At 39.9% G+C, this 72,089-nt stretch overlaps 2 protein-coding genes across 6 annotated transcripts in view; one reads left to right on the plus strand and one right to left on the minus strand.

Annotated features, from left to right (window-relative positions):
- CDK4 (cyclin dependent kinase 4) overlaps positions 1 to 12,173 on the plus strand; it is a 21,224-nt gene extending 9,051 nt beyond the window's left edge. For both annotated transcript variants that reach the window (XM_058171040.1, XM_058171039.1), the window contains exons 7-9: positions 7,189 to 7,239; positions 7,989 to 8,124; positions 9,298 to 12,173. In XM_058171040.1, coding sequence (XP_058027023.1) covers positions 7,189 to 7,239; positions 7,989 to 8,124; positions 9,298 to 9,390 — 280 coding nt within the window. In that variant the 3' untranslated portion in view covers positions 9,391 to 12,173. The remainder of the gene's footprint in view (positions 1 to 7,188; positions 7,240 to 7,988; positions 8,125 to 9,297) is intronic.
- A 3,005-nt stretch (positions 12,174 to 15,178) lies between these two features.
- Positions 15,179 to 60,459, minus strand: TSPAN31 (tetraspanin 31). Of its 4 annotated transcripts, XM_058169591.1 has the most exons (6): positions 60,311 to 60,459; positions 48,714 to 48,881; positions 37,680 to 37,760; positions 28,600 to 28,740; positions 20,889 to 21,002; positions 15,179 to 19,228 (listed from the first exon to the last, which is right to left on the minus strand). In XM_058169591.1, exons 1-6 carry the CDS (start codon positions 60,371 to 60,373, stop codon positions 19,154 to 19,156), a joined length of 642 nt encoding a protein of 213 aa, XP_058025574.1. In that variant the 5' UTR covers positions 60,374 to 60,459; the 3' UTR covers positions 15,179 to 19,153. The 4 variants fall into 4 exon arrangements, with proteins under 4 accessions (XP_058025574.1, XP_058025572.1, XP_058025573.1 ...); XM_058169589.1 differs by lacking the exons at positions 37,680 to 37,760; positions 48,714 to 48,881; positions 60,311 to 60,459 and adding an exon at positions 30,270 to 30,416 and having other exon boundaries at positions 15,179 to 18,018; positions 19,131 to 19,228; XM_058169590.1 differs by lacking the exons at positions 37,680 to 37,760; positions 48,714 to 48,881; positions 60,311 to 60,459 and adding an exon at positions 30,270 to 30,416 and having other exon boundaries at positions 15,179 to 18,018; positions 19,119 to 19,228.
- Between the last annotated feature and the right edge of the window lie 11,630 nt (positions 60,460 to 72,089).

Below are 72,089 nucleotides of genomic sequence, written 5' to 3' on the forward strand. Positions count from 1 at the left end.
TAAACAGCATCTCTCTGGACTATAAACAAGCATAAAATATAGGCACGGCATAATACTAATTAATTCATTCCTGATACTTAGAAATAATGCACCCACAAATGTCATATAGCCCAAATTTCATATTCTTAAAATTCAACAAATGTATCTGTTTTGCCAGATGTGAGCAGCCCTTGCCTTATTCTAGGGCAGTGGTGAAATCCAATTTTTTTTACTACCGGTTCTGTGGGCGTGGCTTGGTGGGCATAGTGTGGTTTGGTGGGCATGGCTTGGTGGGCCATGGGGAAGGATACTGCAAAATCCCCATTCCTGAGGGAAGGATATTGCAAAATCTCCATTCCCACCCTACTCTGGGGCCAACCAGAGGTGGTATTTGCCGGTTCTCCGAACTACTCAAAATTTCCGCTACCGGTTCTCCAAACTGCTCAAAATTTCTGCTACTGGTTCTCCAGAACCTGTCAACCTGCTGGATTTCACCCCTGTTCTAGGGTATTTTGGAAACAGAAAGCGGGAAAGTTACTAAAATAGCTGTCTTCGTGAGTTTCCACATGTTAGCAAATAGATAATATACAGTGTGGGTTTCTTCTGAAGAAACTGTACTTCTTCTTACGCTACTCTTAACATGCAAACAGTACAATGAAGTTATTCTACTATTCGGTTTGTGGATTCACAAGATGGCCCTTATGTCATCCTATATCAGCTTTTTTAGGAAGCTGTTAGAATCTTCTGTTCCTGTCAGAATCAAGAGAATATAATCTGACAGAACAGAGATACTAAATCAGGAAGTAAATGGTGCAGGTCTTTTTTTCCCCCTGACCTTCAGTTCAGTATGCATATTCTGTGTCAGTACATTACTTGGTCCTTTTCAAGAGCTAAAAATCTCTGAACATTTGTTCTGTATGTTTTTGTTCCTTTTTAAGCTTTATTTTCTTCTTATATAATATTGCTCTTACTTTTTTTAAAGATCAATATTATATAAGAGGCTGAAAAAAGCTTCAGAAAAGAAGCCCCCGAACAGAGCTTCAGAAAAAAAGACCCCAAATAGAGCTTCAGGAAAAAAGCCCTAAACAGAGCTTCAGAGGCTTTTTTTCTGAAATTCTGTTTTGGAGGTTTTCAGAGGCAGAAAAAAAGTTTTTTCTGAAACAGAGTTTCAGAGGCAGAAAAAAAAGCAAGGCGTAGAGCTCACAACCAAGGAACCTGTTGCTAAAATTCACCTCTGGAACAGCTGATTGGGGGTATTCCAGGAGATCGATCCACCTGCCAATCAGCTTTTTTCTTAATTTCCTCCCCAAAAACTAAGGTGCGTCTTATACTCCGAAAAATACAGTAATTTTGTTGCATGTTAATATAAACCTTAATGTAATACCTCTGGGTGGGGAACTATGGTCCTTTTACCATCTGTAAACTTATGCATGGTTGGCTCAGGAATTCTGGGAATTGAAGTTTACAGATCGTAGTTCCCCATTTTGTAGTTCTATCTCTTACAAAACTTGAGGATAAATTGACCCTTTGAATTTCAGTTTTTAAAAAATATATATAATTTATATAATTATACAATTTATGTAATTGTGATCTCACCATAGAACAGGTATATTATTCTCATCATATTCAACAAAGTATGTTGAATTGAAGTCTTGATGTGAAAGAGACAGATATATAATTTTATGTAAATGATAGTTAACTAAATCATATGTTTACAGAAGGATTTTGATGTTTCTGCCTGATTTAAATCCATTCCAATATAAAGAAAATACATAATACAGATTTGTTTTCTAGATGGGTAATTAGTTTCTCATTGGCTATGATTTGTTTTTGATTGAAACTTCATTATAAAGAAAATGGAAAGCCACTTTTTTCTGACAATCTAAAATTATAATAAACATAATTTTGCAAAGAATAATTAGATCAAGCAAATTCAAAATAATTTTCTCTTTTATAAGATTGATTGTCCGGAGGGGGAGGCACTATCCTTATTCTTAGAAAAGCAGGAAAGCTGTTTTCTTATATCCAGCTGAAAATGAAATCTATTCAGCATTCATATTTTGAACACTTTTCATTATCAGAAAGTTTATAATTAGTAAGCATGTATACTTACAGTTAATCCTCAGACATGGTTATTGGGATCTGAATTTTGGTTATTAAGCTTGATTATGGTCATAAAGCATGACACTGTGTGTCTGCATCACTTAGCAATGTTAATCCTGGTTTACTGTTGTAAAATGAGAATTGTGTGATGTTAAGCGACAATCTCATTGATCATGATTTGTGACTTCCTTCTGGCTTTCAACAAGCAAAGTCAATGGGAAAGCCAGCAGGAATTTTCAAGTCCCAGGCACAATAAGTTTTACCTTAGATGGCTTGCAAGCAGGCCGGTGAGTGGATGAAAATATTGAGTGTGGCTGGGCAGGTGGGTGCTGACATTATAACTTTGAACAGTCACTGAACAAGTAGTACAGCCCTTTAGTGTTGATATGATGAATCTGTCAAGGTCCATGTAATTTCTAGCAGAACTAAAAACATTACATTTACAATGTTGCCTGGTCTCACATTATTTAGCAGTTGTGCTCTTTATAAGGTTAGGTTTAGTCAATTCTGTGCCCGCTGCCATCATTTCTTGTTCCACTAAATCAAGAAAAAGAATCGTACTTTGTATCTGTTCAACTGGGTAGTTTAATTATTACAGAATTTATATTTAATACATTTATTTTCTGATATAGTATTTTCTTGATCGTTACGTTCATACCAAGGGATGTACCCGAGTTTCAAATTTGAACTGTTTGAAGATTGAAACACCCTTACCTGAGTGTAAAAAAAAAGGTTTTTGGTGTGAAATGCACAGTCCTGATCATTTTGGAAGTATCTTGAACTTAGATCCTTCCAGAATGATCCAAGGAACGTTGTTTTGCACTTGAGATGTCCACTCAAGACAGTGATGTGGACACCTCTACTATCTACAGCTTGTCTTTCGGAATCCTGAAGGGCTTCATAAATATATTCTCAAATAGTGTTTAGAGAAGTGGCTTTCCCTCTTCGTCACATCATCTGTATTTTCCACAATTAAAGCTCTTAATATTGAATCATCTCTAATAGCACTTAGCAATAGCACTTAGACTTACATACCGCTCCATAGTGCTCGACAGCGCTCCCTGAGCAGTTTACAAGTGTCAGCAGATTGGTCCTCATTTTACTGACTTCGGAAGGACGGAAGGCTGAGTCAACCTTGAGCCCCATCAGGATCGAACTCCAGGCTGTGGGTACTGTTAGCCTGCAATACAGCATTCTAACCACTTCACCACCATGGCTGTTCATATATACCAGTAAATATATATATCCCAACTTGAGTTTTTATCAGTGAACCTTCAGAAAGAGTGTTTTTCACTAAAAAAAAAAGTAGCTCATTAAAGGTATTTTTTCTTCGCTTCGTTCAAGTTTGCTTTCTGTTTTTCCCCCCTCTGTTTTATAATGATATTTCTGCCCCTTATTATCTTTGCCTTTTGCACTGCTTCCACGCTCTCCCAGTAACCGATCCATTGCATAATAATCTTCCAGTTGTATCTCAGTCTTTCCAAGAATTGCTAAGCAGTGGAACTTGCTTCTGCTTAGTCATCCTTTTTCAGATGATTTTATATGTCCTTTATTTCTGTGATCTATGTTAAAACATCTTGGATTGATGTTTTGATGCTTATTTTTTTCTCCTCATATCCTTTCTATTTTGTTTTTAGGATTCCATCTGCAATTAGTTATCCATCTTACTAAAGCTCTTTTCTCTTATTTCCTTTACAATTTCTTTCTTTTCTTGTTAATTCCCTTTTGACATACTGTAAGCCTAAATTAACCCATCCTTTCTTGCTTTATCTTCTCACCAGTCCTCTTCATCACTTTATCCATTCCTTTGTGATCTCTGCAAAATACTGGCTGTATTGATTATTCAAATAAGTTGGCAGGAAAATGACTGCAGTACATTTCTTCATCATTACTGGTAGAAGTTCGTGTTGAGAATTAATTTTACTTTTCCTCATGCAGTCCAGTCCAAGGTTCTGTTTAGTGATTATCTGCCTCTGTCTGTCTGTCTGTCTGTCTATCTGTCTATCTTTCTATCATCTATCTGATCTAATCTATTTTGCTATCCTATACCCACCTACCTACCTATCTCTCACCTTTATTATTTTTTATAAATTAGCCAGGGTGGCAACATATCTACACTCTTTCTTCTTCCTTTCCCCCCCACAACAATACTCCTGTGAGGTGGGCAGGCCAGAGATCCTGGTGCCTTAACCAATAGACCAAACTGGCTCATCATTCCCTTAAAAAGTATTTATAATGAACAATGGAGTGGCTATAATTCCGCCATTGTCCTTCAAATGTGTTTCTTCAAGTAGCATTGTTATATCATGAATGCTATTGGGGTTCAATATACAACGGGGACCTATCAGGGACAACATAACATAACATAATAACACAGTTGGAAGGGACCTTGGAGGTCTTCTAGTCCAACCCCCTGCCCAGGCAGGAAACCCCACACCATTTCAGACAATTCAAACAATTGTGAACCTCCTGTTCCCATGCTTTGTAGTCTTTTGTAATTTTCATTCTTTCATTACCTCTATTGTCCTTATACCGATAGCCGAAACATTTTTCAAATTTAAATTTTGGATTGCCAGACTAAATTTAGCTCCATTATTGCTGATATTTGATTTTCCTGTTTTGCAACTACGTAATTGTGTTTTGCATCTGCTGATTTTCTCTTTCGATAACTTTTCATGGCTGCAGCAACAGGGATTAATTACTTGCATTTCTCAATCTCTTTCTTATTTTCCTGTAACTTTTCCCTTCTTTTGAATTCCTCCCACTTCCTGCTGCTGTAGATTTACTAAATGTGCAGTAAAACCTTATGTATAATACCGTGGCTGACTCTCATGTTGTCATATAATACTGTAGTAGCAGGGGTGGGATTCAGCCAGTTCGCACCACTTCGGGAGAACCGGTTGTTAACTTTCTGAGCAGTTTGATGAACTGGTTGTTGGAAGAAATCACTAGGGCAGAGAACCGGTTGTTAAATTATTTGAATCCCACCACTGCGTAGTAGCCTATCCTTTAGAGTCTTAATTGCTTCCTTTTAGAAGTATCTCAGCAACATTTTGTTCAGCTGTTCTACCTGCTCAAAACCAGCAGAGGGAGTAGCATAATAGAAGGTGATGGCCCAAAAGAGGCCATCATGGGCTTTTATGGATTTTCTGCAAGAGCTCTTTCTTAGCTAGTCCCTTGGGCGTACAATTGTACGAAAGGAAGGGAACGTGCTGGCATGGGAATGAAATTACCAATGAAAGCCAGTTGCACTCTGTGGCTTTGGCCAACCATGCTGTTGTGACCCAGACCCAAGTAGGTAGTAGGAAACTCAATCCGTGAAAAAACAAACTTTATTTGAACACCTGAGAACTACTTCATTCCCAGTTCAACTCAAATTAAAACTAATTCCTCCCAACACAAATTCCTCAGTCCTATCGCAAACCTTGGTTCAATTAAGCAAAATGCCAAAGGCCTTTCTTGGCAAACGTTCAGAAGTCACAAAAATAAATGCAAGACGTAGACGAAGCAGAAGACGAAGCTACCAACGTTGTTTTCCGGCAAAGCCCAAACGCCGTTGTTGGTCTGTTTTAAACCTTATGGGAGGGGCCAATCATCTCTTGGCCCTACTCCCGAGTTGTCCTTTTTGCTTGAGCTGATCTTGCCTTCTGGCAGCTCTTCTCACGTGTGCATTAGGAACAGGCTCCTCCTGTTCATCTGCCTCACTATTATCAGGCTCTGGAGTCCACACCTCACTCCCCGATGGCCCTGGCCTCACCTCAGCCTCATCGCTGTTGCCAGCTCTGCAGGCTGCTGGCAGACCACAACACACGCTGAGTGATCAAGCTTCCCTGTTCTACATGGAATGTGAGATACTTAACATAAATTCTGGCTGGTCTAGGACAGTGGTTCTCAGTCTGTGGTCCACAGATTCTGCGGGGAGCTGTGATGTTGTCACGGAGTCCACGAAGCCTTGAAGAAATGTTACTATTTAAGTCTTGGGGGTCCATGGCCACAAAAGCTTTTTAAAGGGGATTGATGGTGAAGAAAAAGTTGAGTACCACTGGTCTAGGGCTAATGGACGTCCAACCTTTTGACTTGCCTGGGTCGCATTGAATGAAGAGGAACAGTCTTGGGCTGCACATGAAATATACAATATACAGTAGTTTATATAAATCACATAATATTAAAAGTGGGGCTGCCTTACTAGCTGTTCAGGGCTGCACGTATCCTGCAGGCTGCAGGTCGGATACACCTGGTTTTCATCAGTTTCTTTCAAGCTTTTATTCAGCAGTGAATCTTTTTGCATAGTTCTCTTTATTTTTCTTTCTAAGACATTTGGTTTTTGGACACTGTAGTCAATCCGGTATTACTTGTGAACAATTGCCCATCATCTGTCTTTTTAATTAAAGGAGGCAATTCCATTGAGTAGGTCTATAGCTTTGTAATATTCAACTGAAGGGGCACTGCACCTTATACAAGATCTGTCTAAAGCTATTGTTTTCATTTGGGAGAGGAGGTGCATCTAATGATGCATGAAGTGTTTTCCTAGACCTTTTATACATCTCTTAAACTCACCATTTCATTGGCCAAGAACTAGAAATTTGGCAAAAAGGTGTGTGTGTGTGTTTGTGATTCATGAAGCTTGCAGTGTTTGATGGAACCTTGGGTATTGATGAATCAGAAATACTAGTTTGGGCAATCTGATGAAGAATTGGGCTGTCCTGCAGAATGTACTCTGATCTATAAGCTCCATCAATAGGTATAATCATCTCCTGTCTGTGGCCACACCTTCCCCAAATGCCATAGCTTTCTGATTCCAGTGGTTTGGCTTTACTCCCACATTATCTTCAGATAATTCAAAGCCTGTCTCTTTGAAGCCTTTTTAATTGTTACTCTTCTCAGTTCAGTGGATTGAAATCACAGCTGCCCTAAAACAGTCAAACTTCTGATGGACTCCTCCTCTTGCCCCTGAATAAATACATCCTTAACCAAGCTTGATGTTTGACCTGAGTGCTTTGATATCAGAAAAAAATAAGGAATGAGCAGTCCTGGTTTTTAAGAGAGTCAGAATTTGTGAGCGTCATAAACTGCCGTGACCACAATTTCCTTTTGTCTTCTTTCTAGACCTCTCTTCTGTGGCAAATCAGAAGCTGACCAACTGGGCAAGATCTTTGAGTGAGTCTCAACTTCTTCTTACATGCCAAAGGTTGTGGGTCAGTAAAATCGTCACAAAGAGGAAGTTGTTATCATTATTTAGAGCATTGGTTTTGCTCCACATGACTTAAGGTAGCGTGACTGATTCTGCTCTATATAAAGATTCAGAGCAAAGGTTTGTGAGTTGAGTTTTGTGAGCCAGAGAAAGCAGAAGTGAGTCATTATAGCTGCAGGATCTTATTTTGTTGATCTTTCTAATTGAGCAAATGGCCAGAAGTAACAGGGGTTTGGCCACTGGCTTTTGTTGAGAGTTAAAGCAGGGACGTTGCTGGGTTGTAACATTCAAGGGGCACAACCTCTCATGGAGGATGCTGGGAATTGTAGTTGAACAGTATCTGGAGAACACATGTATTAAAAAGATGGTAAGAAACTATGCTAATAGGACGCAACTATTTTATTGTTGATGTTTAATGGTTAGTTGTGCTTGATTCCAGTTAGACTGCATGATCTTCATACTAGGCAGGCCTGCAGGCGATGTATTATTTAGGGGAGTTAATCTTGTTCTGCACTTACAAGCTCTGGAAATCTGTAAATCCTGAATTAGAATAATGATTACAAGATGAAAAGCCATTCATTCATTCCTGTAATTTGGATATTGGTGCTTTGGCTGGGAAGCTTTTGGAGTTGTAGTGCCTAACAGGGTTGCCCCATTGCCTTGAAACCAATCTGAGTTGGATCTAGCTCATGTTTTTTCCCTTTCTTTCCTTCAGCCTGATTGGTCTCCCGTCAGAGGAAGATTGGCCATTGGATGTGTCTCTACCACGATGTGCCTTTGCTGCTCGTTCCCCACAGCCTGTGGAGAACTTTGTGCCAGAAATTGAGGTCCAGGGGGCTCAGCTGCTTTTGGTAAGTTCTGAGATACCAGAATAATTACGGCACAAACCAGAGCAAAATGGGAATTGAAAATTGGGGATAGAATGAGGGGATAGAATGATCATTGAGAGCCTGAGCTTGGTATTATTCTGAGAATGGAAACACGCAACAAAGGAGAGATTTCCTATCTAGGTAGCTTACATGAGTCACTAAGTCATTGGTCCTTTGCACCCCACCGTCTTGGCATTTGTCTTTGGCAGGGAAGAGGCAGTGAGTGTTAGTGACTCAGTGTTTGCTAACCAGGAGCGACTTAATTTTCCTCCAGTCTTGCTTCTGATGGCAACTACATCTGGCATCTGAATAATGTACTGTGTGAATTCGACATTAATCTTAGAATAGCGTGAGCAGTACTTTCAATTGCAAGTTCAAGTTTTAGAGGCACACCAGGGATCTCTAGGATCTGAGAACTACTGAAGTTGGAGCCATCTCCATGGCTCCAGTCCTTAGTTTGCTTGCCTTCAGACCCTCTCTTTTGTGTTGTGGTCCGTCAGCAGCCTACGGAGCTGGCAACGGAGTCAGACAGCAATGAGGCTGAGGTGAGGTGAGGCCATCGGGAAGTGAGGTGCAGACTCCATAGCCTCCAGAGACTGACAGTAGTGAGGCAGAGGAACAGGAGGATCCTGTTCCTAATGTACGCATGAGAAGAGCTGCCAGAAGGCAAGATCAGCTCAAGCAAAAAGGACAACTCGGGAGTAGGGCCAAGAGATGATTGGCCCCTCCCATAAGGCTTAAAACAGACCAGCATTAGCGTTTGAGCTTTACCGGAAAACAACGTTGGTAGCTGTGTCTTCTGCTTCGTCTACATCTTTATTTTTGTGACTTCTGGACATTTGCCAGGAAAGGCCTTTGGCAGTTTGCCTAATTGGACCGAGGTTTGCGAGAGAACTGAGGAATTTGTGTTGGGAGGCATTTGTTTTAATTTGAGTTGAACGACGCTGGGAATGAAGTAATTCTCAGCTGTTTGAATAAAGTTTGTTTTTTCACAGACTGAGTTTATTACTACCTACTTGGGCTTGGGTCACAACGTTGTGGCTCTTGCTCAGGAGAGATTTGGAACAAAACCACAGTGGGGGATGAATGTGTGCATATACGTTTTTATGAGATGTATGTAATGGGTTTCCTTTTTTTGTGTCTCTGCCTCTCTAGGAAATGCTGACATTCAATCCACTGAAGCGTATATCTGCCTTCCAAGCCTTGCATCATCAGTACTTTCAGGACAAGAACGCAGGTGAAGGGTAGCACCCCGGCGAATCCCTAAGCCTGGGGGAAGAGACTATACAAAAGACTTCGTGAATATGCGTATAACATGAACCCCACCAAGTGGATACACTCAGACTAGTCCCCAAGCTGTCCTGGCTGTGCTAGGATTGAAGGGGTGGGAAGGACAAAGCTTTTGACAACATGCATGAAAACAGAGAGGGTCATGTTGCAGGAAATGCACCATTGAAATCCTTTCCCACCCTGAAAATGTTAGGACTTTATAGTGGCATCTCTCCGTCACCGTGCATGCGCATTCTGTATTCCTGGGTTGACCTCCAGTGGCGTTCTTGGAGGTCTGTTTGTTTTTGGGACAGCCTGGTTTGAGGCATCTCGGCCATCTATGGGTTCTTTGCCAAAGGTCTCTTTTGGATAGCCCCTTTTTCCTCTTAATAAAAATTTTATAACAGTTTACACATAATAATACTGCTGCCTTATCACATTCCTGTGGCTAACAGTTTGACACTAAAGCCTTGCCTTAGCACGTTGCAGAGCTCCACCAAAATGGGAGCAGAAGATTATTTTTGTATAAGTCTTCACAATTCTTTTCTTTTTTTTAATTGCCAAGACACTGGTCAGGACAGACCTACGCGGTTGGCTATCTCGGCATGGGGAACGTGTTCAGATGAGAGAGGTTCTCCATCTGTTCGATTCCAAATATTAATGTGAAACATTTTTTTAAAGGCTTTTAAAAATGATAACATTTCAATAAAGGATATGGGTGAGGTCCAGGCAAGTATAGTTTGGTCTTTCCCTTTTCTTGCCACCTGAAGTTGTCTCGTGTTGTGATTAGCCTGGTGAATGGTTATCTGAGTTGGATTGCTCAAGTGTTGATTCATCTACATTTCAAAGAGCTTTCAGGAACATAAATTCATAGTGCTAAACCTTTTGCTTTTCAAATTGGAAAGCTGATGCTTCACATTGTGTGTTCTACGACATGCACTGATTTTTCAGAATCTTCCAAAAGTTTAAGAGAGTTACTGTAAGTCCTGCTTGCTTGCCTGATCTGTTAATGAGGTTCCTGACAATCTGAGACTGTAGTAGCCTCTCTGGAACATTCTTGAGCTTTGCTTAGCGCTCCTCTCTTCTCTGCTCTCCTCTCCCTACCCCTCTCCTCTGCTCTGCTCTCCTTACTCCTCTTCTCTCCCTACCCCTCTCCTTTCCTCTCCTCTCCTCTCCTCTCCCTACCCTCTCCTCTCCCCTCCCTACCCCCTCCTCTCCTTCCTTTCCTTTCCCTTCCCTTGCCATTTTCTTTTCCTTTCTCCTTATCCATTTTACTTTCTGTTACAGTTTTCTTTCCCCCCCCCCTTTTCCCATCTCCCTTTGTTCTTGAGGGTTGCTTTGCCCTTTACTATGGGTCTTAATGAATTTGATGTAGTTCTACAAAACTAACACACTCCTTTACCAAGTAAGATGGAGTAGCAGCTCTTGTCAACCTACAGAGATGCCTGAACTATCTTGCAAGGGTGAAAAGACAACTCCTGCTCCAGTTGGCAAATCTTTGTTCCTAGGATAAAACGGGGAAGATGGCCATGGTGAGGTGCACCTCTTCCTTTTTAAAAAAAAATCCCGATTCAACTCTTACGGCTTTTAATGGACTTCTAGCAAAGGGCCTGAGGAATCGTGATGTAAAACCCAAAAGCACTGTTGCCAATGCTTCACGAATGTGCGATTTAGCCAAGTAAAAAGACACTTTGTTTACATTTTTACTTGCAAAAATATACCTTTGTTCTAATTAATTCGGGTTTTTTTTTCTTTCCTGATGGAAGTGGGTAGTTGAAATTGTTTATATGGGAGCTCGTACGTCAACATTCAGGTAACTTCAACAAACTGCTTTTTGTGTGTTCTGGTTTTGCCAAGATAAGCTGGAGTCTGGCTGCGTGGGATGGATAGCCAAGTTAAACAATGTTTAGTGTGTTTTGCTATTTCTTGAGAAGGGAGTGACTGTTTTAAGAAAGAAAGAAAAAAAACCCTTGACAGAAGTGCCATATCACAACCGAACTGGAATCTAAGCCATTCAAGTTTAATTTAAAACTCAACTGGGAGCTCCGTTTATCTTCATGCTGTGAGAATATCATGCTCAGCATTTACTACAAGTAACAACCATCTTTTTAAAAAAATTTTTGCTAATATGTTCCTCCTATTTTCCTTGTTTTAGCTAAATTTTGGCATAAACTGTTACAACTCTTCACTTGAATAAGGTTCTGTCTCTTCCCCTTCGATATATTAATCAACCATTACTCTAACCTGAAATATTTTGTTTAAAGAGGTTCCTCATAAAAATATATATTTTGTACGCACCTGATATTTTGGTATGCACCTGATATATTTTGGTACGCACCTGATATATTTTGGTACGCACCTGATATATTTTGTACGCAACTGGAGACACAAACTGGGGAAATTTGGCTGCTTTTTAAATTTTTTTTACAAATCAAAGCTATTTCTAAGTTAACAGTACTTGTGATGTATCCAAATCTCTGGGCAGCAAACTGCAAGTATTGTAACTGCATTGTAATACATTCAGTGGCGTGTGTTGTTATGTATTCTTCTGTTGATAATCAACGATCAGCGCTTCATAATCTATTTTGCTGTTTACAGACATGACAGTACATTATACGTATTCTTTAAAACATACATGTCTCTGGTACATATGTATGCTCAGGGTCAGCTATTGTATGTGCCTTGTATTGAAGTTTATTTCCATTTGCGTTGCTCAAGACACCACCTGTATGTTGCTATTTTGATAAAAGAAATATACAATTGATAGCGTGGCTATCACTGAACTTTTCTTCAGTAAGGAAACAGAGTTGATGCCACACGTGCAACCTGCGCTCGTTTTTTGTTGCTAATCTTATTTTGCTTTGCTAAGACGTGACCCTCGTTCAACTATGAGGTGCGATGGGGTTCCATGCTTTCTCTGTTCTCTCTTAACATCTACGTGAAACCCACCGAGTGAGATTACCCATCACCACAGGATGAGGTATCTTAAGCATGTGAATGGATACCCAGTTGTACATCTCTGTCCGGGATGAACTGAGTGATGCCGTGGATGTTCTTTTGCGGTGCTTGGAAGCCGTAGGCATCTTCTGAATGAAGAACAGGCTTCTACTGAACCTTTGGAAGACAGAGCGGCTGCGGGGGTCTTCCATATCTGGGGGTTTATCATCTTTGATCCTGGATGGGGTTGAATTGTCAGCTGGACCTAGTGCATAATCTGGGGATCTTCCAAGACTCATAACTCCCATTTCAAGGAGCAGATAGCAGAAAATGGCTAGGAAGGTTGTGCTTTGTGTTGTACGCTATTGTCCCTTCCCTTAGATTGGGAAGCTCTTCTCATTCATTCCCTGGTCATCCCCCATATGAACTACTGCCAATACTCTTCACAGTACTACCATTGTAAAGTATCTGGAAGATGCAACTTGTGTAGAATGCAGTGGTGCAGGCATTATGGATGCCTCTAGGGCAGGGGTCCTAAACCAGTAATAGGATGCTGCCGGTTTAACAACTGGTTTGGTGATTGTGTGTTGTGCGCACGTGCCTAATGCTGCGCGCACGTGCCCAGTTTTACAAATACTAACCTGTGTTACCACTTGGGAGTAACACAGCTGAGCCGCAGCAATCCGCTCTGCTGCACCAATCAACTGAGAAGATAAAGGTAAGTAAAGCGCAGGGGCGGGCAAACCTGATTGTCGGAGCGAACTGATTCACTCCCATCTGATTGTCGGAGCTATGGGTTCACCCGAACCGGTAGAATCCCACTCCTGTGACCTCAACCCTCGGGCCATAGTTTACTACCGGGTCTTGAGCCATTCAGAACCAGGCCACAGAAATGGGCGAGCAAACAATTTCCACTTGCACAAATAGCGGGCGCGCGCATGACCAGTGGGCGAGCATGCACATGCTCTTATTTGTGCCAGCGGCAGGCACATGTCCACTCATGCAGAATCATTCTCTCTCCCCTCCCCCCTCAGTCTGGGAAGCTAGAAAGGTTTGGGAACTCTGCTCTAGGGCTTTGTGTGTAAAAAACATCTGCTATGCTGTGTGAGCTGCATTGGATGCCAGGTCCAGTTCAGAGTGTTGGGTATGACTGTTAAAACCCAGCATGGCATGAGTCCAGGTTATCTGAGGAACTGTCTTGTCCCAATTACGACCCATCCCCCCGCCTTCCACCCTAGAAAGAAGTCCAGTCACAGATCCTATCACCTAAAGAATTTCGACTGGTGGAATTTAGGAAAAGCCTTTTTTTGCCACAGCTCCATCCCATGGAATATTTTGCCCCAGAGCTGAGGTTGGCCCCGACTCTTCTGGCCTTCTGGAACAGCGTTAAAATCAGGTACTGCTAACATTGGGATCCAATAGTGGTATGTAGCCCAGTGGTTGGTGGTTTGAGAATGCTCCCTCTGTCCTTTTAATTTGTAAGGATTTTAATGGTGTTTTTACTTGTCAGCCACTTACACAGTGAGATAGGCAGTGTGTAATAAATAAATAAAGCAAGGGTAGTCCCTCAGGGCCATAATCGAGCCCAAAATTTCTATTGCTAAGTGAGACATTTGTTATATAGGTTTTGCCCCATTTTACGACCTTGATTGTCCCAGTTAAGTGAATCACCACAGTTGAGTTAGTAACATGGTTTGTTAAGTGACTCTGCCTTCCCTATTGTCACAAAAGGCGAACATGTGACCCCGCGACACTGCAGCTGTCATGAGTCAGTTGCCAAGCATCCGAATTTTGATCACATGACCATGGGGATGCCACAATGGGCCTAAGTGAAAAATGGTCATATGTCACTCTTCTCAGTGCCATTGTAACTTTGAACAGTCACTAAATGAACTGTTGTACATTGAGGACTACATATAAAGTAAAAAAAGACTCCTTGCCCTGGTTAGAAACCACAATCTCCTTTTAGGATCAATCATAGAGTTGTAAAACATCCCAGTGTTTGATAAGTAGGATGAAAAATAAGCTTAAAGCCATTGTGTCAGGCCTGGAAGCCATCTTTTGCATTGGGCCTTCAAACCTGCCACATTTAGTGCTGTGGGAAATTGGGAGGGGGGATTGTATGGAGCAGGGGTGATATACAGTCATAATAACATTCCTTTCTCTGAGAGTCAAGGACATCTTGCTCTGCACCTGAAGGGGTGTGACTGGGAGGCATCTCCAGTTGGAATGGTGCAACAATTGTACCATGTGATGGATATGTGGGTGCAGGGGAGAGAGACTTGGACTTTCTTTTGGGTGGGGAAAACCTGGAAGCTTTCAGATTCGGGTTTTCCCAGATGTGCCAAAATGACATCTCTAATAAAATGGAAATTTTGAGGAACTTCAAGCTTCGGAGTCTTCTTTTGTTGGGGGTGTTACTTGAAACCCTAACACGTTGTCTTCTTAACTTGGCTTCTAAGTTCCTGGAGGCCCCCACATGATTGCCGGGTGAAATAAGAATGCTGGGTTGTAGGAAACGCAAGGTTTGAACTAGTAAGGTCAACCTCTTAAGTCAAAGGGGCATGCTACTACTTGCTGGGGGGAACAATGAAGCAGGGTTGAATTTTCAAAAGCTCTAACATTAAAGGTTTTGGGTTTCAGTAGAACAAGATGACTGAAGGCTGATTTTTTATTATTATTTGTAAGCACCAGCACTGAGGACAGTATGCCTTGGAGCAAATTTTCCTTTACAGAATGTATTGCTACCTAACCTTTCTAACACTGCTGCTATTCCTTCCCCCAAGGTAGTAAAGTAGCAAGTACTAAAGAAAAACACTCAAGACCTGCATTGGACAGAAATGAATTTATTTAAATTGCCTGTCGCAACAGGAGCAGTTCCATGTGTACATGATGGAAAAAGTATGTAGATCTTAAAGCCCTAGGCAGCTCTGAATATGTCAGATTGCTATTTTCTGATAGGTTCTTTCCGTCACCCTCCCTATCAACCACCACTGCAGGGCCAAAATAGTCCCTAGCAAAAAAAAGTGGATTGAGAGAAATAGCTGCAAACTCCATTTTGTGTGTTTAATGCATGGTATCTGTCTAACCCTTCCTCTAAGGTAAACAGGATAAGCCAACCATGGGTACAGCAGTCCAGTTTTCACTTGCCACCTTATATAAAGTGCATGTTGAATTGTTTCAATCGCTTCCTGCGAGTAATGTAGCTCAGTAGATTGCCAGCACCCTTCCCCAGTGTGTAAAGGCTGCTAAAATGGTGGCCAATTCCTGCTTAAAAATGTCTTCCCCCTGCCTAATGGAGACCGTCCTAAGATCTTTTATAGCAGAATCATGCTCTTGACCCAGGAGACTTGTAGAATTATAGGCCAGTCTCAATATTCTGCTTCATGATATAGTGATGAAGAATGTAGTGGCCTTGCAAGCTCTAGATGCAGCTAAATAATATTGATTTTTCTGGATGAATATCAAGCCTTCAACCAGATGGTAGAATTAAAATACCCCCCGGTCACCTGGGTTTTTTCACCTGTTCTGGAACAGAACGGGACAAATTGCTGCAGCCAACTCACTGCAGCCAATTCACCAGGGCCATCTTGCTGTGATCAACTCACCATGGCCAGCTCAGCCTGGAACAACTTGACCAAGGCCAACTTGCCTTGGGATAACTCACCATGGGACAATTCAATTCAATTCAATTATTTAAAATAATTTAAAAATTGTAAATTTTGCCATTCACATTTCATTTTGTTCCTCCTTTTGCATTCTTTTAATGATTCTATTCCACAATTTCTTTGATATTCATGTTAACTCTTGTTCATGGTGAGTTGGCTGTGGCGAGTTGTCCCATAACGAGTGGGCTGCAGCATGTTGCCCATGGCAAAGTTGTCCTAGAGACTTACTGTAGACCTTTCTGGAACTTTGATGGGAGGAATATAGCCCTACCAGTTCTATACCCATTGTCACTTTTGCTATCACCACTACAGCATGTAGTGGACTGTAGAGTAGACTTTCTGGACTACAGGGAAAGATCACTCTTATTTTACCATGGTTCCAATTGTTCCACATCCAGAAGGTAATGCTGAGGTATTAATTGGGGTTGCCTCTTGATGTCTGGTAGATTTCCATCTTGCTCCCTATTCTTGTCAGGATGAAAACGGGGGTGGGGGGGAGATTTTGGAAGCGTATTCCCAGTTGATGTTAACCTAGCTCTATTGCTCATCATTCAGTTCCAAGAAAGGAACTAGTTCCTGTCAATTCAATAATGCAAGTCAATGAACAGGAACAATCCAAAATTAAATCCAAACAAGTTTTCTAATGGGAAACTGAAGATGGAGACTGAGATCAGCCTAATTTAGATAACGTTCTCTGAAAGAGCAGGTTCCCAGGCTGGGAGTACTTCTCAAACTTCAAATGTCACTGGATTCTCTTATGAGGTGAATGCACCTTTGAAATTACATCTAAACTAAATGCATCTTTCCCAGGTTGTTCAGGTTTGGTGATAAGTTATCAATGTGTTGTTACTTCACATCTTAACTCCTGCAACTTGTCCATCCAGACACTCTTTTTACAGACTGTACAGAAACTGCCCTTAACCCCAACTAGTACAAAGTACAAGATCATATGATGCCTGCACTAGAAGTTCTCTGGTTTGTCAGGTGCTTCCTGAGCATAATTGAAGGTGTTCATGTTAACCTTGACAGCTTTAAATGGCTTAGAATCATGATTCACTCTTTTATAGTTGTTGGGCTCTCCAGGGCAGGTTCTTTTCATGATGTCTCCCTTGTGCAACTCACGCCAGCTCTTATTTTCGGGGTGTAGGAGAGGGCCTCGCTCTCAGATAATGCTTCTTCAGGAGCTGCAAAGGGCCACTATTTTTTTTTGGTTTATTTTGAATTTAGGAAATCTGTAAAGACACACCTCTTGCCAGGTGCTGGCTTTTTAGATGATTTCAGTTATTTGTCATTCATTCCTATTTGCATTCTATTATTAGCCAACTTTTGTAATCCTCAGAAGGATCAAACACACATCAAATGTTTACAATGATCTTCTCCTACTTTTTCCTATCTCAACATTTGACTGGAGTTGTAACCCTAGCTCAAAAAAAAAAAAAAAGCAGTTGAGAGCGATCAATCTTTCTCAATCTACTTATTTTCAAAAGGGCAGAAAAGTGTTTTGGGAGTTATCTGTACCATTTAAGGCCACATTATCACCCAGGATGATTACCTCAAGAGGGCCGGCTATAGCTTTAGGAGTTGAGAAGAATTTGCCAAGCTATTTCCACCTGCCTTTTATAAGTACTTGCTTGCAAAATATGCCACTGATTATGAGACATTCCCTAATCTATAAATAAATAGTACGGTGCGTGTAACAAGGGCGCAGCCTATGTAACATTTCACTAGAAGACATTCATACTCATCAAAGAGAAAGCAGTCCTGTGTTTTCTTTCCCCATTAAAAGGGAACGTGCTTCTGCTTTTCGTCTTGAAGGCACGGGTCCTTCCAATGTCCATCCTCGAAAGATCTGGCTTTGAAAGGACGCCTCTGTAGGAGCTTCACTAGGACCTTTCTTGACAAAAGACCAACAGCACGGCAACCAGGCTGCCATCTAGCTCACTTAATACTATACAAAGCCCAGTGTTAATGTGTAACATGCTTGTGCTCAGCCGCAGCTTCCCTTGTTAAAGTAGAACAAAAGAAATTGCATATGAGAATGATAGCGGGCTGAAACCGGAAGCAGGGGGAGGGGCTACTACACAGGCGGGCTAGCGTTCAAACAACGGAATCCCCAATGGGGGTTAGCTAAGATCCTGACATACATCTTTACTCACAACCATCGAATGTAGGGGAAACAACTGAACAGGATAGGACATACCTAGATCACCAGCATACAACAGTTTCAAGTCTTCATCCTCCACTACAAAAAGAATATCGCAAAGGAACTTGGGATCCAAAACTCAGGCTGGTATCACTCAAGTTCCTTTTGTTCCAAAGGTGTATAGGTTTTCAGAGAAATCACCTTCAAGTCAGTTTTAAGAATTTTTAAAGATGTAACGGTGATTACATTACGAGCAAGTGAGTTCTCCAGTCAGTTTTAGGCAGGTTATGACCTTTCTCCTTAAAAAGAGGGAGCCTAAGTATATGATTGTAAAGTCTGAATTTAGGTTAATTTCAATTTCCGCTTGTAAAAAAAAATAATCCTAAAATAAGACATGTATCATGCTTGTTTAAACTAAGTCTTTCCCCAGAACTGCTTCATGTAGCACTCGTGTCTACTGTGTTTGACCATAGGAAACACAAATTGGGAAGGCCAACCTGGTGGAAAGTAATTTTAGGGGACAATTGTTGCCTCTGCTGCTTAAAAGGTAAGACAAAGCAATTCACCTTGTCAAGGTGAAGACATTTGCGTGTGGGGAGTTGGGGAAGCAGCTTTAGGGAAAATCTATTTTTTTAAAATAGACGATACGATAATGCAAACAATTAAAAAAAACACCAAAATGATTGTAGTTATGAGCAGCAATTACACGAGTCAACAAAATGATTTTTTCCCCCACTATCTTACGTGATACCAACTAACGTCTGCCTTTTTCTTCCAGTATTGGATCCCTTTGCCACATGCCAAAGGCTTCATGTCATGGACGAGACCTTCGCTTGCTGTTTCATCCTATCAGCGTTTTGGCATAAAGGCAAAATTCACCCTCCTTAGGGGCCTTGCGAGAGTGGTTGGCAACCAAGGGATGGAAATGGGAGGTCTTAAATAAGCAAGAAGTGACTAACTAAAAAGGAAACCTGGAAGGTGGTGGGAGAAAGAACTATAAAAAGGCACTGGGGTTGGCTCTGGGATCCTTCTGGTTTCTGTAACGCATTGCAAGCCATACTCCAAGGATCTGAAAGGCAAAAAAATAAAATAAAAAATCCAATTACAAGATTTCATTCCTTCATCCCAAACGTGCTTGTTTTATGAATGGTTAGGAAATAATTTGCCCTGATCAAAGCTGTTTCAAATATATGGTGAGAACCCTTTTCAGCTTTCAGCGTTAAATTCATAGAACCTCCTTGGCAACATGATCTTTGCTGAGAATTTGGGAGTTGTGGTCCATTGCTCTAAAACAGGAGTCCCCAATTTTTCGGACCTCAGGGACCACTAAATTCATACTTTTAAATTCCGGGGACCACTAATATGATCTGCTTAATGACCAGCTGGATGGGGGTGGCTAGGTAGTCATGTGACTGGGTGGGCAGGACCAACTTGATGTCACTCACGTCGAGGAGCGCCTTGACAGCCTCTATTCACCCCTCCCCTCCTACCCACTCCTCACCTGCTTGGCTGGGCTCCTTAGGGCCCCAACAGGAAGCAGTTGTTGGAGCTAAGCAGCCCCCATGAGAAAGAGTTGGCAAAACAGCTCAGTTCAAATTGGATCTGACCGAGAATGAGGCTCAGCAGAAGCACCTCACTGAGGACTATGAGCATAGGCTTTCCAAGCAGAGGGAAGACCTGCAGGAGTGTAAGGCCAGGTACCGGGCCTGGCGGCTCAGAGAGCTGAGATGGTCAGCCAGTTCCAGGCCATGATGCAGTCCCACTGGAGCAAGGCCCTCCGGCTTTTTGCCACCAGCAGCACTTCCCTCCTGCTTTCGCCCAAAGCCCCACACCAGGAGGCTGAAGCAGACCCCAAGTCGGAATTTCTGACCCCCTCCGACCCACACAAAAAGACCCTGAAGGGGGAGACTCTTTGTAGCAACACAAGCGTTCATTGCACGTATCCAGTCCAGGGGCCATAGTTTGAGGACTCCTGATTTAGCGCAATATAAAAAATGCAAATAACTTTTCTGGGGACCACCAAAATTTTCTCACGGACCACCAGTTGGTGACCGCTGCTCTAAAAGAAGTCTTTTTTGTCTGTCAGCCCTGGAATGCCCTCCCTTAAGATGTCAAATTAATTCAAACGTCGTTTCCATTTCAACGCTAAATTAAAAAGTAGCTATTCACCCAAACTTTAGAGACGTAGGAACTACAGTTTATCCTTGATGTGTAATTATCAAAGGGGTAGATTTTAACGTTACTTGGTTGTATCAAGAGGAGCCGGCTGGATGCAGCGGTTAAGGCACCAGACTAGCAAGCAGGAGACTGTGTGTTCAAGTCCTGTTTTAAGTATGAAAAGTCAGCTGGGTGACTTTGGGACAGTCACACTCTCTCAGCACAACCTACTACCTCACAGGATTGTTGTTATGGGGAAAACAAGAGGAGGAAGATATGTCGGGTATGTTCGCCGCCTTGAGTTATTTATAAAAGAAAGAAATAAAGGCGGGATACAAATATGTAAATAAATAAAATCCCCTCTGAGATCAGGGGACATTTCAAACACTTAAAATCACAGGTGTCAAACTCGATTGCATCACAGGCCGGATGTTTGCCTTTGCGGAGCTGGGGTGGGCGTGGCCTGCATGTGACATATCCAGCCCGCAGGCCGCCAGCCTGACTTAAATGATAGACTGTTAGCTAGGCTAGGTAGCCCCTGCTTTCATTTTTAGTTTCATAGACATAGTTACCTCCGTGAAACTGAAGAAGAGTCCAACTCCACCAAGGATTTTCAAAGCCTCATCGGCATGTTCCATCAGCACAACACCACATTTGAAGCATCCAGACTTTGATTTTGTGCATGGCTGCATGAAGCGACAAAATGCAGAGTGTAACTCCGTGTTCCCCATTTGTAAGAGGCAAGCAGAAACGGTTACCTATGTGCAGACCCCATTCGCAGCAATCAAAAATTGGACTCAATTAGGAATTGGATTGCTCCTCCTCTGAAGCCGGTGAAATAGCAGATGACCCTACCGAGTTATTTCTACCCAGAAGGAAGTTGCATACTTATAAAATACAATACAATGGATAGAGTCCTACCAAACTTGACTCTCCACTGTTAAACTCCACTGGCAGCATTGTCAAAAGATGTAGTTCAGCATATCTGGACAGAACCACAATGGAACGAAGCGGAACAATTCAGCACGCTCATTTACTGCATCAAAAACGCTTGCAGGACATACGCATACTGCTTTGAATTCAATCCTGGGTAGTCTGCTCTAAACAAGACGAGCTGGTTTGAAAAATACTTTTAAAACTACGAAACACACAATATATGGATACATAAATAACACAGTAATGCGGTTTTTGTCTTAAGAATGTTTTTGAACCCACTGACATCATCCAAAAGGGAATGCAGCACAACCACCTGAATTTTCAACCTAGCCTGAACCAGGGACTGGTTTCTCAGCCTCTTGAGGGCTGATAAATTCCAAGTGCTAAAAGTCTGGAGAACCTCAGATTTTGGGTTTCCTTGTTCATCTTTGGTATGCCTGAATTAATGACAGCAGAAGCGAACAGAACCTCCAAAGAAAGTACTGTTGTGGTCTGCCACAAGGTTGGTGATAAGACTTAAGAATTGTGTTGTGTTTTGATTTAGTTTGGACTACACTGAGAATGAGTTAATTCTCAGCTGTTCTAATAAGGTCTGTTTGTTTTTGAACTGATTGCATCTACTACTACCTACTTGGACCTGGGTCACAATAAGTACTGTGATAACTGTAGATACTCCGGGTTGGTGATTGATGGTAGTGATTGTGAGTTGCCAGTTAAGACTTTGGTGTGAGAATTCCCTCTACCATCAGCACTGCTCTGGAGGCTAGTTTGGAAGAGAATGACTATCTAAAAGGATATGGGCCTTTTAACAGAGACTAAAACAAGAACGCAACTTGGAACAATTTAGAAATCAGTTTTCATCAACATGAATCTCCTTTAGGGCTGCTCCTCTGTTGAGATGTCGTTGGGTCTAGAATTTGGGTGAGGTTCATATTAGTCAATGGGTCATCTAGTTTTTGAGTAGCTCCTTGCCTCTAGTGAGAATAGGTTGGGGGAGCAGATGGGGAGGAAGTTAGATATGTAGATGTGCTGTGGACATGGTAGAAGATGAATGGGGTGCTTGAGGGGCTGAATCAGCTCACAATTATTGTGGTTGATTGTGGTTCTGTGCTAGATGGCAGACGGTTTTTTTAAAATCGGGATATAGGCCAGTGTGAATGTAACAGTAACAGTAACAGTATAAGAGGAATTTTGAAGGCCTTCTAATCCAATGTCCTGCTGAGGCCTTATACCAGTGATGTCTAACCTTTTTGTCATTGCGTGCAGAAAGTGCACGTGTGTGTGTGTGACAGTACACCCACATGGCTGCACCCATAATGCAATGTGTTTGTGAACCCTCCCACGCCCCTCCCTCCCGCACATGAGTGTGCGACCCCCCCACCCCGTTTTGGGCCCAGCAGCCTCCCTGCAGCCTCCTGGGACCAAAAATGGGCCACGAGGGGCTTGCCACAGGAGGCTTCAACGAGGGAGACTTCAGGGAGGCCTGCTAGGCCCAAAATGAGCCGTGGGGGGCACACTGCACCCCTCACGCTCCCCACACATGTGCACACATTTCCTGCACATGCATAGCAGAGACCCAAAAATCAGTTGGCTGGCAGGGTGGAGCTGAGCTTGGCGACCGCTCACGTGCCTGCAGAGAGGGCTTCGCATGCCATCTGTGGCACACGTGCCATAGGTTCACCATCACGGCCCTATACCATACTGGACAAATGGCTCTCCCAATCTCTTCTTAAAAGGCTTCAGTGACGGAGCAGCCACAACGTCTGGAGGAAAGCCGGTCCACTAATTAATTGTTCTCACTGTTGGGAAATTCCTACTTAGTTATATGTTTGTCCTCTCCTTGATAAGCTTCCATCTGTTACTTCTTGTTCTGCCCTCAGGTGCTTTGGAGAATAGGTTGACCCCTCTTCTTTGTGACTGCCCCTTGAATATTGGAAGACTGCTGATATGTCACTCCTACTTCTTTTCATTAGACTAGACATATCCAGGTTCCACAACTGTTCACGTTTTAGCCTCCAGTCCCCTAATCATCTTCGCTGTGTATGGAATTACCGTGGAGGAATGAGATTACAGTTGTGACAGGCAATGGAAAGTATGGCAGTAGGGTGAAGATGAACCACATTCAGGAAAGAAATCCTTGATCTCTTCAATTGTCACTCTCCCTTTTCCAGCTTCCAGCTCTCATTCTAAAAGCCAGATTGCTGAAACCCAAGCTCCGGCTGTTGCTATTGACAGGTCTGTCTATTATTATTTAATATCTATTAAAATCAGTGTAGGAGAGTTGGGCAGATAAATTAGTTTAATAAATAAATGAGGACGCCTGACACTTCTTGTTTGCATCACTGAAGCCTAAGCGGAGGAGGTCATGTTCTTCTCTTGGAAAGCTGCCAATCTTGGATTATGAGTTTGCAACCAGCGACAGTCCTGAGATGCAGGAAGCTGGGTAGATTCTGTTGGTATCAAGTGGCATGACTCTGCAAATAGCTAGGTGCCAATCCTTGTTTGTGCCAAATGGGTTTACTCCAGTGGTGAAATGTAAAATTTGTTACTACCGGTTCTGTGGGCATGGCTTGGGGATGGGTAGGTAATGTTATTGGGTGGGCGTGGCCAACTTTTTTTTTTTTACTTTTAAAAGCATTTTTTTCCTACAACCTCTTTGGCCAAAGAGGTTGTAAAAAAATGGCTCTGATGATACCAGCTGAGCTGCGCAATCATCCAAGACTTTTTTTTTTAACTTTTAAAAGCATTTTTTCGGCTGAAGAAAAAATGCTTTTAAAAGTAAAAAAAAAGAAAACCTCCCATGCCCAGCATGGCTCAGCTGGGCATGTGTGGGAGGGGGGGGGGACAAGGATTTTTGCTACCGGTTCTCCGAACCACCTGCCACCATTGCTACCAGATCGGGTGATCCGGTCCGAACCGGGAGCATTTCACCCTTGGTTTACTCCTCCTGTACCATTCCTCCAACATACCTACATCAATGCATTCATGTCAGTCGTACTAACTAGACCTTATTTGGTGAGGTGGAGATGGAGCACCCCAAGCTGGTAGTTTTGGGAGATTTCAACCTGCCTTTCCTTGACAAGGGTCATGGTAGGAGTCAGGAATAAATAGTTGCCATGTCAATTATGGGCCTAATGCATTTTATTTTTTTTTACATTTATATCCCGCCCTTCTCCGAAGACTCAGGGCGGCTTACAGTGTATAAGGCAATAGTCTCATTCTATTTGTATATTTACAAAGTCAACTTATTGCCCCCCCAACAATCTGGGTCCTCATTTTACCTACCTTATAAAGGATGGAAGGCTGAGTCAACCTTGGGCCTGGTGGGACTAGAACCTGCAATAATTGCAGGCAGCTGTGTTTTAATAACAGGCTATCTTACAGCCTGAGTCACCACGACCCATGAAAAAAACGCACATTAGATTTGTACTTTGTCTCAATACGATCTGACCCATGACTTTTGCCTGTTGTGGAGAATTTGCTTTATGATTGCTGGGGAGTTCTATGATGGAACCACCTCCTCAGTAGAAAAAGGCCTATTAACCCAAGTGCCTTATGGATGCTGAAGAGTGTGAAACAAATACAAATAAACAAACCTGTACCTTTAATACTGTGGCCCTTTTTAAAATGACTTGATCCTTTTAGGGAAAGATAGTCACAACCATTACAAGGGCTGCTATAAAGAATTCTTGTGGTATTTTGTAGATAGCCAGCCTAGATTCCAGAGCAGTTATATTTCAGTGGGAAATGGAGGTGACTGAACTTCGTATATCTTGTGATGTGATCTGCGATCATTTTGAATCTTGAGGAAATATCTGGAATGTCATCTTTACCGCTTCTTAGTTGGGTGCCTGTCCCTCAGGGCTGGTTAGGGCCCTCCATAAAGGGGGAAAAAGTTCGATTTGAAGAGTAATCATTTTTTTTCTAAGTGAGGACCTATGCCTGTATGCCCTCTGTTCAAAGAGCATTGACTTGATTGGACTGTTTTGGATAATTTAGAACTATAACTTAGGAAAGATTCTAGAGAAAGTAGTGCCTCTGCAAGTCCAGAGAATCTAGAGAAAATCGTATTTAGACACCTGATAGTCAGGCCAGGGCATAGCATGGAAACTGCATTGGTTGCACTTGTGAATGACATGGAGAGACTAGAATTGGGGGAGCACAACTATTACTGTCTGTTCTGAAGAAAGTTATGCTATAAGGCAGTGATGGCAAAACGTTTTGGCACCGAGTGCCAAAGAGGAGCTGCCCAGGGTACATGCGCACCCCCCAAAAATGAACTTCCGGTTTCAGCTACTGAACTTCGGTTTCAGCCAGCTACTCTTCCGGGTTTCTGGCACTCATGCGCATGCGACGATCAGCTGGCCGCGCGCATGCTCACACAGGAAAACGGAAGACCAGCTCTTCTAGTTTTCAGCACTGCCACATGCAAAAAGGCCAGCTAATCGTCACACACACATGCACACCAGAAACCCGGAAGAGGATCGGGTGATGCCACATGTGCCAGGCGACACGGCTCCATGTGCCACTTCGGGCACGCGTGCCATAGGTTCACCATCACAGCTATAAGGTGAGGATTGCAACTGCATGACTTCTTATTTTCTGGGTCTTTTTTATATTTTTGATTTTGTCATTTTTGTTGATGTATAATTTGGGACTATTTGTTTTCCTTTCTGGATGTTGTTTTCTTTTATAATGAGATTGTTAACCACCCAGAGCTTTTGGGGGATAGATAGTATACAAATAACGTAATTATATAACCAAACCCATCTCTTATGGAATAGAAGGTAATGTCTTGGGCAACAAGCTGCTTTTAATTAACTTTTAAAACAAAGCTCCTTAAATAGGAAGGATAGCACATTGCAAAGGAAAGCAGCAGCCTTCAGCTGCTTCTTTTAGGGTGACAATAGATTTGGGCCCTTAGGAAGGCCTTTCTGATAAATATATACTTTGTACTAGCAGAAATTAGTGAATACGATGCATGCTTTCACAATTAAAAATATGTATGTATGTATGGAAATATGTTCTCCAACGCTTAGATCCGTGATAGTGAACCTATGGCACGCGTGCCAGAAGTGGCACGCAGAGCCATCTCTCTGGGCAAGGCAACTGTTGTGCTATTTTGGGTTCTGGCGCACGCAGGAGCGCCGGAAACCCGAAGAGCAGCTCCCTGGCACGCATGCGCATGCTGGGAAGCTGAGCTTCCGGTTTCTGGTGTGTGCCTGTGCATTGGACAGCTGGTCTTTGTGTGCGCATGCATGCCAGAAACCGGAAGACCAGGTGACCCATGGGCATGCGCATGCTGGAAACCTGGAACTGCGCGTACATGCCGGGGGGCTGTTCTTCCAGTTTCCGGTACCCCCACTCTGCATAAGTGCTCCCGTTTCGGCACTCAGTGCCGAAAAGGTTTGCCAACACTGCCTTTGATTAGTGTGATGCATTAACCATGATGAAAAGAAACGCTACATACTATAAAACAGCTACAGTCTTGCGATCTGAGTGAATTTAACATACAATTGTGGTGAAGAATAAATTAAGTACTTAAATAATTAAATAAGTAAGTAAGTAAGTATTTAATTAAGAGTGCATCAGTTCTAGTTAACACGAAATATGTAAGCGTTGCTGGGCCTAGCTGCCAAATGCATTGCCTAGCCTTCTTTTAAATCTTTCTATTGAATAGCAGAGAATCACCCCTGCTGAAAAATTGCTGGAAAGGAAGATTATTATTTTATGTCATGCCTGATATTTTGTACAGAGCAATAACATATATAGGGACAAATGCTCACACAAGTAGAAAAAACAGCACATTTTTAATGAATGGCTGATACTCTAATCCAGGATGTTTCAATTTATGTTCCGATGAGCCCTGACTAAGAAAACCTAAAAGGCAGGCAGGCTTTCCTAAAAACACAGCTTGCTTGGTTCTCTGTGAATCTTTCCTAAAATGTTTAGCCGGAAAATATTCTTAGTCACGACCACTTGAAGCAAAAGTGGGGAACAAGTAGGCCTGTTGAAATGGCAGTCCTGGGGTCCCTCCTTCACCCTCATGAAATGAGGCAATAATGCTGTAGCTCCCCCTAATCACATTCCGAGATACACAGCTGGAGATGGTAATTTAGATAATTACCTCAAGTGAAGGAGCCTAAGAACAGAAAAGAGATTTCTGTTTTTAAATCTAGACTGCCGAAGGAGGAGGAAATGAGCCACTAGCAAAGGAACTAAAAACAAAATAAAATAAATCCCTGCATCTTGTATGACTGGCTTTGCTGGGCCAGATGGGAATTGCATGGGAATAATCTGGAAGGACTTGAGGTGGAAAGTCTTACCTTTAGGGTGGTGAAAAACTGAAAAGAGTAAAAGCATGAAGGGTGGGGAAAATATTGAAGAACTGTTGAGTTTTTTATAGTTATAGCCCATATTACTGGTAGTCCCCCACTTACAACCACAATTGAGCCCAACATTTCCCTTGCTAGGCAAGACAGTTGTTAAATGAGTTTTGCCCCGTTTTATGACCTTTCTTGCCACCGTTGTTCAGTGAATCACTGCGGTTACTAAGTTAGTAATACGGTTGTTAGGTGAATCTGGCTTCCCCATTGATTTTGCTTGTCCAGAAGGTTGCAGCAGCTGATCTCATGACCCTGGGACACTGCAACCGTCATAAATATGAATCAGTTGCCAAATGTCTGCATTTTGATCACATGACCATAGGGATGCTGCAATGGTTGTAAGTATGAAAAACAGTCATAAATTACCATTGTAATTTCAAACGGTCACTAAACTAGAACTGTTTTTCTTACACATATCTTGCATCTTACATCTAGATCAGGGGTCTCCAACCTTAGTAACTTTAAGGCTTGTGGACTTCAACTCCCAGAGTTGAAGCTGGCTGAGGAACTCTGGGAGTTGAAGTCCACAAACCTTAAAGTTACTAAGGTTGGAGACCCCTGATCTAGATGAATTCAATGTGAAATCTTTTGAGTTCTCCAAGTATCATTTTCTCAAAGGAAAGGTTTTACTATAGCATGTTTCATTTTTCAGTTAAAAGTATAGCTATCATACATTAGAAATTGGGACTGGTTTATTCTTTCAAATTCCCTGTACTGAAGCAATAGATGCGTCCAAATTTCAGTGCATAGAAAACTTATTTTTAAAATCATATTGGCTGCTGTAGTTGATTTGTATCAGCATTGGATGCTTTAGGAAATGAGCCAACAGCCCAAAGCAGCAAATGCACCTTAATCCTTACTCATCCTTTCCAGCATATAAAACCTCTTTAATTACAGGATATATCGTTTACAAGTTAAATATCTCTTCCATGAGGCAAAGTATCCCAAACTGTACACTTACTGCACTGCAATTGTCAACATCGCTCTTAAATAGTTCAGCAGATTCAGTGTTGTTGAATAACCCACAGCAATTTAAGTTGTTTTCCAATGATATCCTGGTGTTGTCATTCAGTAATTTCCAGGTACCACTCAAAAGACTTTCCTGGAAGGAGAGAGAGAGAAAAAAAAGGAGTGTGTTTGAAAGCCGGTGTCATAAAATGGAGTTTTCAGTGACATGACATAAAGGCTTCTTAATTTTTGTCCATATAGTCAAGAAAGCTGAATTTTTAATCTTCTACAGGTAGTCCTTGACTTATAACCAGTCCCTTAGCAACTGAATTTACAGCAGACATCCCCAGGACTATTAATGATCTGAATTCAAAGTCAAAAAAGGATGTAAAATCAAGCACAGTCACATCGTGACCTGTTTAACAATCTACGACCATAATTCTGGGCTCAATTATGGTCGTAAGTTGAGGACCATCTGTATGACATAGTTACCTTGAGGGACATATCTGTGAAACAATAGTTCAGGCATATTATCCAACCTGTCTCCTTCCTGATGCATTGCATAACTCCAGAATTCCCAAGTGGCACAACAGAAGAAATTCTGGGGTCTAATGCAACTGAAGAATAGGAAGTTGCGCAAAATATAAACTTAAATAAATAACAGAAGTGAAATTAAATGAAAATAAAAGTACCCACCGGCTGCATTTGTTCCACATACTAGAATAAACGTGGTTCAGTAGTTTACTGTTCATTATGTTGTGGGACATCAGTCATTATCTTAATATGTTGCACAAACTGACAGATCTCTGCTTAATGTAATTTGTTTGGCCACAGCACATTCCCTGAATAAAACTACTGTGTTTCCCTGAAAATAAGACCCTGAAATAAGCGCTTGGCCTTATTGCCATGTGGTCAAAAGCCCGATTGGCTATATTATCAGGGGATGTCTTATTTGGGGGGAAACAGGGTACTATATTAAGTTAATCACTGTACCACAAGCCAAGTATTGATACAACTCGTATCAAGAAAGAAAGAGACAATATATATATATTTGTTTTTGTAGGTTTTCATGGGTATAGGTATGTAGGTCTTGGCATATTCGGGTCTTTTCCCGTGTAAGGTTGAGAGTATCTTGGCCACGTTTCGACGAGGTCTCACTCATCATCTTCAGGCTGGTGCTTTCGGCTTCGTGCTTGTGCATATATATATATAAACTGGGTAGACAACTAAACAACTATACAATTGGGCTGAAGGACATGCTGAACACACACACATACACAGAGACAAATGCAAGATTAACATGTTGCTTGGGTCAAGAAAAAAGTCTTCCTGTTACTAAGCTTGGAAAACAAAGACGGAATTTACACTGTGCTTATACTTTTGTTGACCCAACAAGGATGGTTCTAACAGTTCCCTTCCTTAAAGCTGCCAAATCACAACTTCCACATTCAGTATTTCTACCTGTATCAAAAGTCTAAGGGATCAGAGCAAATGGGCTGGGAGAGTCACAAGCTGCACCCTGCTCATGGGCTTGGGATATCTTGCCAGTTGCTCCGTTTCTTATTCCTTTGTTTGTTTAAATGATAAACACGAAAGGCCATTTTTTGAAAGAAAATTTGCTGCGGTGCAGGCTAAATATAGCCAGAAAAATGGAATGAAACTCGAGCAGAAAGAGAGACTTACCTGCTTATGTGTCTTCAGTGCCAGGCATGCACAGGAAATTCCAAACTGGAAAATAAAGATTAGCCCTAGAATTATCATATACTGAAGATACAGTTAAGGAACAACTCAGGGAAAATATAGAGTTTGTGAACAGCAAATAAAACTGAGTTATAGATAAAATTATATTTACACAAAGAAAATTAACATAAAATAAAATATTCTCAAAATCAACACAGATTTTTCCAAGAAGGTTACTAAAGTGGGAATACTTTTGAAAGATTGGGCATGCCATTTTTTAAACATTAAGAGTCCAGGTACACAGGATGTTTCAAACAATCAAAGCTGTTGTTCACAAAGATAAAACTACTGTTCATCTAACCAAGAGGGCTAATCCGAGTGGCAATGGTTTCTTAAGGATGGTGGCCACAGAAGGATATTTTTGCCCTACTCATTAGTAAACTCTTAAATCAATCATCACGTATGTAAATAAAAATCCAGAAAATCCAGAAACCAATTCAGATGTTGCAGCTGACATTTTCCTCTCCACCATTATTGCAAAAGAAAAAGGCATTGGCTTTTCTAAAACCTTTCTTGTATAGCCCATTATTGCTGAGTTGAACTCAAAGGTGACTATTTTTGATTTAAAGAACAATTTATATGTGTCAGCGATGTCTTGGCACACACAGCAGCATTGACTGTTATTTCCTGTTGCCTTACATCAGTATTTCTCATTTCAACTTTTCTGGGCAAATAAGGAAGTTGCTTGATACCACTTTACACTGCCTGTCTTTCATTCATTAGCAGCCTAATTCTGTTGAGAAATCCACAAAAAAATCCCAGACATTGCTGTTGGAAGTGGGAGAGGTGTTACGATAAAACAACTTGAGTTCTGCTTCCTAAGCAGATTTTGAATGGTCAACAACTAGCCACAAGGTTTCAAAACGCTTCTTCTCAGATTTTTGTGGTTTTTAGTAATGCTGATAACCAGGCTCTGCACAGAAACACGAAGACCTTGAAATATTCCGAAAGGTTCTTTTGAAGTCATTCTTTTTTCTTAAGAAAAAAAAACACCCAACTTTTCTAAGAAACAAAACTGTACCACTTGGAAAACTAGCTGCAGCTCAAGAATCAGTCTGGATGATTGGATTCCACAAACATAAAGGCTGGAGTGCAAAAAATGCAACCTATGCATCAAATGTGGCCCTTCAGTCCTCTTTTAGGGCCCCAACAGCCCTGATTTGGGTGGGGCCAAAAATTAATACACTGTTTTGAAATTTTTCAAGTTGGGAAAAGTTTTAAGGATCAAAACTAGTACTTTAAAAATCGCAGCGCCATAGGACACTCATTTCACCTCTTAAAAATTCAGCTGCTGGCACCAAACTTCAATCTCATTTTAATTTTGGGTTCTAACTACTTTTGGACCAAAGCCTCAAGTGACATAAGCTGTGTATCCCTGCATTAAGCTATAAACAGTGGTTTATAATCTACAATGACTGGGTATGCACAATTTACTAAACCCAAAACCAAATCAACCACATCATGGTATCGTATGAACTCTGCTTCTGTCTTCCTTTGTCAGACCATTTACTGAAAAAGAGACTTCAACAAAACTTGGCAAGCCAATTTCCATCCACCACACTACTGCTGAGATTGTATCAGCTCTCCTCCTCATATCCTGAAGAGCATGGTCTCTCTTTATGGATGGCAAGGTTTCCTTTCTTTCTTTTTCATAACTCATTAATCAAGTTATATTGATTTGATTACTGTATTTTTCAGAGTACACCTTAGTTTTTGGGGAGGAAAATAAGAAAAAAGTTGATTGGCAGGTGGATCGGCCTCCCGATCAGCTGTTCCCAGGGGTGAATTTTAGCAACAGGTTGGTTGGTTGTGAGCTCTGTGCCTTGCTTTTTTTTTTTTTTTTTTTGCTTTTTTTTCTGCCTCTGAAAGCCTCCGAAGCTCTGTTTCTGAGGCTTTTTTTCTGAAGCTCTGTTTGGAGGCTTTTTTTCTGAAGCTCTGTTTGGGGGCTTTTTTTCTGAAGCTTGTTTCTGATGCTTTTTTCAGCCTCTGAAACCTCAGTTTAGACGCACCCAGATTGTCACTCTTTTTTGGGGGAAAAAGGTGTGTCTTATACTCCAAAAAATATGGTAACAACTCTTTTATAAGTCATTAATCATCAGTCATATCAACAATCTGCTGCTACTTGAACTAATATATCCATCACTGAGAAAGTGTTAAAATCTTGTAGGGAAACAAGAACGCTGCTTCTATGTTTCCCAAACTTTCTCCTGCCCTATCATCAAAGTTCAATGAACAGCTTGCAAAAATGTATTCCTACTAAGTCCTTTACATATCCAGCAAATTCTTAACACAAATGATGTTGGCACAGTAGATGGAAGTTACAAGAAGAATGTTATAAAACCAAAGAATAACAATTATGTGTCCCAAAAGTAAATATTCAGTTACAATATATAATTCTAAAAACAGACTCACCAAGAACACTAACAATTTCTATTCAGTAGGATTGCCGACATAAATATGAAAATAAAGAAGGAGCAATCCAGCTTTATCATTAATATAATCTCTAGTGATAAAGCCGGATTGCTCCTTGTACATCCGGATATATTCTAGTATCTGTTGCATCCAAAGTGGATATGACAATTTAGGACAGTGCAAAAATGGATGGAGAAGGGACAACACAAAAGCATTAAACTCAGGAAACGTTTATGCTTATGTATTTGTTTTAATGATACATGGTTATATTTCAAGTTCTGCTCCCAGGGGATCATGCAAAGGAATGGCTAGTCTGAATCTATCCACTAACCAAAGATAGAGCATCTTCAGAAAGTTTGCTTTCTGCCTCCCTGCCAAAAAGAATAATTACAAGATCCCATATCCCCCCCTCCCAATTCCTTTTCTTTTATTTCAATATTTTAGAGCTTTTATTCTGAAAGTTTATGGGAGGAGACTGACAGTACAGTTATTTATCATAAACATGCAGTTTATTTCTGGCCTCTTTTTTCTAAGTTTACATGCACTATTTTATAATAGACTCATGTGGACTATTGCAATGCTCTCTACATGGGGCTTCCCTTGAAGAGCACCCGAAGACTTCAATTAGTTCAGAATGCGGCCGTGCGGGTGATAGAGGGAGCGACTCGTTGCTCCCATATAACACCTCTCCTGCACAGGCTGCACTGGCTTCCGGTGGTCTTTCGGGTGCAATTCAAGGTGTTACTTACCACCTTCAAAGCGCTCCATGGCATAGGACCGGGTTACTTACGGGACCGCCTGCTGCTACCGGCGACCTCCCATCGACCAGTGCACTCCCATAGGGAGGTTCTCCTCAGGGTGCCGTCGGCCAGTCAATGTCGGCTGGCGGTGCCCAGGGGGAGGACCTTCTCTGTGGGGGCACCAACCCTCTGGAACAAGTTACCACCAGGTATCTGTCAACTCCCTGATCTTCAGACCTTTTGACATGAGCTGAAAACATTTTTGTTTCACCGTGCAGGACTGGCCTAGTGGGGTTTTAATAAGGGGTTTTATTGGTTTTAAGTTCTTCAACCAACTCTAAATTTTCCTTTTAAACTGGTCTTAAAAATTGTACTAACTGTCTTTACTTTGGCTGTAAACCACCCTGAGTCCTTTGGGAGAAGGGCGGTATAGAAATTGAAACAATAAATAAATAAATAAATAATAAATAATAGATTTTCTGCTGTAATGTTCTACAGTTCTACCCAGACACAGATTTATTCATCATTTTATATATGCAGGATTTAATCCTAGCTTAATATCATAATGATCTGAGGGTTGGAAGGGACTATATCATAATCAAAATTTTAATTCCTTGCCAGAGGGCAGGATTCTTTACTAGTTATTTTCATCAACAGATTCACATTTTCCATACCATGACAAATAGAGAAGGAAACTATTGGAGCAGAGTCTCGAAATTAAGGCAAGGCTTAATTTCTGTATTGTTATTCTCAATATAGAAGAAAAAATATTACCTATTTGGTAGTCTCAAGTACCCAAGTGAAAGTGAGAAAAACTTACAAATGTATTTCACCAACATATCTATCTTCCTCCCATATCCCTTAAATAAACTCCCATCAAGCATAGTAGGGGTTCAATGGGAATTGTAGCTCATCAAGATCTAAACAGCCACAAGTTTGCACTTTTAACTTAGGCAGCCCACAATAGCAATAGCAAAGCAATAGCACTTAGACTGCTTTATAGCCCTCCCTAAGACCTTGAAATACTCGGAAAGGTTCTTTTGAAGTCATTCCCCTTTCCTAAAACAAAAAAACCTTTCTAAGAAACAAAACTGTACCACTTGGAACAGTTTACAGAGTCAACATACTGGCTGTCTCTCTAAGAGGTTTACAGAGTCAACATACTGGCTGTCTCTCTAAGAGGTTTACAGAGTCAACATACTGGCTGTCTCTCTAAGAGGTTTACAGAGTCAACATACTGGCTGTCTCTCTAAGAGGTTTACAGAGTCAACATACTGGCTGTCTCTCTAAGAGGTTTACAGAGTCAACATACTGGCTGTCTCTCTAAGAGGTTTACAGAGTCAACATACTGGCTGTCTCTCTAAGAGGTTTACAGAGTCAGCATATTGGCCTCCAACATATGGGTCATTTTAAAGATGGAAGGTCAAGGCTGAGTCCTTTGGGAGAAGGGCGGTATAGAAATTGAAACAATAAATAAATAAATAATAGATTTTATGCTGTAATGTTCTACAGTTCTACCCAGACACAGATTTATTCATCATTTTATATATGCAGGATTTAACACAAATTACGTTTACAATAGCAGATCTGGCAAGTGTTTTTAGAATTGGATATAGAAGGCAAAATGGTTCTAACAGGAATGTGCTTGTCAGGTTCGCAAATCTTGGTGACAAGCTGGAAGTTATGGCCAAGGTGAGAGAGATGGGAGATGCTTTGAAGTTTGAAGGGAAGACTATTCAAGTCTTCCCGGATATATCAAGAGAAGAAAGGGCATGGAGATTTTTTTTAAAACCAATTACAAAAGTTTTGAGAGATAATGGAATTAAATATAATTGGAGGCCACCACAACAATTGAATTTTTTTTATAAAGGAAGGATGCGTACAATTACCCCAGACATAGATGCATTATTATATTTACGGGAGCTTGGACTGATTGAGATGGAGGATTTAATGGAGATAAAAGATCAAATGCTTAAGATGGGTGGAACATACGTGAAACATCAATCCCAGAAGAAGAAAAAGGGGCTATTGGAGGCAAGACTCTAAAGGGTTAAAGAGGAAAGAAATATCACCTGTGTTGGTTGAACAGAAGAAGAGTCGTGAGGATACAGTAGGAGAAGAAGCAGATAAGAGTCTTGGAAAATATGAAGCTGAATGCGGAGAGCCATCACTATCTTTTTCTTGAGTGATGAATTTAAATAGACAGCCGAAAGAAGTGGCCCGGACATTGGCACGTCCCTCTCCCCATTCTCTTTATAGAGGCGAAACCGATGAGGATGTGGGGGAAGAAGATTGTTTGTATTTTATTGTTTGTCTTGTTTTTTGTTTTGTTTTTTTGGTTTTCTTATCGTTCTTTTTATGTTAAATGTTGGTTATATGGGAGTTTAATGTTGGGTTTTGGGCACAGAAAGGAAGATGCGGGGATAGGATTGAAAAATGTATATTTTAAATGGGAGTCATAAAAATAATGTCATGGAATGTGAAGGGTACAGGGAATCAGATTAAAAGAAGATTGGAATTTAAGATTAAAGAGATTTACCAGATATTTTATTTTACAAGAAACCCATCAGAAATCTGAAGATTCAAATAGAATGTATATAAAAGGTATGCAAATATATGAAAAAGCATTTGGAACTTCAAAAGCTAGAGGAGGTGCAACACTGATATCAGATAGGGTGTATTTTGAAAACATCAGGTAATTTTGGATGAAGATGGAAGATATGTAATAATTGTTGGAAATCTTAATGAGGAAAAAGTGACACTTGTTAATTTATATTTACGAATGAAAACAAAGAGAATTTCTTGAAAAATAACAAAAATTTTGGAGAATGAAAGTGTAGGAAAGTAATTGTGGCTGGGGATTTTAATTTAATCAGAGATAAAATAGATAGTACTAACCCCACCGCTGTGGAGGAGCAAATAAAATGGGGATTTTAAATATGTGGATGCTTCAAACGGCGTGGTAGATGTGGAGAGAGGTCAAAGGAATTGAAAGAGTATATACTTTTTTCTCTAAGATATATAATACATATTCTAGAATTGATTATATTTTTCTTTCTAAAGATTTGTTGAATAATGTGGATAAGGTAGATGTGGGAATTTTTAAAGATTCTGATCATGCAGAAGTTATGGTGGATTTAGATTTTAATTTTGAGAAAAAAAGAAGCTATTGGAGATATGAGGAGAAACTGTATAAAATGAAAAGGATAAAAAGTGTATACTTAAAAAATTGGAGGAAAGTTGGAGATTAAATGATAACGGGGAGGTTAAATTTGAAATTGTTTGGGATGCGATGAAAGCGGTGTTTAGAGGGGAGAGTATTAAATTATCAAGTAGGAAATATAAAAATTATAAAATTAAAATGGAAAGAGATAAAAATCAGATTAAAGAATTGGAAAATCAATTTTTGCTTACTAAAGAAAAAAAACTCGAGTATAAGTCAGATATACTCGAGTATAAGCGAGGGCTTAAAAAAACAAAACTGAGTATAAGTCAGAGACCCAGTATAAGTTTAGGATGCTTTTTCAGCACAAAATGTGCTGAAAACTCGGCTTATACGATATATATATATTTGTTTTGTAGGTTTTCATGGGTATAGGTATGTAGGTCTTGGCATATTCGGGTCTTTTCCGTAAGGTTGAGAGTATCTTGGCCACGTTTCGACGAGGTCTCACTCATCATCTTCAGGCTGGTGCTTTCGGCTTCGTGCTTGTGCATATATATATATATAAACTGGGTAGACAACTAAACAACTATACAATTGGGCTGAAGGACATGCTGAACACACACACATACACAGAGACAAATGCAAGATTAACATGTTGCTTGGGTCAAGAAAAAAGTCTTCCTGTTACTAAGCTTGGAAAACAAAGACGGAATTTACACTGTGCTTATACTTTTGTTGACCCAACAAGGATGGTTCTAACAGTTCCCTTCCTTAAAGCTGCCAAATCACAACTTCCACATTCAGTATTTCTACCTGTATCAAAAGTCTAAGGGATCAGAGCAAATGGGCTGGGAGAGTCACAAGCTGCACCCTGCTCATGGGCTTGGGATATCTTGCCAGTTGCTCCGTTTCTTATTCCTTTGTTTGTTTAAATGATAAACACGAAAGGCTATTTTTTGAAAGAAAATTTGCTGCGGTGCAGGCTAAATATAGCCAGAAAAATGGAATGAAACTCGAGCAGAAAGAGAGACTTACCTGCTTATGTGTCTTCAGTGCCAGGCATGCACAGGAAATTCCAAACTGGAAAATAAAGATTAGCCCTAGAATTATCATATACTGAAGATACAGTTAAGGAACAACTCAGGGAAAATATAGAGTTTGTGAACAGCAAATAAAATGGGGATTTTAATTTAATCAGAGATAAAATTATATTTTACACAAAGAAAATTAACATAAAATAAAATATTCTCAAAATCAACACAGATTTTTCCAAGAAGGTTACTAAAGTGGGAATACTTTTGAAAGATTGGGCATGCCATTTTTTAAACATTAAGAGTCCAGGTACACAGGATGTTTCAAACAATCAAAGCTGTTGTTCACAAAGATAAAACTACTGTTCATCTAACCAAGAGGGCTAATCCGAGTGGCAATGGTTTCTTAAGGATGGTGGCCACAGAAGGATATTTTTGCCCTACTCATTAGTAAACTCTTAAATCAATCATCACGTATGTAAATAAAAATCCAGAAAATCCAGAAACCAATTCAGATGTTGCAGCTGACATTTTCCTCTCCACCATTATTGCAAAAGAAAAAGGCATTGGCTTTTCTAAAACCTTTCTTGTATAGCCCATTATTGCTGAGTTGAACTCAAAGGTGACTATTTTTGATTTAAAGAACAATTTATATGTGTCAGCGATGTCTTGGCACACACAGCAGCATTGACTGTTATTTCCTGTTGCCTTACATCAGTATTTCTCATTTCAACTTTTCTGGGCAAATAAGGAAGTTGCTTGATACCACTTTACACTGCCTGTCTTTCATTCATTAGCAGCCTAATTCTGTTGAGAAATCCACAAAAAAATCCCAGACATTGCTGTTGGAAGTGGGAGAGGTGTTACGATAAAACAACTTGAGTTCTGCTTCCTAAGCAGATTTTGAATGGTCAACAACTAGCCACAAGGTTTCAAAACGCTTCTTCTCAGATTTTTGTGGTTTTTAGTAATGCTGATAACCAGGCTCTGCACAGAAACACGAAGACCTTGAAATACTCCGAAAGGTTCTTTTGAAGTCATTCTTTTTTCTTAAGAAAAAAACACACCCAACTTTTCTAAGAAACAAAACTGTACCACTTGGAAAACTAGCTGCAGCTCAAGAATCAGTCTGGATGATTGGATTCCACAAACATAAAGGCTGGAGTGCAAAAAATGCAACCTATGCATCAAATGTGGCCCTTCAGTCCTCTTTTAGGGCCCCAACAGCCCTGATTTGGGTGGGGCCAAAAATTAATACACTGTTTTGAAATTTTTCAAGTTGGGAAAAGTTTTAAGGATCAAAACTAGTACTTTAAAAATCGCAGCGCCATAGGACACTCATTTCACCTCTTAAAAATTCAGCTGCTGGCACCAAACTTCAATCTCATTTTAATTTTGGGTTCTAACTACTTTTGGACCAAAGCCTCAAGTGACATAAGCTGTGTATCCCTGCATTAAGCTATAAACAGTGGTTTATAATCTACAATGACTGGGTATGCACAATTTACTAAACACAAAACCAAATCAACCACATCATGGTATCGTATGAACTCTGCTTCTGTCTTCCTTTGTCAGACCATTTACTGAAAAAGAGACTTCAACAAAACTTGGCAAGCCAATTTCCATCCACCACACTACTGCTGAGATTGTATCAGCTCTCCTCCTCATATCCTGAAGAGCATGGTCTCTCTTTATGGATGGCAAGGTTTCCTTTCTTTCTTTTTCATAACTCATTAATCAAGTTATATTGATTTGATTACTGTATTTTTCAGAGTACACCTTAGTTTTTGGGGAGGAAAATAAGAAAAAAGTTGATTGGCAGGTGGATCGGCCTCCCGATCAGCTGTTCCCAGGGGTGAATTTTAGCAACAGGTTGGTTGGTTGTGAGCTCTGTGCCTTGCTTTTTTTTTTTTTTTTTTTTGCTTTTTTTTCTGCCTCTGAAAGCCTCTGAAGCTCTGTTTCTGAGGCTTTTTTTCTGAAGCTCTGTTTGGAGGCTTTTTTTCTGAAGCTCTGTTTGGGGGCTTTTTTTCTGAAGCTTGTTTCTGATGCTTTTTTCAGCCTCCGAAACCTCAGTTTAGACGCACCCAGATTGTCACCCTCTTTTTTTGGGGAAAAAGGTGTGTCTTATACTCCAAAAAATATGGTAACAACTCTTTTATAAGTCATTAATCATCAGTCATATCAACAATCTGCTGCTACTTGAACTAATATATCCATCACTGAGAAAGTGTTAAAATCTTGTAGGGAAACAAGAACGCTGCTTCTATGTTTCCCATACTTTCTCCTGCCCTATCATCAAAGTTCAATGAACAGCTTGCAAAAATGTATTCCTACTAAGTCCTTTACATATCCAGCAAATTCTTAACACAAATGATGTTGGCACAGTAGATGGAAGTTACAAGAAGAATGTTATAAAACCAAAGAATAACAATTATGTGTCCCAAAAGTAAATATTCAGTTACAATATATAATTCTAAAAACAGACTCACCAACTACTCTACCCTACCCCAAGAACACTAACAATTTCTATTCAGTAGGATTGCCGACATAAATAGGAAAATAAAGAAGGAGCAATCCAGCTTTATCACTAATGTAATCTCTAGTGATAAAGCCGGATTGCTCCTTGTACATCCGGATATATTCTAGTATCTGTTGTATCCAAAGTGGATATGACAATTTAGGACAGTGCAAAAATGGATGGAGAAGGGACAACACGAAAGCATTAAACTCAGGAAACGTTTATGCTTATGTATTTGTTTTAATGATACATGGTTATATTTCAAGTTCTGCTCCCAGGGGATCATGCAAAGGAATGGCTAGTCTGAATCTATCCACTAACCAAAGATAGAGCATCTTCAGAAAGTTTGCTTTCTGCCTCCCTGCCAAAAAGAATAATTACAAGATCCCATATCCCCCCCTCCCAATTCCTTTTCTTTTATTGCAATATTTCAGAGCTTTTATTCTGAAAGTTTACGGGAGGAGACTGACAGTACAGTTATTTATCATAAACATGCAGTTTATTTCTGGCCTCTTTTTTCTAAGTGTACATGCACTATTTTATAATAGACTCGTCTGGACTATTGCAATGCTCTCTACATGGGGCTTCCCTTGAAGAGCACCCGAAGACTCCAATTAGTTCAGATTGCGGCCGCGCGGGTGACAGAGGGAGCGACTCGTTGCTCCCATATAACACCTCTCCTGCACAGGCTGCACTGGCTTCCGGTGGTCTTTCGGGTGCAATTCAAGGTGTTAGTTACCACCTTCAAAGCACTCCATGGCATAGGATCGGGTTACTTATGGGACCTGCTGCTACCAGCGACCTCCCATCGACCAGTGCACTCCCATAGGGAGGTTCTCCTCAGGGTGCCGTCGGCCAGTCAATGTCAGCTGGCAGCGCCCAGGGGGAGGGTCTTCTCTGTGGGGGCACCAACCCTCTGGAACAAGTTACCACCAGGTATCCGTCAACTCCCTGATCTTCAGACCTTTTGACATGAGCTGAAAACATTTTTGTTTCACCGTGCAGGACTGGCCTAGTGGGGTTTTAATAAGGGGTTTTATTGGTTTTAAGTTTTTCAACCAACTCTAAATTTTCCTTTTAAACTGGTCTTAAAAATTGTACTAACTGTCTTTACTTTGGCTGTAAACTGCCCTGCGTCTTTTGGGAGAAGGGCGGTATAGAAATTGAAACAATAAATAAATAAATAAATAATAAATAATAGATTTTATGCTGTAATGTTCTACAGTTCTACCCAGACACAGATTTATTCATCATTTTATATATGCAGGATTTAATCCTAGCTTAATATCATAATGATCTGAGGGTTGGAAGGGACTATATCATAATCAAAATTTTAATTCCTTGCCAGAGGGCAGGATTCTTTACTAGTTATTTTCATCAACAGATTCACATTTTCCATACCATGACAAATAGAGAAGGAAACTATTGGAGCAGAGTCTCGAAATTAAGGCAAGGCTTAATTTCTGTATTGTTATTCTCAATATAGAAGAAAAAATATTACCTATTTGGTAGTCTCAAGTACCCAAGTGAAAGTGAGAAAAACTTACAAATGTATTTCACCAACATATCTATCTTCCTCCCATATCCCTTAAATAAACTCCCATCAAGCATAGTAGGGGTTCAATGGGAATTGTAGCTCATCAAGATCTAAACAGCCACAAGTTTGCACTTTTAACTTAGGCAGCCCACAATAGCAATAGCAAAGCAATAGCACTTAGACTGCTTTATAGCCCTCCCTAAGACCTTGAAATACTCGGAAAGGTTCTTTTGAAGTCATTCCCCCTTTCCTAAAAACAAAAAAACCCAACCTTTCTAAGAAACAAAACTGTACCACTTGGAACAGTTTACAGAGTCAGCATACTGGCTGTCTCTCTAAGACAGTGTTTCTCAACCTTTATAGTGCTGCGACCCCTTTAATACAATTCCCCACGATGTGGTGACCCCAACCGTAAAATTATTTTCATTTTGAATTTATCGCGCCTGAAGCCGTATTGGCTAGCGATCTACGCTATTGGCTGCTTGCGATTGCCTTGAGGACGGAGGGATTAAAGCGGAGACTCCTCCCCTATTAAGTTTATGGCGCCTGAAGCCAGATTAGTCTAGCGATTGGGAGTGATTGCAGCTGGCTTGAGAGGGAGACATCAGAGCAAAGATTTCTCTCTTTTTTAATTCACTGTGCCTGAAGCCGAATTCGACTAGCGATTTGAAGAGCCTGCAGCTGGCTTGCGGAGTCAACCATTGGAGCGCGATTCTTTGACTCCCAAGTATACTTCCCATATTTCCGATGGTCTTAGGCGACCCCTGGCAAATCGTCATTTGACCCCCAACGGGGTCGCGACCCACAGGTTGAGAACCGCTGCTCTAAGAGGTTTACAGAGTCAGCATATTGGCCTCCAACATATGGGTCATTTTAAAGATGGAAGGTCAAGGCTGAGTCAACTTTGAGCCAGTGAGGATTGAACTGCTGGCAGTGAGCAGAGTTACTGTGCAATACTACATTCTAATCAGTGCATCCTCGGGGATCTTATTATAACTGGCAATTCCAACTTCAGTCATGCCAATTAGACATCTGGTGGAATTCGCACATATCTATTTTTGCAAGGTAGATTTCAAGAGACAGGCAATACATTCTGCCAAGAGCATAAAAAGATACAAAGAAAAGCATGACTTGGTGATGATTGATAGCACCAATGAGTCCCACGATGGCGATGAGAAGCAGGAAGAAGCCCACGGCAATGACCCCTCCAATGATGTGGAGGCTGGGAACAATCCCAAATCCTTTACCCCAGGCAGCCACACCAATCAGTAGTAGACCAACCAGCTGGAAAACAAGGAAGATTTGGGGTTAGGAAGATGGAAAAATCAAAAACACTGCAAACAATTCCAATTAATTTAGCTTTTCTTTTCTCTTCAGTAAAGTTGCATTATTTCCATTTCCAAATGCTACATATTGCACTGCGATTATTGCTTTCATCTCAGCTCAAGCATAGCATTGTATCTATGAACTAGCCTCCTTTGGATTATAAATCCATTTAACCCAATTCCACTGAACTGGCCTGAACCTCTGCTCAGTAGCATTACCATTCTAGTTTTTGCAGCTGATGACGAGACTTTCTCATCAACCAGATTGTGGAAAAACTGGCCACATCCTATAAAACAGTTTTAGTATATTACAAAATTGTCACAGTATCCTAAGGGTTCCTAAGAGATCTGAAATGAAAACAGGGGTTTCTTTTTCTCACCTTCCTATTGTTCATTCCAAATATCCAGTGCCAAAACTAGATACCATGTTCTCTCCCCTCTAATGCTGCTATATTTTACATTTATTGTAGAACAGCAAACTAACCTCAGATAGAGGGGGGAAAAATGAGTTTCTTCCAGTGCCATTACAACAGAGTGATTAAGAGAGTGACTATTCACATTAAACAACCTTAAATATATACAACAACTTTATTTGGCTAGCCTTATCAACATCCATATATCCATAAAATTATATTTTCACTGTACTATATTATGTTTAAATTACTCAAAACGTTTCCAAGCCCACAGAATATTGGAAAGTTAGACAAAGACTGGCAAGTTATTTAGAGCTATAGTAAAGTCATTGTCCTGAGAATAACACACTCTGCCGTTTTACACTATTTGAACATTTTTAATTACTTAAATTTTTCCAGTATCTTAGCTCGCTTGGTGTTAACTTCCAAGATGGAAAGATTCTTTCACACCTTTTGTTATGGGTATCGAGGTAAAAGACTTTCCGACTGATACAGGCCCCAACCAATAAGTACCAAACCCAGCTATTCTCCATAAAAGAAAGAAGAGAATTACAGCCTCATTTCCTGACCAGTTGTTCAGCTGTTGTTCAAAGTTACAGAGGTACTGGGGGGGGGAAAAAGACAGCTGGTTCTTGAAGTTCCAGCTGTCACAACATGACATGTGATCGTGATCTGGCCTCTTGGCAACATCAGGTAATTTTGGATGAGGATGGAAGATATGTAATAATTGTTGGAAATCTTAATGAGGAAAAAGTGACACTTGTTAATTTATATTTACCGAATGAAAACAAAGAGAATTTCTTGAAAAATAACAAAAATTTTGGAGAATGAAAGTGTAGGAAAGTAATTGTGGCTGGGGATTTTAATTAATCAGAGATAAAATAGATAGTACTAATCCCACCGCTGTGGAGGAGCAAATAAAATGGGGATTTTAAATATGTGGATGCTTGAAACGGCGTGGTTGATGTGGAGAGAGGTTAAAGGAATTGAAAGAGTATATACTTTTTTCTCTAAGATATATAATACATATTCTAGAATTGATTATATTTTTCTTTCTAAAGATTTGTTGAATAATGTGGATAAGGTAGATGTGGGAATTTTTAAAGATTCTGATCATGCAGAAGTTATGGTGGATTTAGATTTTAATTTTGAGAAAAAAAGAAGCTATTGGAGATATGAGGAGAAACTGTATAAAAATGAAAAGGATAAAAAATGGATACTTAAAAAATTGGAGGAAAGTTGGAGATTAAATGATAACGGGGAGGTTAAATTTGAAATTGTTTGGGATGCGATGAAAGCGGTGTTTAGAGGGGAGAGTATTAAATTATCAAGTAGGAAATATAAAAATTATAAAATTAAAATGGAAAGAGATAAAAACCAGATTAAAGAATTGGAAAATCAATTTTTGCTTACTAAAGAAAAAAAAATTCTTCAGGAGCTTAATATGTTAAGAAATAAAATGATAGAAGAGGATACAGAGTTGGTAAAAAGAAATTTGAGATATTTAAATAGGAATTTTTTTGAATTTAGTAACAGAAATTCTAAGTTATTGGCAAAGATGGCGAAAATAAAAGGGAGAAGAGAAATTGGAGTTTTGATAGATGACAGAGGTATAAGATGTTATAAAAAATTAGAGAAATGTGAAGTGGTTAGAAATTTTTTTCAGAATCTATATTCAAAGAAACCAGTTAATCGGGGAAAATTGCAAAGCTATTTAGAAAAATATGTGGTGAAAATTGATCAAACATATAAGGAATTGATGGAAGAAGATATAACACAAGATGAGATTAATGGAATTATACAAAAAATAAAATTAGGGAAAGCTCCAGGTGAGGATGGATTACCTGCTGAGTTTTATAAAGAATTTAAAGAATTAATAATACCAAGATTGCAAAAATTATTTAATGGAATATTACATGGTGGAGAAGTACCTTCGTCATGGAATAGAACGGTGATATCCCTAATTCCTAAGCCAGATAAAGATTTAGAAAGGATTGAGTCCTATCGGCCCATTTCTTTAATTAATCAGGATGCAAAGATATTTACTGCTATTATAAGTAATAGATTAAATAGATTTATAGATAGATATATAAGTTACAATCAAGTAGGTTTTGTGAAGGGTAGATACATGAGTGATATCGTTAGAAGAGTATTAAATATTATAGATGTAGCTGAACATAACGGTGATAAAATTGGTATAGTATCATTGGATATTTTTAAAGCTTTTGATTCCGTACAATGGGAAACTATTAAAGTAATTGTGGAGGCTTTAGGCTTTGGTAATAAGTTTATACATGTTATTTCAAAATTGTATCAAAAAAGCAGTGCAAGAGTGAAGGTGAATGGAATATTAACTGAAGAGATAAAATTAGAAGCAGGTACGAGACAAGGATGTCCCTTGTCCCCAACATTATTTTTATTGGCTATGGAAATATTGACAAAAATGATAGAAAAAGATGAAGAATTAGAAGGATATAAGGGGTATAAGATAAATTTGTATGCAGATGATACTTTAATTATTTTGAAAAATGTAGAGAAAGACCTGAAAAAGATATATAAGCATTTGAAAGAATTTGAGGAAATGACAGGTCTGAAAGTAAATTGGTCAAAGTCAGAATTATTGATGGATAGTAATGGTAATGAGTGTGAGAATATGCAAGAGCAATTTGGGATAAGGATTAAAAATACATTGAAATATTTGGGTATAGTGCTTTCACTCAAGGTTAAAGAATTGAAAAAACTTAATTATGATGTGGTGATTAATGAAATTGAGAAGAAGATAGATAAATATAAAATGTTAAAGTTGTCTTGGTTTGGTAGAATTGCAATGTGTAAGATGATGTTGCTGCCCAAGTTCAACTTTTTATTCGAGATGCTACCACTAAATTTGACAGAGAAAGATATTGAAGGATATCAGAAAAAATTGGACAAATTTTGTAATGGTGGCAAAAGACCTAGATTAGTGAAGAAAATGTGGTATCAAAATCAAAAGGAAGGTGGATTAGGAATCCCCAAATTATTTAATTATTACTGTGCGTATGGTATCCGGATAGTGGTAAAAATATTTAAAGGTGAAGATAACTATTGAGAGACTTAGAGTTAAGGGATATAGAAATTTGGATCAAGGTGGTTTTAGATAAAGCAAACTCAAAATGTGTAATTAGAAGTTATTGGTTAAAGGGATTAAGTAAAATGTGGAATAAATTTGTTAAAATTTTAATTCGGATATAATCTTTTGGGGAGACAACTGGAAATTTGGCGATTAAAAATAATATAAAACGTAATGAAGTGATTAAAGAGGAAAATATAGAAATTATTAGAGATTGGATAAAAGTTATGGAAAATGAAAGGAGGAATAAAGAAATTATTGAAAAATTAGGGTTAAGTTGGTTTGAAAAATACAGATAGAAAATGGACAAAAAAATTAAGGGAAAATTATTCGATAAATAGATGTGAAACTGAATTTGAATATTTAGTATCTCGGATTATGAAAGATGAAATTGGGCTAAAGGGACTCGTTAGTAGGGTTTATAAGATTATAAATTCTGATGAAAAATTACAAAGAGTGATGAGGACAAATTGGGAAAAAGATCTTAATATTGAAATACCAGAGTCAAATTGGAATGTGAATTGGAATAGTAGAATTATGAGGACTTTATCTATAAGGATTAAAGAGCATAATTATAAAGTTGTTTGGAAATGGTATTTGACTCCAGTAAGATTGTCACAAATGGATAAAAAAATTAGTAAAAAATGTTGGAGATGTGAGATGGAATTGGGGACTTATGAACATATGTGGTATAAATGTGACAAGGTTAAAAAGTTTTGGCAACAATTGGAGAAAATGATATTTGAAATGATGGGGAAAGTAATAATATTGAGAGTGGAAACTATATTATTGTTGGTAATTAAGGAAATAGAATTAACAAAATATGAAAAAGAATTGATTAGAATTATGATTATAATAGGTAGAATTATAATAGCTAGATATTGGAAATTAGATGTGATTTTTAGAATAGAAGAGTGGAATTCTGAAATGTGGAAATTAGCCTTAAATGATAAAATGACATGTGATATTAAAATTAGAAGTGGTGTGTATAAAGAAGATATTTTCTGGAAGACTTGGAAACCATTCGTGGACTATGCGCTTGGAAAATTGGACGCTTCGGTACCTGTACCTCGAGAACGTGGATTTTGGCAATCATGAGGATATATCCGAAGACCCAAATCTTCCTTTTTTTTATGTATAGCACAAGGGTGTAATAATGTATTTTCTTTTTTGTTTGTTGGAAAAAAAGTAATAAAAATTTTTTTTAAAAAATCATCATTTTATATATGCAGGATTTAATCCTAGCTTAATATCGTAATGATCTGAGGGTTGGAAGGGACTATATCATAATCAAAATTTTAATTCCTTGCCAGAGGGCAGGATTCTTTACTAGTTATTTTCATCAACAGATTCACATTTTCCATACCATGACAAATAGAGAAGGAAACTACTGGAGCAGAGCCTCGAAATTAAGGCAAGGCTTAATTTCTGTATTGTTATTCTCAATATAGAAGAAAAAATATTACCTATTTGGTAGTCTCAAGTACCCAAGTGAAAGTGAGAAAAACTTACAAATGTATTTCACCAACATATCTATCTTCCTCCCATATCCCTTAAATAAACTCCCATTAAGCATAGTAGGGGTTCAATGGGAATTGTAGCTCATCAAGATCTAAACAGCCATAAGTTTGCACTTTTAACTTAGGCAGCCCACGATAGCGATAGCAATAGCAAAGCAATAGCACTTAGACTGCTTTATAGCCCTCCCTAAGACCTTGAAATACTCAGAAAGGTTCTTTTGAAGTCATTCCCCCTTTCTTAAAAACAAAAAACCCCAACCTTTCTAAGAAACAAAACTGTATCACTTGGAACAGTTTACAGAGTCAGCATACTGGCTGTCTCTCTAAGAGGTTTAGAGAGTCAGCATATTGGCCTCCAACAATATGGGTCATTTTAAGGATGGAAGGTCAAGGCTGAGTCAACCTTGAGCCAGTGAGGATTGAACTGCTGGCAGTGAGCAGAGTTAGTGTGCAATACTACATTCTAATCAGTGCACCCTCGGGGATCTTATTATAACTGGCAATTTTAACTCCAGTCATGCCAATGAGACATCTGGTGGAATTCTCACATATCTATTTTTGTAAGGTAGATTTCAAGAGACAGGCAATACATTCTGCCAAGAGCATAAAAAGATACAAAGAAAAGCATGACTTGGTGATGATTGATAGCACCAATGAGTCCCACGATGGCGATGAGAAGCAGGAAGAAGCCCACGGCAATGACCCCTCCAATGATGTGGAGGCTGGGAACAATCCCAAATCCTTTACCCCAGGCAGCCACACCAATCAGTAGTAGACCAACCAGCTGGAAAACAAGGAAGATTTGGGGTTAGGAAGATGGAAAAATCAAAAACACTGCAAACAATTCCAATTAATTTAGCTTTTCTTTTCTCTGCAGTAAAGTTGCATTATTTCCATTCCCAAATGCCACATATTGCACTGCGATTATTGCTTTCATCTCAGCTCAAGCATAGCATTGTATCTATGAACTAGCCTCCTTTGGATTATAAATCCATTTAACCCAATTCCACTGAACTGGCCTGAACCTCTGCTCAGTAGCATTACCATTCTAGTTTTTGCAGCTGATGACAAGACTTTCTCATCAACCAGATTGTGGAAAAACTGGCCACATCCTATAAAACAGTTTTAGTATATTACAAAATTGTCACAGTATCCTAAGGGTTCCTAAGAGATCTGAAATGAAAACAGGGGTTTCTTTTTCTCACCTTCCTATTGTTCATTCCAAATATCCAGTGCCAAAACTAGATACCATGTTCTCTCCCCTCTAATGCTGCTATATTTTACATTTATTGTAGAACAGCAAACTAACCTCAGATAGAGGGGAAAAAATGAGTTTCTTCCAGTGCCATTACAACAGAGTGATTAAGAGAGTGACTATTCACATTAAACAACCTTAAATATATACAACAACTTTATTTGGCTAGCCTTATCAACATCCATATATCCATAAAATTATATTTTCACTGTACTATATTATGTTTAAATTACTCAAAACGTTTCCAAGCCCACAGAATATTGGAAAGTTAGACAAAGACTGGCAAGTTATTTAGAGCTATAGTAAAGTCATTGTCCTGAGAATAACACACTCTGCCGTTTTACACTATTTGAACATTTTTAATTACTTAAATTTTTCCAGTATCTTAGCTCGCTTGGTGTTAACTTCCAAGATGGAAAGAAAGAATCTTTCTTTGGGTATAGAGGTAAAAGACTTTCCGACTGATACAGGCCCCAACCAATAAGTGCCAAACCCAGCTATTCTCCATAAAAGAAAGAAGAGAATTACAGCCTCATTTCCTGACCAGTTGTTCAGCTGTTGTTCAAAGTTACAGAGGTACTGGGGAAAAAAAAAAGACAGCTGGTTCTTGAAGTTCCAGCTGTCACAACATGCCATGTGATCGTGATCTGGCCTCTTGGCAACCAGCTCACATTTACCACGTTGCAGCATCCTACAGTCACACAATTTGAGATCTTCCCTGCTTGGCTTCCCAAAATCAATGGGGAAGTCAGCAGGGAAGGTCCCACAGATAGCTCTGATCAGTTGCTCACTCTCTCTCCAGTCTGCCAGCAGCCACCTCTGGTGTTGTGGTCCACCAGCAGTCTGTGGAGCTGGCAATGGAGTCGGGCAGCGAGGAGGCTGGGGAAGGCCTGGGTGAGGGTTCTGCATCGGAGGCTAAGGTGGGGCCAGGGCCATCGGGGAGTGAGGTGCGAACTCCAGAGCCTCCAGAGCCTGATAGTAGTGAGGCAGAGGAACAAGAGGAGCCTGTTCCTAATGCACGCATGAGAAGAGCTGCCAGAAGGCAAGAGCAGCTCAAGCAAAGAGGACGACTCGGGAGTAGGGCCAAGAGATGATTGGCCCTCCCATAAGGGTTAAAACAGACCAACAATGGCGTTTGGGCTTTGCTGGAAAACAACATTGGTAGCTTCGTCTTCTTGCATTTATTTTTGTATCGGCGTCTTCTTTTTTTCTTTTTTTGTATGAAAAAGTTTTATTTTTACATTCATGTCCAGTAACATATTTAATGTACAGTCATATACAATTAGTCCGGTCTGCCTGGTCACTACCCCCTCCCTTTGACTCTCTTCCCTTTTCTACCTTCTACTACTTTATCGGTGTCTTCTGAATGTTTGCCAAGAAGGGCCTTTGGCAGTTTGCCTAATTGGACCAAGGTTTGTGATAGGACTGAGGAATTTGTGTTGGGAGGAATTTGCTTTAATTTAGTTGAACTACGCTGAGAATGAAGTAATTCTCAGCTGTTCGAATAAAGTTTGTTTGTTTTCTCACTGAGTTTCCTACTACCTACTTGGGCCTGGGTCACAACACCTGGCTCCACTGCACTCGTGTCACGCAAACCACTTGCACACCCTTTCCCATTCAGCACCAGGTGCCCGCCTTACTTGCCTGTTTGTAAACCACCCGGGATTTGCTTAACCACTTGTAGCAGCAGTGAAGCAGTGATGTGGTCGAGTGATATTGCTCTTTACAACCACATTGTTTAACAATAGAAATTTCAGCCCCTATTGCTGGGGTCAACTGACAACTACCTACAGTATACTTCATACTCTATTTCAAATGCTTTCCAATATAAGCTATCTCCTGGTGTAGGCCTTCGTGTTCTCTGAGTTTGGTTGCTTTTTATTGTCTTGGTTCTCTTCTACTGATAAGCTAGGTAAATTTGTTTTTAACCACAGGAAGTTGTCCAAATAAGAGGAAAGGACACAGAACAGAAAATGTGACAAATGCGCTTCTCAAACAAGAAGGCCAAGTGCAAGGTCTCTTCGATATATACAAAGAGAAAATATTGCTCAGACATATAGGTCCACATGCGCCATAACAAGGCCAGGGCACTGTCTAGTCATAAAGACAGAGTATAACAGAATAACAGAGTTGGAAGTGACCTTGGAGGTCTTCTAGTCCACCCCCCTGCTCAACCCTATAACATTTCAGAGAAATGGTGGTCAAATCTCTCCTTAAAAATCCTCCAGTGTTGGAGCACCCACAACTTCTAGACGCAAGTCATTCCACTGTTTAATTGTTCTCAATGTTAGGAAATTTCTCCTTAGTTCTAGATTGGTTCTCTCTCTCCTTGATTAGTTTCTATCCATTGCTTCTTGTCCTGCCTTCGGGTACTTTGGAGACCAGGTTGATCCCCCCCCCTTCTTCTTTGTGGCAGCCCCTTAGATATAAGAACACTGCTTAGAGTTATGAGCTATATAATTATTATAATGTACCTATATTAGAACTCAAATTCAGAAATGCCTCGGCAAAGAAATACGTGAAGCTATTAAAAAAGGGGCGAAATTTGATTCACATTGTGCACTGGAAAATTATCCCATTTTTCTCTCAATATTAGCAATTCTCTCAACATTTTTGACATTGGAGGTTTGATAAAAGTCGATATAATTAAGAGTAGGAGCTAAACACAAGATACCAGTGTATTTTAAAATGATAGACTATTTGAAGTCTAAATATTATAGACGAATATTTGAAGTTTATTTTATTTATTCAACCTTTTGAATAATTTATTCAATTAATATTGCTGCCAATCTCACCTGACTGATTCTGGGCAGCTTACATAATTAAAAACAACAAAAATTAGAAATAACAGCCACTGAAAGCAATTAAAACAGTTAATTAGAACACTAAAAGTAATTTGTAGCAGTCTGAGTTTGAAGGAAAAGCTTCACAGTGCAGTAGCAGCTCAAGGGAATCTGACTTTCTAGTTGATCAATACTGGCTATTTTGGCAAGTATCTATTATTAACCATCTATTAATCTAGATTTTTCTGTTTGGGCAGGAAGGTAACAAGGATAGTCAAACAAGGCCTAGGGAGAAAATGAAGAAAGTAGGTTTCATTTAAAGTGGGGAAGCTTAAGAGACACATTAACTTTTTTAAAGCATTCGCAGGACTACAACACCAAAGAGAGCAGGCTGCCTTCCATCCAGTCTCTAACCTTCCTCTTTTAGGAACGTCTATGGAGATTCTCAGTCATCCAGATCATGGTTGTCCCCAAGGTGCTTTTTCAAGAGGCACCTTGTTTTTCTTTGAAGACGTTTTGCTTTTTATCCAAGAAGCTTCTTCAGCTCTAACTGGAGAGAAATGGAAGGATTTACACTCCTTGCAGAAAAGCCCTGTCATCTAGGATGACCAGCTGTCTGCAAGGAGTGTAAACCCTTCCATTCCCCACCATCCAGTCAGAGCTGAAGAAGCTTCTTGGATGAGAAGTGAAACGTCTTCGAAGAAAAACAAGGAAGTCCAGTTGCCTCTTGAAAAAAGCACCTTTGGGTTTTTTAGGAAAGGTTGTTGGGAAAGTGGGTGGCTTGCAGTTCCAGAAGGCACTCAAGGAAGCAGACTATTTGGATTCTTTTTAATCAGGACTCAGATCTGGTTACAGCATTGAAATGGCACCGATTATGCTTGTCAACCACCTCTGTTGTTGTTTGAGATGGGAGCAGCACAGTGCATCCATCCTGGACCTCCTTGATCTCTCATCAGCTTTCAATACTATTGATTATAGTTATCTTTCTGGACCAGTTCAGGGGACTGGAAGTGAGAGGCACAGTATTACAGTGGTTTTTCTCCTTTTTTTCTGGAATCGGTTCCAATCAGTGTTGACGGGATGGGGAAGTGGGAGGATTGAGCCTGATGCCCCCGCTTTGTGGTGTTTGATCAGGGCTCTACCATCTCCTATCCCTGTTTAGAATCTATGTGAAGCTGCTGGAAAAGGCTATCCACTGGCACAGGGTTATACTGTGTCATACAGATTATATCAAATCATAAATCTCTACTCCAGACTGACCAAGGTCAAGGTTCTTTCCCAAGGTCTGGAGACTACGGAGGTTGGGTGAAGAAGAACAACATGCTTCAGTTCAACCCTGGCAAGACCAAGCAGCTACAGTGAGCACCCCTTAACCTTCCAGTTCCTGAGATTTTCCATCTTTGGCTCTGAGTGGGGGTGCACTCCCTCAGACAGAGCTGGTTTGCAATTTGGGGGTTCTCCTGGACTCAGGGCTCCCGCTAAAAGAGCAGAAGGCTTCCCTGACTAGGAGAGCCTTTTGACAGCTCTTTGCCTTGTGTGTCAATTGCACCCATTTCCGGACTGAGAGGCCCCAGCGACTCATGCCTTAGTTGTCCACTGGTTCGATTACTATAATGCACTCTACATATGCCTGCTCTTGAAGATGTTTTACAACTAGTCCAGAATGCAGCATCGTGGACTTTTGGGGACATATCACAATATGCTCATGAAGCATCTCTGTTCCATGAGCCACAATGACTTTCAGTCATTGTGGTTGACTCAGCCTTCCATCCTTTATAAGGTAGGTAAAATGAGGACCCAGATTGTTGGGGGCAATAAGTTGACTTTGTATCTAATATACAAATGGATGAAGACTATTGCTTAACATAGTGTAAGCCGCCCTGAGTCTTCGGAGAAGGGCAGGATATAAATGCAAATTAAAAAAAAAAAAAAGGAAACTTGGGTAGAATTCAAGATGCTGGCTGTCACTTACCGTACTTTACCACCTACATGGCACAGTGCCAAATTATTTCAGAGTCACCTGTCTCTCCCACCTCCGAGAACTAGCAGGATTGGCATGCTCCATGCCTATTCTGTTGGGCAGAGTCACCTTGTGGCATCTAAAGAGTTTTCTCTGTTTCAGTGCCTGTTCTAAAGAACAGCCTCTTTCTAGAACAGTGATGGTGAACCTTTTCGGCACTCATCGCATGGAAACGTGCGTGCGTGCTTGTCAGGACCACGCTCTGGAAAAGCTGAACTTCCAGGTTCTAGTGCACATGGATGCCCGACGATCAGCTGGCTGGCATGGATGTGCAGACCGGTTTTTGGCACTGCTACGTGTATGAAGGACAGCTGATTGTTGCGCGCCAGAAACCTGGAAGACAAACAGGCAAGGCTGCGCGTGCCGGGCCACATAGCTTCACCTGCCACTTTGGGCACACGTGCCATAGGTTCGCCATCACAGCTCTAGAATATAGATGGCCCCACTCTGTTGGACTTTCACAAAGCATTGAAGGTCTAGCCCCAGACTTTTGTACCCTCAGAGAGAACAATGCTGTACCACTGGGGTACCACCCCAATTTTGATTCCTAAAATGAATAATCACTTTTTCAAAAGTTGCTGGAAATATAATAAACTACAGAGAACAAGCATGAGGTAACGGTATGTGAGAATGAGGCGGGGAGTGGGTAGAGATGCTACCTAGGGAACAATCAGATAAGAGAAGACGGAGCCTGCAGATACATAATTGGCAAAGAAATCTGGGACCCACCCAGGGGTGAAATTCAGCAGGTTCTGGAGAACCGGTAACAGAAATTTTAAGTAGTTCAGAGAACCGGCAAATACCACCTCTGGCTGGACCCAGAGTGTGGTGGGAATGGAGATTTTCCTTCCCCTGCTACGCCTACCAAGCCACACCCACCAAGCCACACCATGCTCACCAAGCCACATCCACAGAACTGGTAGTAAAAATATTTGGATTTCACCACTGGACCCATCCAACAATTTCTCAAAACATTTTAACAGTGGGATAGTGGCAGACTTGCAAGACCCTATTCCAGGTGATCCTCAATTTACAACCACCATTGAGCCCATTTATGTTGCTAAGTGAAAAATTCATTAAGTGCGTTTTGCTGCATATTACGACTTTACTTGCTTCATTTGTTAAGTGAATCACTTCAATGGTTAATTTAATAACGCGGTTGTTAAGTGAATCAGGCTTCCCCATTGACTTTGCTTGACAGAAAGTCACAAAAGATGATTGCATGACCCCAGGATACTACATAAATATCAATCAGTTATCAAGCATCTGAATGTAAATCACACGTCCGTGGGGATGGTGCAATGGTCATACATGTGAAAAATGGTCGTAAGTCACTTTTTTCAGTGATGCTGTAATTTCCAATGGTCACTAAATGAACTGCTGTAAGTGGAGGACTACCTGTATTTTAGCCTTGCAATACTGTAGAATTAACTCATATGGTTGCCATTTCCTGTAAGACTTACCTAGCAAGATTAATGACCTTGACATAATTGATGCAATAACTAAGTGTAATTATGCAATAAACAATAAGTAAGTGGGGGAGGAAGTTATGGTTGTACAATATAGCTGCAGGGTTGCCCCAAAAGGAAAATAATGCCATCATTCTCAGTAAAATGTTTGCAACTTGTGAATTGGGAAACAGAAATTTAACTCTCTCCCTTCCTCACAGACTATACAGGTAATCTGCACATTCCCACTGTCATGTGAACAAAATTCAGACACTCGGCATTTGACTCAGAGTTATGACGGTTCGGGTCATGTTATTTACCTTTTGTGACTTTCTTACAAGTAAAGTCAATGGGGCAACCAGATTCACTTAATAACCATGAAACTAACTGTAATGATTCACTTAACAACCCAACCTTAACAACAGAAATGTAGGGCTCAATTGCGGACGTAAGATGAGGACTACCTGTAATATCAAAGATTTCCTATCCATCAAACTGTCTGATAATTATATTTTAGGCCTGGCTATTAAAATGACTCAGTCTTTGTGTGAATCAACTTGCCTGTTTCAAAATTTCAAAAATATGTGGATATTCGGGTAGTGATGATCCAGGAAGGAAGCTCACATATAAATAAAATGTACAAGATATGCTTTACCCACTTAATCAGAATAGTGGGATTATTTTTTAAATCCTGCACATATTATAGTATCATTTTTGAGACAATTATTTATATATTTATTGTATTTCTGTTTGTGGTTTTAACCCTTTGTTAATTACCTAGAATTACTGCTGTGACACTGGGTAGCTATATAAATTATATGAACAAATTTTTAACCTAGAAGTTAACATTAAATCTAATGAACTTATTGTAAACTTAAAAAGCAAATTTTGATTGAACAGCGGAAAAAATTCAGCAGTATATAACTTATTTTTAGCGTAGGAGATATTCAATCTATTACTAAAAAAGCCATCCTTTGAAGAATGTAACCATTCTGAAATTTCTGCACTAAGTAGGAAGCAGAGGGGAAGAAATGTGTTAGATTTTCTTTTTTTAATACAGTAATTTTATTAAAAGTTACAGCTGAAATATAAAAACTAGATAACAATTAAAGAAAAAAAAAAGTGTGCAAATAAAAATTAGAAAAATCAAATTGAAAGAAAAAATAATCAAGAAAAAGAAATACATAAAGACCTAATCCCAAATATAAACAAGTTTAGTGTCTTATTACCTTTGCTTAAAATTCAAATGATCTTTTCTTCCCACATCCCATATTTCTAAACAAATCCTTAAAACCGTGTCATTCAGTCCTGATCAGCAAGGCTACCAGAGATAGTAACTGTCGATTTTAACCTTGACCAAATACACTAATTTTACATTCCTTCCTTTTATTTCTAAGGAGTCTTGGTCTTTAGTCCTTTAAGGTCTTTCCTTAATACACTAATCCCATTCTTCTCTTTATTTTAGCTTTTTATCTGGGCAGCAGAGAGGTGGATTTCAATTTTATCACTGGACACCAGGAAATAAATAATTGGGGAAGGGGGTATAGTTGTACAAATCAGCTGCAGAGATGCCCATAAAGGAAAATAATGCCTTCATTTTGAGTAAGATGTTTGTGGCTTATGAATGACAACTATTTTGGGGAAGAGAAATCTAATTCTCTCCCCGCCCCCCATAATATCAATGATTTCCTACCCACAATACTTTCTGATATCTTTTATTTTAGGCCTGGTCACTACGATGGATCAGTTTTGTGTGGATCAACTTGCATATTTTAAAATTTCAAAAATTATGTGGCCATTTGGGTTAGAGGTGATCCAGGCTGACATATAAATAAAATCTATGAGCTGTGCTTTAGCCCCCACTTACCTGTAATCGGGACATGAAACCTTATGCTGAAAAAGGTCTCTAGCCAATTTTGAAAAGGAAGAACACAATCCCTATTTAAAAAGTTTACCAAGCATTACTTGATTTTTTCCCCCTGCCTTGCAAGTTCAAACATCTGTATCTGTACTCAGCAGCATCTTACAATATTGCATAATATTATATAATATACAATATTATGTAACAGCAGTTTTCCCAATATTTATTGGAATGTCACAAAGAAAAGCATCTGAAGGCAGGACAAGAACTAACAGGTGGATATTTTAGACTGGAGGCTAAAACATATGAGGAGCACTTGTAGGAATTGGGTATGTCCAGTTTCATGAGGAGAAGGACTATAGATGACATGATAGCAGTGTTCCAATATCTAAGGGGCTGCCACAAAGATGAGGAGGGTCGACCTATTCTCCAAAGCACCTGAAGGCGGGTCAAGAACTAACAGATGGACACTTATCAAAGAGAGATTCAACTAGAACTAAAGATAAATTTCCTGACAGTGAGAACAATTAATCAGTAGAACGGCTTGCCTCCAGAAGTTGTGGGTACACCAACACTGGAGATTTTTAAGAAGAGATTTGACAACCATTTCTCTGGAATGGTATCTCCAGCGTCTCCTGCTTGAGCAAGGGGTTGGGTGAGAAGACCCCACCAATATCCCTTCCAACTCAATTATTCTGTCTACTACTTATAGAAAAATGGCCAGGCAGACACCATTCCGTAGTTGTGTAATGAAGCATTAATGATAGCTTGACCCAATGTTCTCTTCTGGCCATGGTTTTCCACTGTCTAGGTCGCAATACCTAAAGCAACAAATACATCTGCTTCGAAAGCAGTAGCTCTGCTTTCAAAAATTTCTAATTGCATGAAAAACGCAGCTGAGTTGTCTGTTCTGTTAAAATGGAATCAGGTTAACCAACACAAAATCTGCCCCCACTTCTTATAGTTTTAAATAGGTTTCCTCAGTTATAAAGATCCCGTCCATTGATGCTGAATGCAACTTACATTATTTAAAATCAGTCTCAGGGCCTTTCAAAGTTCTTTCGTTCACCCAGGATTCCAGCACTGCAAGTCTTCTTACAGCAGCACATATGAATTCTAACAAATTCTTACCAACTATACTTAATCTACCTTAGGCCTCTTGTGTTTCTCAAAGGAAGTTGAAAAGTTCATTTATTGAATTGTTAGGTTTACAGCCCACCTTTTGTGCAGCACACATAGCATTTCTTTCTCCCATTTCCCTACCATCCTCATGTGAAGTAGATTGCATTGCAAGAGAGTGAGTGGCCCAGTTACCCAATAACTTCTGTGGCTGAGGAAGGATGGATTAGAATCTCAGTCTCTCTAATGCCAGCCTTGCGTTTTTAAATAGAACGTATTTCTGTCATTGTACAAGGAAAACTATTAAAGTGCTATTAAACCAGTCATTTTCTGTTCTGCTCTTGTTTGAGCTAAGTATTGCTAATTCTTATTTCTTCAAAGTTTCCCAGATGTTCCTGCAGTGTAGCCAGGGACCCAGTCAAATGACACATAATCTTTGTAACTTATTTACCAGATCTGACAAAACATAGGTCAGCAAACAAGAAGAGAAGGTTCAGTCAGTTGCTAGCAGTCAAGGGAACATTTGAGGCAAGATTTCAAACTCGCAGAGCCAAGTAAATATCTTAGGTAAATATCACAAGCTTCCCATTCTATGCAATCCTGACAAGATATATGTTTAGTCCAACTCTTCTGGGGCCAACCCATTACCCACTCACCACCTTCCCCCAAAATGCTTGCAAATAAAGTATGCAGGATTTATAGCTTCTCTTCTTACTATAATTTTTGGTCCATAAAAACAGTCAGACAAAACAAATCTCTCTTTTTCCTACCATGCATTCTCTCCCAGATTAATCTTAGCCTTCCTCTATCTGCTCTGCTCTAAGGGACCACAACCACCCTCAACAATTCCAGCCATGTTAGTTAGAAATTCTGGAGACTATACAGGCAGTCCTCGATTTACAACAGTTCATTTAGTGACCGTTCAAAGTTGCAACGGCAGCAAAAGTGACTTATGAACATTTTCCACACTTACGACCATTGCAGCATCCCCATGGTCACACGATTTTACATTCAGCTGCTTGGCAACTGGTTCATATTTATGACAGTTGCAGTGTCCCAGGGCTTATGCGATCCTCTTTGATGAGCTTCTGACAAGCAAAGTCAACAGGGATCCAGATTCACTCAGCCACCGTGCAACTAATTTAACCACTGCAGTGATTCACTTTAACAAACCGTGGGGAGGAAGGTCGTAAAATGGGGCAAAGCTCACTGAACAAATTACTTGCTCAGCGACCTAAACTCTGGGCTTCGTTGTGGTCGTAAATCGAAGACTACACAATTGTAGTCTGAATCGAAGAATGCACAGTTGTGTAGAATTGTGCATTCCAACACAATCGAAGGTCACCAGATTGGGGCAACTGCTCTAGGCAGAAGCAGTGAGGTCATCCCTTCACCCAGCTCTTACTTATTTTCCTCTAAAAATTACTGCCAGCTCCCTTCCAACCCACCCACACATCCCCAAGAATACAATCAGAAAAAGACCTGGCCAGATCTCTTGCCCCCCCCCCCCCAAATCCAAGCTCCTCCCGGGGCACCCAGCAATCCCAATGTGGGTGGGATTCCAACCCACCCCCCACCCTCATCATCATACACACACACACACCAGCTTTCCTCCCCCTAAATCTAGCCCCCACCTCCCTTTCCCTCCATAGGAACCCCACGTTCTTCTCCTTTCTAAGCCTACGTCCGGGAAGCAAAGCAGCCGTCCGTCCGGTTGTCATACTCACCACGTAAACGACGTTGAGGGCGCACAGAGCATTGCGTGAGCAGGCGAAGCCCCCGCAAACCATGTTTCCCAAACAGGAGGAACAAAGCCCGCTCGCCTGTGAAAACGCCGAACTGAGGCTTCCCTCCCCCCCACCCCCAAGGGCCAGCACCCGCGGACACTACCCCTTTAAATCCCGGCCTGCCTCCACCGCGCTTGCGCACCGATCTTCAGTGCTGCTTGCCGGCTCGGCGCATTCTCTCGATAGAACGCCTACACTCATCCGCCGCAGGCGCAGGCGCCCTTGGAGGGAGACTCGCTGCCCCGGGGAGTCGGTCGTCTCCATCCGGGTTCTGGAGTTTTAAAAAAAAAACACATTACGGAAGGTGCGTCACTCAACCTAACCACAGAGATGAGCTTTTGAAAAACAATGAAGTGACGTCGTTGTTGCTTCCGGTTGTGGGGCTGCCATTTTCAGGGGCGGCGGGTTGTTGAGCTGTGCTGTCTTAATGGAGAAAGGAGACTTTTATAAGGCACCTTGTTTTATAGTCCGTTGAAAGAGTTTATATTTCTTTCTTAGGGACCATTCAACACATTCAAATGGGAAAGTAGCATCGTTCTGCCGTGTAATGTTTTGAATATTTTCTGCGGTGATGCAACCGTTTCCCAAAATGCTCCCACGGCGTCTTTCGCAGCAGAATCGAAGAGGCTTGTGATGCCTTAAAACCCGAAGACATTTATTGTCCCTTGAGGTCTTCTAGGCCAGGGGTCTGCAAACTTGGCTCTGTTAAGACTTGTGGACTTCAACTCCCAGAGTTCCTCAGCCAGCTAAGCTTTCTCTCTCTGCTTTGCTGGCTGAGAAACTCTGGGAATCGAAGTCCACAAGTCTTAAAAGAGCCAAGTTTTCAGACCCCTGTTCTAGGTCATCAGCTCAGTAAAGGCTGTTTAATAAGTCGGTTGATAGGAAAATCTGTGCCAAAAGTTTTGGAAATACATGTTTGAACTATTAATCTTCTCATCGTTCCCATCACCCATCTGCTTCCACTTATGACTGTAACTTTGTTGCTTGTAATTTATTTTATTTTATTTTATTTTGTCACACAGTATATATAAGCATAAGCATGAAATAACTATACAATATATAAGCATGTATATAAGCATAAGTATGTAATAACTATATTAATTGGATATAATGAAACAATAGGACAGGAACAGTAGGCACGCTTGTGCTCTTATGCACGCCCCTTATGGACCTCTTAGGAATGGGGTGAGGTCAATAGTAGACAGTTTTTGGTTAAAGCTTTGGGGATTTTGGGAAGAGATCACAGAGTCAGTTAGTGTATTTCAAGTATTAACAACTCTGTTATTGATCAAAATTGGAGCGGTTAACATTAAGCTTAAATCTATTGTGTGCTCATGTATTGTTGCAGTTGAAGCTGAAGTAGTCTGAAGTAATCTTCAACAGGAAGGACACTGTAATAGATGATTCTATGAGTTAAACTCAGATCATGTTGAATGCGGCGGAGTTCTAAATTTTCTAAACCCAGGATTTCAAGTCTGGTGGCACAGGTATTTTGTTGTATTCAGAAGAGTGAAGAACTCTTCTTGTAAAATATTTCTGGACACGTTCAATTATATTGATGTCTGAAATGTGGTATGGGTTCCAGGCAGGTGAGCTGTATTCAAGAATTGGTCTAGCAAATGTTTTATGCTCCGGTTAGTAGTGTAGTGTTTCTGGAGAAGAAGCTACGCAAGATTAGGTTTACAACTCTTAAAGCCTTTTTTGCGATGTATTTGCAGTGGGCTTTGGCACTTAGATCATTTGATATGAAAACTCCAAGGTCTTTAACAGGGTGGGGGTCATCTGTAAGGTAATGTCCATCGAGCTTGTACTTAGTGTAAGTTATCCCTACACTAAGTTAATTAAGATAAGTTAGTATAAGTTATCCTTATGATTTATACTGATGTTGATTGTTTCCTGATTGCTTAATTGTAACCTATGACTATCATTAAGTGTTAAATTTGTACCCTATGACTATCATTAAGTGTTATAAATGTTGTACCTTGATGAAGGTATCTTTTCTTTTATGTACACTGAGAGCGTCTGCACCAAGATAAATTCCTTGTGTGTCCAATCATACTTGGACAATAAAAAATTCTATTCTATTCTATATGTTTAATACCAATTATAGAGTTTTAAATATTAAAAAAATATTGGGCTCCAAATGTTCTTATACAAAAAAATGAGGTGTTTCGTACATACAGTTAAGAATGGAGTTGACTAAATTTATTCCTGGAATAAATTCAATGCTGAGGGTAATGAAAGGGGTACACATGTTTAAAAGAAAATCCATTGCACATGGTTTGGGAATAAGCCACTTAAATAAAAGTGGAATAATAATATAATAACAACAACTTGGAACTGCTTCCATCCTGCGACTATATCTGTAACAACATCAAACATCCAGATCTGCCTATCCCAGGTCCTTGGTAAGGATTAGATAGGTAGACAAAAATGCCAAACCCAGTCTGAACATCTGGCTGACTGTGCGATGATTAGTAATAATAATAATTCTCACTTGGAACACAACACGCCAGATATCACAGTTGTCGAAAACCGCAACGTACAATTTACTGACATCGCGGTACCAGGATATGCCAGAGCTGAACAAAAAGAACTGAAAAAAATCATGAAATATTGTGACCTGACCATTGAAACTCCACGGCTATGGATGAAACATGTAACAGTGATACCCATTGTCATTGGGGCACTTGGTACCATGTTCAAGAATTTTATAAGATATATCAACAAATTGCAGCTTCCTGCAATAACACCAGCAGAACTGCAAAAAAATGCACTACTTGGAACATCAAACATCTTAAGAAGGTACTTGGGTGCTGGCAGCAACGTATCAACCATTAGTCTAGTCAATGGTATTGGTGATGCATTTTTGAATGTTCAGTTGACTGAGTTTCATGTTTAATGAATAAAGTAAATAATTCTCAATAATATTGGGATTGATTTTGTCTGAAATTCTAAATAGGTCATAAATGTGCTTGTGTTTATTTCGAAGAAAGCACTTTGTACTGATTGTGAATAGGCAGTTCTATATGTTTACCTTTGGAAATAAATTCATTAATACTGATATATGTAACTCAGGCTTCTTCAACATACTTGGTTTTTTTTCCAAATCAACAAACTACTTAATTGGCAGAATATTTACAGTTAAGTGGTCAGCATGTAGACCCTAAGTCCCTTTTTATTTATTTTTATTTATTTATTTTATTTGTCACAACAGTATATATAAGCATAAGCATGAAAATAACTATATAATATATAAGCATATATATGAGCATAAGTATGTGATAACTATATTAATTGGATATAATGAAAGGAAACAATAGGACAGGAACGGTAGGCACGTTTGTGCTCTTATGCACGCCTCTTATAGATGTCTTAGGAATGGGGTGAGGTCAATAGTAGAGAGTTTTTGGTTAAAGCTTTGGGGATTTTGAGAAGAGACCACAGAGTCAGGTAGTGTGTTCCAAGCACTAATAACTCTGTTACAGAAGTCATATTTTCTGCAATCAAGATTGAAACGGTTAACATTGAGTTTAAATCTATTGTTTGCTCTTGTATTGTTATGATTGAAGCTGAAGTAGTCTTCAAAAGGAAGGACTTTGCAATAGATGATTGTATGAGTTAAACACAAGTCCTGTCAAAGGTGGCGGAGTTCTAAGTTTTCTAAATTCAAGCTTTCAAGTCTGGTGGCATAAGGTACTTTGTTGTATTCAGAGGAGTGGAGAACTCTTCTTGTAAAATATTTCTGGACACGTTCAATTGTATTGATGTCTGAAATGAGGTATGGGTTCCAGACAGGCGAGCTGTATTCAAGAATTGGTCTAGCAAATGTTTTATAAGCTCTGGTTAGCAGTGTAGTGTTTCTGGAGAAGAAGCTACGTAAGATTAGGTTTACAACTCTTAAAGCCTTTTTTGCGATATAGTTGCAGTGGGCTCTGGCACTTAGATCATTTGATATGAAAACTCCAAGGTCTTTAATAGGGTTGGGGTCATCTGTAAGGTAATGCCCATCGAGTTTGTATTTAGTGTTTAGATTCTTTTTTCCAATGTGTAAGACAGAGCATTTGCTGGTAGAGATTTGGAGTTGCCAGGTTTTAGACCATTCTGACACAAAGTCAAGGTCTTTTTGAAGACCTTGACTTTGTTGGTAGTGTTAAATAGTTTGACATCGTCAGCGAAGAGAACACAATTACTTTTAATATGGTCACAGAGATCATTAATGTATAATATGAAGTGTTGGTCCAAGAACACTGCCTTGGGGAACACCACTATTGACAGGAACAGGATTTGATATGGCACTGCCTATTTTGACCACTTGTTGTCTTTTTGACAGGAACACTGTTATCCAATTGTGGAGGGGTCCGGAGATGCCGTAGGATTTTAGTTTTAGGAGAAGTTTGTCGTGTACCACTGAGTCAAAAGCTTTATAGAAGTCTATGTAAATTGCATCTATTGTTTTTGCCTTGGTCAAGATTTGTAATCCATATGTTTTTGCAGTGCAGAAGTTGGTTCTCTGAACTACTCAAAATTTCTGCTACAGGTTCTCCGAACTGCTCAAAATTTCCGCTACCAGTTCTCCAGAACCTGTCAGAATCTGCTGGATTTTACCCCTGGGTTTAGGCAACCCAAATATCGATGTCATTGTATATATTCTTCTCTGCTATTGATTACATCATCCTGGTGTTTTTTTTTTAAAAAAGACAGTCTTTTTGTTAAAGTGAGATAAAAGGTGCTGTTTTGTACGAGGTCTGAAGCATTTTTTTCCAAATTTCTGCCATTCCTTCCAAATTTAAAATGTGCTCAAGTGTAATAGGTATCCTTGACATATACTACAGTACCAGTGAGCTCCCCCTCCGATACCACAATGCTGACATGTGAGTGTATGGATCTGAAAGCTTGCAAGAAAACCGGCTGTTAAGGCTGCCGTCTGGATGCTACCAATTCAGTAGATAAAAGTATATTTTATGTCTGGTTCAGATATGTGCTTCCTTTTGTTGTTATTAGCACATTATGAGATTCACTCCCGGGTTTGAAAACTAATCTTTCTGGCTTGTACTTACTGAAAAGCATCTGAGAAGGATGATGATAGATTTAATAAAGAGAGAAGAAAGGAGGCAGGACTTCCCTTCTTGCTTATGTTTGGCTGTTACTGATGAGAATCTGCAGACAAATCCGATCCCTGTCTGCTAAAAACAAAACAAAAAACACAAGCCTCATCAAATATGATTTATTCCTGGGCAGCTGCAGCACCGTTCAACTATCACCTGAATAACCTGTTTATATTGTTCACTTTAACTGCACCTTGGATTTCATGCACTGTTGGGTGTCATGACTGAGCCACAGAGCAGAGGTCTGTATTTGCAGCTTTCTGCATTCAAATCTGCTGGCTGTCATTTTCTCTCCTCCTGCACTGCAAGTATAATTTCTTACTGCACAGATGTGGTTTGCCTGACAACAGCCGGTTCCTGCTGGCTGCACAGAACCAGCAAGGAAACAGCCTTCTTCTGGGGAGAAGGTGATTGGCTAGTTGCCTCCTCTTGCTGGACAGCTTGTCTGCCTCCCACCTGACATCTAGCGGATAATTAACAGAATTTTAGGGCTGGTGCTTGGAGGATTGCATTGTGGCTAAGAAAATCTCCTTCCTTTTATGTAACAGATTTGAATGTAACAGACAAGTCCAAGGCGGTCTGTTATCTTGGCAGATCAAGCAATTGCCTCCTTGCAGCTCTCAACATCTATCCATCTTCCTTCCTTCCTTCCTTCCTTCCTTCCTTCCTTCCTTCCTTCCTTCCTTCCTTCCTTCCTTCCTTCCTTTTAAAACTAGTTCATGTAAAATGAAATTCTTAAGATAACATCCAGGGCAGTATATAATGTCATATAACCTCAAATGGTTGCCTCCAATCATTTTTCAATTATTGTTCTGAAGATTGGCTGGGAAAGCATGGTCTTAACCATTGGCCTAAATTTTCATAAAGAAAGGACTTTCTAACATGGTGGGGGGGGAGGCTATTCCAGAGCCAAAGAGTCACAACCAAAAAAGGCTCTGGGGTTCTTCTGTTATTTGTGAATGTAATCTGGGAATGGTCTGGAAGGTAAGATATGCAAAATATATTGAAGCATGGTATATCATACTTCGTTTGCTTACTGCTAAGTCTTAATTGCATTCAGTGATCATGTAATGATTTCTAAACTTTTGATCCTGTTTCTGGCTGTTGCATAGGCACCTTTTTGTTACCAGGAATATCAGACTTCAGCATTAGCTTTTTAATAAAAGAGATGTTAGCATCCTTTTGAAATTCAGGAAACCATGTTTTGCTTTTAGCCCAAACCATTTTTTTTTTCACATGAAAGAACTAATCTCTTCAGATATTGAACAACAGGGAGCACATTCTGGAAGTCCTTGAATACACTTGGAAGAATTAAGAAATATACAAACTTAACTAGGAAAGAAGGGATTGTAACCCATAAATTTGCCGCTTGGAGAATGTTATCCAGGATCAATCTATTGCTTAATTCTCATATATAATTTATGTCCCTCGTTTGATTTGTTGCTTTCTGATGCATATTACCAAATGTATGTATCATTTTTTTTCTCTATCTATCCTATATAACAGTGATGGGGAATTTTTTTGGCACCGAGTGCTGAAAATGTCGCATGGAAACATTGCGCACACACTCGTTGGGGCTGCGCTCTGGAAAAGCAGAACTTCTGGGTTCTACCGTGCATGCGTGCCCAACAATCAGCTGGCTGGCGTGCATGCGCAGGCTGGGTTTTGGCACTGTCACGCGCATGCAGGGATCGCACTCAGGAAAAGCCGAACTTCTGGGTTCTGGCGTGCATGCACACCCGATAATCAGCTGGCCGGCACGCATGCACACAAAGGTTTTTGCCTCGTGCGTGAAGGACAGCTGATTGTCGCAAGTGCATGCGCGCCAGAAACCCGGAAGACCAACAGGCAAGGCTGCGCGTGCTGGGCGACATGGCCATAGGTTCACCATCACAGATATATAAAGACTTCACCGCCTCTTAATAAGTGCTTCTTGCTTTGCAATCAACACAATAGCCCTATTAGACAGATCAAGCATTAACCAAATTCTGCACATTAACAACATACTTATAAGATGGTGGCTCCACAAAAGGATTTAGAATTGCATCTACAAATCTTGAAGATCCTCTGAAATGTAATATTCCCCTGTTTAGGAATGTTGTCCTTTTTGGTTAGAAAGTATTCTACCGACCATCCCGGTTCAGTTTTAAAGGGAATAATGAAATGAAGCCAATTTCTCTCCTTTCTTTTTTTTTTCCAGATTGGGCTTGGTTTTTGCTAGAACATCAAAGGTTTCTTCTTGAACAGTGTAATAGAATTCCCAAAATCATTTGCTACTGGAAATAATGCTAGAAATATTTTCTCAAATCGTATCTTCATGTATCCTAGTTTGCAGTTACAAACATCAGCACAGGTCTGGGAAATGGTGTTTACATTGTCATTTTTCTCAAACATTTGTTTTAAAGGAGGAAAGTAGAACTGTAGAGGAGCCAATCAGAGTTTATCACCAAAATACTCTGCTTACTGTAAGATTTTTATAGTAGACTTTTAAGAAGTCCTGGGAAATTTGATAATTAGAAAAATACAATTCTCTTTTCTTAGCACTGTTAGCTATAAGGAAATCTAAGGGTGCTTGCAAATAACAAAATTAAAATTGTTTATCAAGTTGACAAGGCAGAAAAGACCCCTGACTGATATCCATTTGGAAGCTGCTTGATTTGTCATGGGACCAGGCCCATAACAAGATTGGAAGTATTACTTTTCCTTTCTTTCATGGACTTTTGTGGGGGGGAAAAATCTATAAATTGTATTTTTAATAGAACTGACTAAATTTATAAGCGCAATGTATCTTCTTAAAGAGCTGAATCTTGACAAATTTCAGATAAATAATTACAGTAATATTGCTTAGCTCTCTCTTTTTTATTTTATAAAAGGAAAGGACCAAAATCAGGTTTGCAAAAATGAGTTGCCAGTTAAAAGTACATGTTGTTTTTTCTGTGAAGATACATCCTGACCAATTTCAGGCAGAGATTCAGAGGTTTTTCGGCTAGTTGTAGGGTAATAAAAATAATTCCATAAACATACCTTTGATTTGATAAGCAGTTTCTATCAAACTTATAAGCAACCTTGCATGGTAAGATTGATTTCCCCATAGCCATTTTGTGGTTGGGTAAGTTCCTGAACTCAGTAAGGAACACTGGTATCTGCTTTAACACTGGTCAGAAATGTATTTGCATAATTAACTACAGCAGCTTGCTCCCATTTTTGGAAATGGAATATGCTGATCTGGGCGTCTATGTCTTAACTCTATAAAGAGGTTAGAGGGAAGAGAAATGAGATTACCTATGCAATCTAAAATCTAATAAGGCCTAATAACAATAACTGTTTATTGTTTATACAGAACCAAAGACAAAATACAGAAGGATGAAAGAAACAATGTAATCTACAAAATCAATTGCAACCATTGTAACCAATTCTATGTGGGATAAACCTCACATCAATTAAAAACCAGGATCCACGAACACTGACTGGCAGTGAAAAAGCCATAATCCCAAATCCTTAATCTCTAGCCACACCGACACCATACAGCACCAGTTCAATTGGAGCATCACAAAAATCATCAGCCACACTACCACTTACCATGCTCATGAATTCATCGAAGCCTGGCACTCCGCAAGCAATTCCATCAACAGACACATTGACCTACAACCAGAAACCTCTCAGAATCCAAATCAACCGCACAGCCAACCAGAGACAGCACCAACCCTCAACCAGCCCTCAACCAACACACAACCAACCCTCAACCAACCTTCAACCAACCAATACTCAACCAACCAACACTCAACCAACACTCAACCAACCAACATTCAACCAAACAACCCCTCACCAGCAGTTCATTTCCCAATTACCCTGACCTGATGTAACCTCCTTATCACAAGACCCAACACAACTCAATGATGATTCACAGCTGACCCATCACAAGACCCTCACTTGACACACCCACACCTGAAGCCCTTATAAACAGAAGAATGCTGACACATCCCCTAAATTTTGCTGAAGATGTTACCTAGCCTGGTGACGAAACCCACAAGCTGGGAAAATGAACCTTTACTCTCATCCTACGCTCAGGCTACAGATACTTGCCACTATTACAAGTGTTATGGTTTTAGAGCAGGGGTCTCCAACCCTGGCAACTTTAAGACTTGTGGACTTCAACTTCCAGAAAACTGGCTGAGGAACTCTGGGAGTTGAAGTCCACAAGTCTTAAAGTTGCCAAGGTTGGAGACCCATGTTTTAGAGGACAGAATATGCTAGAATTCAAAAGACAAAAATTTAGAGAGAATATCAGGAAACAAAAACAATGGTTGGTTGGAAAAACTAGTTGCAAATATAAGAATTGGGAAGCCGCACAACAGCATCAAGCAACTCCTCCATCAAGCTCTTCCGTAGTCCTCCCCAGGTGACAGATATCTCATAAAGTGCACCCAAGCAAATTTGAGTAAACAGCCACTTCAATGTTCTTCAAAACATTGTGTGATTGGAGACCTTTTGGTGAGTTAATGTCTGAGATGTTAAGATGAATCTTTCAGTGCTATAATTTTCCTCATCTTTCTGTTTCCCATACATAGAATTTTTTTTCATTTCTGTAGACTATCTTTCTGTGAATGCTAATATGCCAAATTTTGAGGTGGCCCAGATTTGTCATTTTGGAGAGAATCCCAAAGGAACACTGACAGCTTGGATTCCAGGATTTAATGAAATATAATGCACATTCTTATAGATAATAAAACATCCTAATGAGAGCCAATGTTAGTTTCTAACTTTAACACATGAATGTGTTGTAAGAGCTAAAAGATACACGCTGTTTTTTGTATGTGTGTTTTTAACCACTGTATTAAAGGTAAAGGTAAAGGTTCCCCTCGCACATATGTGCTAGTTGTTCCCGACTCTAGGGGGCAGTGCTCATCTCTGTTTCAAAGCTGAAGAGCCAGCACTGTCTGAAGACGTCTCTGTGGTCATGTGGTCGTCATGACTCAATGCCAAAGGCACATGGAACACCACCAAAGGTAGTCCCTATTTTTTCTACTTGCATTTTTTACGAGCTTTCAAACTGCTAGGTTGGCAGAAGCTGGGACAAGTAACGGGAGCTTCCCCCCGTTACACGGCAGCACTAGGGATTCAAACCGCTGAATTGCTGAACTTTCAATCAACAAGCTCAGCATCTTAGCCTCTGAGCCACCGCATCCCTATAACCACTGTATTACACTTCATTAATTTGTTTAAACAATACCTTATATTCTTTGCTGTATGGTCTGTAACATTTTTTTAAATCTGCAATATTAAGATAAATGAGCGTAGAGATCAAATGACTATAATAATTCTCTTATGAAACTTACTCAGTCACATAAAAAGAGGGTGGCTCCTGATTTTTACACTGAAATGAGTGCGTAACATCACACTCATTTGTATGACCTATGATTTGCCTGCCTGATGTTTGTTACTCTTTGTAGCTCAGCTGTTCTCAGGTAACACAAGGAAACAACAAGGCTTGGTAATTCTTCATTCTGGGTTCCTTGCATTAAAACCAGGTTGTTCATAGATGCCACCTACTGGAAGATTACTAAAAGTTTGCTTTGCCTCCAGTGTGTCAAATCTTGTCATCTGGCTTGCTATTATGAAACAAACAGAAAAAAAGATAAGAGAGGAAAAAGTCTTCCAAAGAGCAGCAACATCAAGTTGCTTAGGATGTATCAAGTGGTTAAAACGTTTTGCAGCATTGCATAAATTCCTTCTTTACAGAGGTGGTATTCAGCCAGTTCGGACCAGTTTGGGCGAACCAGTAGTAGCGAACTGTGGGTGGGGCAATTCCATCCTATATCGCTTTGTTTTTGACGCCGCTTGCATGTGCGGAAGGTGCGCACGAGCAAATTGGCATGTTGTTTGATGTCATAGGCATGTGTGGACGGGGAGCGTGAGCAAATTGCCGTGTTTTGTGATGCTGCACGCATGAGCAGACGGCACGCACCCACATTTTCTGTGCTGGGCGAACCAGTTGCTACAGTATGTGATTCCCACCTCTGCCTTCTAAATCAAGCGTGTCCAACTCACAGCCTTTGGGCTGCATGTGGCCCTGGAGAATTACTAATGCGGCCCCACAAGATTTTTTTTAAAAACGAAGTTCATTATTTACGTACATTAACTATATTATATATTTTATATGTGGCCCAAGACAGTTCCACTTCACTCGATGCGGCCCAGGCAAGCCCAAAGGTTGGATACCTATGTTTTAAATTTTTCACAAATTACATATTAGAGTTGAACACTGAAGTGTTTAGTTTGGTTGATGATATTAAACTTTACTATCAAGTTTGCAATTCAACAAAGGACAATTCAATGAAAATGCCAATAAAACATCCGGCTATTCTTTTAAAAAGCCATATTGGGCCTATTATAAATATAATAATATAAATATAATATAAATATTAGGAAAGCAAGTGAAAATACAGCCATAAATATCAATTATAACATTTAATAAGTGTTGCCACTACTGATGAACTGTTCTTTTAAACAAAAACTAAGTATTATTAAAAGCACAATATCCAAGGCTTCTTATATGTGGAGACAAATAAGGATAATGTGAAATGATACATAGTTTTTCTTCATCTCTCACA

Source organism: Ahaetulla prasina, chromosome 2, assembly GCF_028640845.1.
Source record: "Ahaetulla prasina isolate Xishuangbanna chromosome 2, ASM2864084v1, whole genome shotgun sequence".
Lineage (NCBI taxonomy): Eukaryota > Metazoa > Chordata > Lepidosauria > Squamata > Colubridae > Ahaetulla > Ahaetulla prasina.

Excerpts from the sequence above, each read along its gene's own strand:
- TSPAN31 (XM_058169591.1), bottom strand. The coding sequence starts at position 60,373 with ATGGTTTGCGGGGGCTTCGCCTGCTCACGCAATGCTCTGTGCGCCCTC. Across the intron at positions 37,761-48,713 it reads ACCAAGTCATGCTTTTCTTT|TATATGATAATTCTAGGGCT; the intron begins GTATCTTTTTAT and ends CTGTATCTTCAG. Across the intron at positions 19,229-20,888 it reads TCTTCTTCAGTTTCACGGAG|ATCCTTGGAGTATGGCTTGC; the intron begins GTAACTATGTCT and ends TTTGCCTTTCAG.